Below are 72,089 nucleotides of genomic sequence, written 5' to 3'. Positions count from 1 at the left end.
TAAGTGATTTGTGAAAGGTACAGGTTAATGTTAGTCAGGGCCATTCCTTTGTAGGGATTTCTGAAAGTCAGATTGCGTTGCGCTAAAAAATATTGTGTGTCAGTTTAAGCTCAGTCTTGTACAATTTTTCTAAGGGGACGTTTCACATGGGATTTCGTTTGTTTACAGAATTGAGGAATTACTAGTACTGCTTTTAGCCGAACATTTTATGCAGTTTTAAATACTTCGGGAATAAATAATGATGTAGCAAATAACGCTGCCAACATGCCGTGCGGAACCTTGTGGCACCTTCGACCTCTGAGCCTTGCGACCACCTTGCATGAGTATCAAAGAGTACTTGCGATGCCGCTACGACGTTGCCCTTCCCGCTTTCTTACAGAGATGGTAGGTGGGAAGAACGGCCAATGGAAAACTTGCCTACCATCTCTGATTTCGGTGATTCTCTCGTTGTGATTACAATGCGACACGTGCGTCGGAGGATGTAATGAGGTATCCAGCTCTTCTTGGCCAGTCCAGTTTCGGAAATTTAACGACAAAACTTTTGCAGAGTTTGCTAATGGAGTTCGTTCAGCATCACCGTAACGCTTGAAACGTCCCCTTTGAATAATTTGTACAAGACTGAGCTTAAACTGACACACAATATTTTTTTAGCGCAACGCAATCTGACTTTCAGAAATTCCTACAAAGGAATGGCCCTGACTAACATTAACCTATACCTTTCACAATCACTTACCTCACAAAAATCTTGGTTACTCGAACTACTGCAATACAGCGAGCGCCACTACTGCCAGCTAAATAAAAGATTCAAACTACGGAAGGCACTAACTATTGATAGGCATAGTTAGCAAATGAAAGATGTTGATAGAGAACAAACAATGTATTTACCTTAATAATCATAATATATACAGCAGTTCATGACATCCATTCTGTACTCAAAAATCCGCCATCTCATTTCCCCACATCCACCACTGCTGGCGGCTCACCTTCAACTGCGCAACGCTACGCGCTGTTCACATCCAGCTGCCGCTACCAAACACTACAATCGCAGACAACAATGCAAACTAGCCACAGACTGCACACAGCACAACCAGTGATTTTCATATAGAGCGCTACGTAACGTTGCCAATATAAAAACCTGAACAGCCTACTTACACGCTCTCGATCTTAAACGACGCCGTGACGGAATGTGTGGCTCTTCACTGAAATTTCTCCGTATCTTCTTTAAACCCAACCAAGTAAGGGTCGCAAAATGACGAACAGTACTGAATAATCGTTCGAAACAGTGTATTTCAAGCCATTTCTTTTCTTAAGATTCTTCAAATGAATCTCAGCCTGACATCTGTTTTCCCAGACGTATTTAACAGTAATTACTGTTTCATCGATTTGTGGTCAACGGCGTAATCGAACAGTACTAAATCTCTTCGCACATTTACGCGCATTATTTTACAATTATTTACGTTGAGGGTCAGCTGTCAGTTCCAGCACCACCCATCGGTCCTCCGCAGGTCTTCCTGCATTTCACTACTTAGTTATATGTTCCATAGATCATTTGAACGATTCTTTTACCAAAATGTTGTTGAACAAGTCAGTTACAGGTATACATGGTACATGATTAGCGTTAACATTAATCAACACATTATTTTAGTCCTATTGAGGCCACTACACCTAAAAACTAATGTATTTTCTGCTTCTCAGACATTTTATGTTATTCGGCCAATGATCAAAACTTTATGGTGCTGCATATCGAGCTCCTTTGTGAGTCACCGAGGGCTTCAATAATGGCTAATAAAGATCATTTTCGCGTTTAGTGCTGTAGGTATAGATATCACTAGCCTTCTCAAATTGTGGTGGATTATCTATAACGAATTTCTTTAACGAATATATGTATTATTATGCTCTAGTTAAAATGCTGAACTTTGTGAAGAGATACCTACAATATGACCAAGTTGAACACCACATATTATTCTTACTGCTTGCTTTTGTACAAAAAAGTAATGAGTGACTCCATAAAATTATTCCACAAGACATTCTTCTTCTTTCGTTTCACCCTCTTTGGGGGTATGCTGTATCAATCGTTTCTTTTCGCGTTGTTCTTTTCTTAGGGTCCAGTATTTCTTCATTCTTTCTTATCTTCTTTTCCTCTCTTCTTCCGAGATGTAGTGTTTGGACTTCTGTGTATATTTGCCTTGGAACTTTATGTTTTCATCTTTAGTAATTAATTTAGGTGTTCGATCAATAAGTGAATTTTCTGAAATGTTTACTTCTACTAGGTCTTTCTCAGTTTCTTTAAACCAGTTGCGTTTCGTTTTTCGGTTACGAAAAAAGTCAAAGATTTGTTTAGTTAAGCTGTTAGAATTCATTCTGAGAAGATGACCATAAAAATTTATCCTCCTTTTCCGCATAGTATCTGAAAGTTTTTCAATTTTCTTGGAGAGAGTTTCATTTTTGATGTATATAATCTTATTATTTTGAAATTTTGGCCCTATGATTTTTCTTAAAATTTTTCTTTTCATTAGCTCAAGTTGGCCTTTTAAATTCATGTTTAGTGTTTCTGCTGCATACAGTGCTTCTGGCGTAATCACTGTCTGGTAATGTGTAATTTTGGACCCCCATGAAAGGGACTTTTTGTTGTATATATTTTTTGTTAGTTGGAAGGCCAATTCAAGTTTATTCTTTCTGGATTCCATTGCTTTGCTTTCCCCAGCATTCCACAAGACATTACTGTTTGTAAATACGGGAAATACGTTACGAGGCTGATCGTTTGTTTCCACGACTAGCATTTATATGGACAGAAAACGTAGTTGAACTTAACTGCTTCAAAAGCTCAGTAATATGATTCTTCCAGTTCAAGTTTTCATCAGTATGTATACCCAGTAATTTGAAGCATTCTACACTGTTTTCTGTTCATGTGGTACATCAATTGTTAGTGTGGCTATTTGTTGTACAGATCTGAGCACACCGCGTTTTCTCAAAATTTAGATGTAGACAATTTTCAGAGAATCACTTAATATCCTTTGTAAAACATCATTAATAATCTTCTCAGTTCCTTTCTTTCTAATGATGTTTATTATAGCACTAGTACCGTCTACAAAAAGCTTCATTTCTGCTTGTTGAATGTTAAATGGAATATCACGCACATCTACAGGGTGTAACTCAATTTCCTGTTCCTTGAGGATTAGTTCCTTACATCAAAGAAAAAAAAGTGGGAAACATGGGCCCCAAAATGCAAACTTCGAAGCTATGAGCAGTTGTTCATCTTCACTACTGTGAAACATCTCTTCTACTGAGCGAGTGCTCATAGGTCTTAAGATATATACTTTAGAGGCTATGTTTACTGGACATTATTTTCTCGTATTGCTGTAAGGAACCTGTCTTCAAGGCTTGTAACGTTATCTACACCCAGAATGAGAAATAAGAATCACCCAAGACTTAACACCATGGGACTTCAAAAAAAAAAAAAAAAAAAGGTTCAAATGGCTCTGAGCACTATCGGACTTAACATCTGAGGTCAACAGTCCCCTAGAACTAAGAACTACTTAAACCTAACTAACCTAAGGACATCACACACATCCATGCCCGAGGCACGATTCGAACCTGCGACCGTAGCGGTCGCGCAGTTCCAGACTGAAGCGCCTAGAACCGCTCGGCCACACCGGCCAGCATGGGACTTCCTTCGTGATTTCACATTCTCGCTCAATCTCCCTCGCCCCCCCCCCCCCCCAATACACACTTCGCTAAAATTTACTTCCGTTTCAGAATTGTCTGATTCAGTCATCACATATTTTTCGTTCTGGTTGTTAAGTATAATTCAGACCAGCTGGGTGTAAAGCCATCAGTTCCATGAAACTTGAGATTTTCTAAAAGGAGAACATGATCGGCATTATCAAGCGCATTAGAAAGGTCACAAAAAATACCAGAAGGCGATGTTTGTGAGACCAGTGTCCTCTGGCGTTGCACTCTCCTATAAACAACAGTATCATCTGCGGACAGCTTCACGGAACTTCTGAAGTTATCCGGTAGATCTTTTATATGAATTGTAAAGGGTAACGGCCTTATAACATTCCCCTGGGGTACTCAAAAACTACCTGCGCATCTGTCGATTTCGTCCCGTTAAGAACAGTGGGTTTGTAAATTCTGAACACGGTCACAAATCTGGTCTGACGCTCGCTAAGCTCGTATTTTTTTCACCTTGGTAAATTCTAGGTAAACGGTGCAACTGAGGCTGTTGATTATTAAAATTAATATTTATACAGTTGCTGACAGGGCCGCGAAATGTTGAAGATATTACAAAGAGAGCGCTTACTGCATTGAATATGCCTTCCGGAACTCAAGCAACATCGCATGAACCTGGGCACCTTCTCCCACGTCAATTTGAATTTTATGGAAGTCCAGAGCGAACTATTTGACAACAACGCTTTTTACAGAATCGTTTTCATTTATAAAGAGGAGGTTTTCGTTCCCGAACTATGTTATAATACAGTAGTGTAAAACATGTTCCTTAATCCTACAGCGGGATTAGGTCCATAAATAAGAACATCTGTCTGTCGATCGCTCCTGAAAACCGGAATGATCTACGCTGTTTACCAGTCGTTTGGTACCCCCCGCTGCTCCAGCGACCTACGTTAAACTGCTCCTTGATGGTGAACACGTTCCTTCGCATAATCTCTGCAGAATCTCGCAGGTATATCATCTTGTCCAGATGTCTTTCCACTGTTGAAAATTTCTGTTGATTATCCATTCCAGGGACACTTAATCTCGGTATCTCCAAATTTAGCGTTTGTGCGATAGCTGGAAGGTGGAACTGTGTTACAATATTCCATAGTGAAACAATTGCGGAAAATCAAATTCACTTCGACATTCTCCGTCATGTTCTGGTTCGGTGTCAGTACGGCCAATGAGCGGGCGATCGACTGAGCAAATTTTACTTTCGAATTCACATAACACTTCTCGCACTGCTCTCCTTGTGCTCATTTCGGCTTTTTGCAGCTTTTTCTTGTCAACTAGTCTTGGACTGCCTTAAATCGGTGCTGTAGCTATATTTACTATCGTAGCAACTCTCTAGCAGCTGAGCCGGGATAGGTCTCTCCAATTCCACAAAACTTTGATCGGCCCAAACTGTTCTAAGGCAAATTATGCAATACTTTTCAATTTCATCCGTTTTTCTAAACATTTATGTCCTCAGTGGTGAATATTTGATATTGATTGCTCAGAGAGTCTGCAATTTTTTTCGTGGCACTGTTGCTAATCAAAACCACTGACCAATCTTTTTTTTTTTTTTTTTAAGAAAATGACATTTCAGGTGTGTGTCCATTGATGCTGTTTTTCTCATAAGTATTCAGATTGATTTCTAGTGTTGAGCCAAGAATTCCTCTCCTGCGCCAATCTGTTCATTTTAGAACAACACTTGCACAGTTAATTAAATGAAACAACAAGTTTACTGTTACCAGTCACCGTTTTATTTTATTTTTCCACGACGCGTTTCGAAGGTTTAAACCTCCATCATCGGGTGGATTTACATTAGTTAGTATTACATATGTGTGTATGTTGTGCTACGATTTTGGAGGAACTTGTGGCACTGCCTAGTGGGGAAACAAGACACTATTTCAGAATATGGTTTTGGATAACTTTTGACAAAAAATAAACTGATATCTAATGGTAAACTTTAATAAGTAAACTAGAGTACCTCCAGTGGTCACAGGTTCCTTTTTCTGTCGTAACACTTCACATGTATACTGCCACATTTGTAAACAAATATGGCGTCTGGAATCAGCTGGGTGCAAGGTTCGTACAGCAGAAGAGAAGACATAATCGCAAAGTGCAAAGAATATAGATCGTAACAACATTATTACAGAATAATCGTTTAAACGATTTGGGGGTGTTTGTTTTGAGGTGTCGAATATATGTGTGTGTACTTCAGGTGGTATATAAATAGTGTCTTGTTTCCCCACTAGGCAGTGCCACAAGTTCCTCCAAAATCGTATCACAACATACACACATATGTAATACTAACTAATGTAAATCCACCCGATGATGGAGGTTTAAACCTTCGAAACGCGTCGTGGAAAAAATAAAATAAAACGGTGACTGGTAACAGTAAACTTGTTGTTTCATTTAATGTCAGTAACAGCCACGGTAAAGCCTAACCTAAAAATGTTCGCATTTAAACTTGCACAGTTATTTGTTGGATAAATTAGAGTCTCTGTCATCGCCTACAGTTCTTATCCTCTACAGCTCCCTCACGTCTCATGAAACATATTCCGTCCTGCCTTAACGCATGTCCTATCATTGTGACCCATTTTCTTATTAATGATTTCCACATGTTTCTCTCGACTCCGACACTACGGAGAATCTCCTTGTTCCTTACCTTATCAGCCCATCTAATTGTCAACATTCTTCTGTAGTACCGATCTCAAATGCTTCCATTCTCTTCTTCTCCTGTTGTCACGCAGTCAATGAGTTACTTCTATACAGTGCTCTACTCCAGATCACGTTCTCAGAAATGTCGTCCTCAAATTAAGGCCAGAAGACTTCTTTTGCCTGGAATACCCTCACTGTTTGTGTTAGGTTAGCAAAATTCCTCCACTTCAGCTACTTCATGATCTCCAATTTTGATCTAAGGTTTGTCGGTAATCTCATTTTTGCTTCTCCTCATTACTTTCAGCTTCCTTAACTTTTTTCTCAGTCCATAGTGTTCTCTCATTAGACTGTTCATTCCGTTCAACAGGTGTTTCATTTCTTTCTCACTTTCATTCAGGATAACAATGCTTGCAGCGCATGTAATCATTGATATCCTTTGGCCCTGCATTTCCCGCATTGTTTCTTCGATGGATGCATTGAGCAGTAGGGTTGAAAGACTCTGTCACTGTCTTACATCGTTCTACTCTCTGCACTTTTGTCCTTTGTTTCCATTCTTATTTTTACCCATGTGCTCTCTTGCATGTTGTATATCATCTCTCTTTCCCTGTAGCTTACACCTATTTTATTAAGAATTTTTGAAATCTAGCCCAATTTTACTTTTTCGAACGCTTTTTCTAGGTCTAAAAACCCCGTGGAAGTGTCTCGATTTTTCTTAAGTCTTTCCAGGATTGTCAGTCGCAACTTCGGAGCTGCCTCTCTGTTGCTTTTACCTAACTTCAACTCAAACTGACAATCATTTAACTGACCCTCAATTTTCTGTTTCATTTTTCCTCATATTATTCTTGTCAGCAGCTTGGACGCTAATTGTACAACAGATATGACACTCATTTTCCGTTGTTACTTTCGAGATTCGATGTATGATACTGTTCCGAAAGTCTCCAGGTTCAGAAACTATACAAACCAACTTGAATAGTTGTTTACTTTACCTGTCAAATATTTAAGAAATTTCAAAGGAATGTATTTCTCCCTTCTGCTTTATTCGATCGATAGTCTTCCAAAGCTCTGCTAAACTGTAATACTGCATCCTTATGTCTGTCATAGCATTTTATTTCTTCTTTCATCACATTCCCTCTCGTAGAGGCGTATAATACTATAGCGAATTCCCATTTCACTCCTAATGTTGCCGGTCTTGCATCCAATTTCTTCGAACGTTTGTTCGACTTTTCAGTAAGCTGAATCAGATCTCCCGACTGCCTTTTCCGTTTCGAATTCTTCTCATTTTTGCTGCAGACATTACACCTTGGCTTTCCAGCACTTCCTGTTTCATTTGTAACAAATTTCTCTATTCCTGTCTTTTCCTGTCTTGTTGCACTTCCTTCTTTCGTCCGTCTGTTGAAGTATTTCTTCTATTACCCAAGTTTTCTTCGTAGTTACCTTTCTTGTATTCATATATTCAAATTGTATAATTGTCCTTTTTAGAGGTTTCAATTCCTCTTCAATTGAACTGCCTATAGTGGAATTAATAATCGTATTATACACAGCCTTGTAAAACTTAAAATGTACCTAATCAGTCCTTAGTGCTTTAATATCCCACTTCTCTCCACACTGATTCTTCCGGACGATTGTCTTAAACTTCAGTCAACTCTTCATAATTACTAAATTACGATATGCGTCTATATGCTTGTAAGGCCCAGTTTTAAGTTTTCCGTGGTTTCCCAAAATCGAGTAAGATAAATGCCGGGATAGTTTCCTTGAAAAAGACAAGGCTGATTTTTTGGCATCAGTCTTCTGACTGGCTTGCTGCAGGTATCGCTATTTCCTCTCATCTTTCTGTGCCAATCTCTTTAGCAGAGAGAAGCAATTACGCCCAGTGTCCTCTGTTATTTGATCTGTATACTCCATCCTCCGCCTTCCTCTACAACTTCGCCCTCTACGACTCGCTCTAGCAAATGGTTCAAATGGCTCTAGGCACTGTGGAACTTGACATCGGAGGTTAGCAGTCCCCTAGACTCAGAACTAGTTAAACCTAAATAAACCTAAGGACATCTCACACATCCATGACCGAGGCAGGATTCGAACCTGCGACTGTAGCAGCAGCGCAGTTCCGGACTGAAGCGCCTACAATCGCACGGCCACAGCGGCCGGCGATTCACTTTAGCGACGCGGAAATTATTCCGTGCTATCCTAACAGCTGCCCTGTCTCCCTGTACTCTCCCTTCCTCATCGATTGTGTGCAAAACCTCCTCATTTATTGTGAGTCGGCATAAGTGATAGCATCCTTATGCAACATTACATTTCAACCGATTCAGTTCTCTTCTTTTCCGGTGCCAGAATTCCATTACGTGGCCCTAGTTTTGACACTGAATTTTCCGCTAATCTCATGCCTCATTTTTGCTAGCCTCAATTCCATTTCCTTTCTTTTATTCTCAGCGCATATTCTGAGGTGAGGTATGGCCCAAAAATTCTGTTGTTGTTGTTGTGCTCTTCAGTCCTGAGATTGGTTTGATGCAGCTCTCCATGCTACTCTATCCTGTACAAGCCTCTTCATCTCCCAGTACCTACTGCAACCTACATCCTTCTGAATCTGCTTAGTGTATTCATCTCTTGGTCTCCCTCTACGATTTTTACCCTCCACGCTGCCCTCCAACACTAAATTGGTGATCCCTTGATGCCTCAGAACATGTCCTACCAACCGGTCCCTTCTTCTAGTCAAGTTGTGCCACAAACTTCTCTTCTCCCCAATCCTATTCAATACTTCCTCGTTAGTTATGTGATCTACCCATCTAATCATCAGCATTCTTCTGTAGCACCACATTTCAAAAGCTTCTATTCTCTTATTGTCCAAACTATTTATCGTCCATGTTTCACTTCCATACGTGGCTACACTCCATACAAATGTTTTCAGAAATGACTTCCTGACACTTAAATCTATACTCGGTGTTAACAAATTTCTCTTCTTCAGAAACGCTTTCCTTGTCATTGCCAGTCTACATTTTATATCCTCTCTACTTCGACCATAATCAGTTATTTTGCTCCCCAAATAGCAAAACTCCTTTACTACTTTAAGTGTCTCATTTCCTAATCTAATTCCCTCAGCATCACCCGACTTAATTCGACTACATTCCATTATCCCCGTTTTGCTTTTGTTGATGTTCATCTTATACCCTCCTTTCAAGACACTATGAATTCCGTTCAACTGCTCTTCCAAGTCCTTTGCCGTCTCTGACAGAATTGCAACGTCATCAGCGAACCTCAAAGTTTTTATTTCTTCTCCATGGATTTTAATACCTACTCCGAATTTTTCTTTTGTTTCCTTCACTGCTTGCTCAATGTACAGATTGAATAACATCGGAGAGAGGCTACAGCCCTGTCTCACTCGCTTCCCAACCACTGCTTCCCTTTCATGCCTCTCGATTCTTATAACTGCCATCTGGTTTCTGTACAAATTGTAAATAGCCTTTCGCTTCCTGTATTTTACCCCTGCCACCTTCAAATTCTGTATGAATATCTAGAAGACTTATTTAATTGATGGGTAGGAAATTCCAATGGAGTGGAACTTAGCGTACCTAAGTCCCATACATAAAAAAGGAAGCCAGATAGTGTGTAGAAACTATCGTGGCCTAAGTGTCAGGAGTTCTATTAGCATGCTGTACTGGAGGATTGTAAAATCATTTATGGAGAAGTTTGTAAATGAACTGGCAGAAGGAAGTGGCTTTAGAAGAGGCAGGTTATATGTAGAAAACGTTTACCCTAACACAAATCACGGAGAAGAGATTGGTAATGAATCTAAGCCGTCATCCGGTCTTCATAGATCTTGAGAAATCATATGACACGATGCCATTAAAGCTATTACTCCAAGTGCTGTGGTCAGAGGAATTGCCAAAAATTTACGTAAGAAGTATCATAAACCTATACAAGTAGGCAAAATATGTCATTAAAGTGTGGATAGAAATTTCTAGAAGAACTTCAGAATAACTAAAGGAATGAAGCGAGGATAGTGTCTGTCTCTCGCATTCTTTAAGATGTATGTGCAGAAGCCATTCGTTCTATCGTGTAGAAAGTGCACGGGCATAGTCACAGAAGTAGGGAACCAGTGTATGTACACACTTATCTGTGTTGCTGAAGAGATCGTTGCAGCTAACGATGAAGAGGGTACATCTCACATGCTTAGGAAATTGTTGAAATAGTATAAAAAGTGGGGTTTAAATATTAATTTCGAGAAGACACTTGGCCGGCCGCGTGGTCTAGCGGTTCTAGGCGCTCAGTCCGGAACCGCGCGACTGCTACGGTCGCAGGTTCGAATCCTGCCTCGGGCATGGATGTGTGTGATGTCCTTAGGTTAGTTAGGTTTAAGTAGTTCTAAGTTCTAGGGGACTGATGACCACAGATGTTAAGTCCCATAGTGCTCAGAGCCATTTGAACCATTTTTCGAGAAGACACAATATCTATGTTGCGGAGAAGAGGGAAGTAACTTGGACATTGACGGATATCTTATTAAAGTGTGTATAGAGTTTAAGTACCTGGGTAGTATCCTATCACGTGATGTAAGATGTGGCAGAGGTATCGAACAACGGATCAGACAGGGAAGAGCGGTTAAATCATGTACGTTGGTGCTAAAACATGAATTTAAAAGCTATCATCTATTTACATAAATCCATAGTGGAACCAGTAACATGCTGTTTGAGTGAGTGCTGGGAAGTCACAGAAAGAACTAAAAATACACCCAGAGCTTTACAAATAGACCATCTGAGAAGAAAGTGTGGAATGTGCCGACTTGCCCAAGTGAGAAATCAGGAAATATGAGAAAGGACGCAGACTCATTATGCATTACGGGTAGAATAGAATAAAGACAGCTAGAATAGTTTGCGTATGTCAAAAGAATGGATGAAGACAAGTGGCCAAAGAGAGTACATTCATGGCAGCGTCCTGGAAGTAGAAGAGGAGGAAGACCACGGAAAGCGTGGGTAAGGGGTATCAAAGAAGCGACGAAGGGAAGAAGAATAGGATGAGATGAGGAAGAATGGCGAGATCAAGGAGTTAGGCGACAGAAATGAGGCGTAAAACGACAGCTGTAGGACCCCAACAATCCGAATAACTATGTTCTGTGCTTTCAAGAGCGTTCATTCAGTTAAAAAGCTCTCGTGATTCATTCTCCCCTTCACCAAGTATAGCAGTGTCATTCCACTGACTTGTCCAGCCAATAATAGGGAGACTCACAGTTAAACGTAGACTCCCAACTAAGGTTGGCACGCTTCGCTTTAACAGATCATTGCAAAATGAGGAAGAATTTATGCAGATGTCAGAGAAAAAAACGAGGACGAACTGAGTTTGAACCACAGCCCTTTGGACTGGAGCCCATACAAAAGTATTTGGCGTGTTGCGTACTTGCACCTTACCTCTTAAGAGCAGGTGGCTTTCTCCGTCTCCCCCTCTTCCCGGCTCACATTGTAAGGCAGCTGTGGTTAACGTTTATACCGAATTCTTGAAGATGTAAGCTCATTTACTAGGCATCTGACTTCGCTTGGACGTAGATGCCTACCTTTCGCAACGAAGAACCGCTAAAACCGTTTTTATTCAGCTACCTCACCTCGCATTTTGATAAAGTTGATCTCAGTTTACTACTTGCATTAATGGTTAGGATCTGAACACATACAACTTGCAACTGAGAACTTTAATATAATTGTATTCTACCTCATAGAAATCTTCTGTGCTCTGTATATGTGGATGGAATCTGTATAATGTGCAAACTTCTATGAAAATATTGAAAACCAAACAAAAGAGGATACACCAGTAACTTCAAGATTAAGTAAATAAACTCAGCGACCTAAAAGAGGCGACTTGATTCTAATTTTTTTTAAGAAAAGTTTTATGTAGCCACTAGATGCACTGCTCGGCGACTTACTGAAAATTACAGGTGACCAACGATGCTGCTACTGATTCAAGACATCTTGAAAGGAAAGCATCATTAAATTTTGTCAAGTGCTTGGCACCTACTGTTGTGGACCTATGAAGGCCTGGGATATGTGACACGTAACGAAGACGAAATCAAGTCTCTGGGGGAAATCAATCTGTTTTAGCTTCCCTGTATATAGTCAGTACCATTTTGCAAACGACTCCGAAACATAATGTGTTCTGGTTAAGTAATAGAACAGCTCATCTACAAAGAGAATGCGAAAGTCCACAAGCAATGGAAACATTCAGAGATAAAAGCGTGTGCCGGCCGATGTGGCCGAGCGGTCCTAGGCGCTTCAGTCTGGAATCGCGCGACCGCTACGGTCGCAGGTTCGAATCCTGCCTCGGGCATGGCTGTGTGTGATGTCCTTAGATTAGTCAGGTTTAAGTATTTCTAAGTTCTAGGGGACTGATGACCTCAGATGTTAAGTCCCATGGTGCTCAGAGCCATTTGAACGATAAAAGCGTGCGTAATTAATGAAATATTACGCAAGTGGCAAGAATATAACTGCATCCGTTATTTATACACGTGGATTTTATTTCACAAAGAAGAACAAAAATACTCCAAGATAACACTCGACAGAAAGTCACTACTAAACCAATCAACTTACTTGCTTCCCAATGAGAGCGGCTAGGACAAATGCAAAAAAAAAATGGTTCAAATGGCTCTGAGCACTATGGGACTTAACATCTGTGGTCATCAGTCCCCTAGAACTTAGAACTACTTAAACCTAACTAACCTAAGGACATCACACACATCCATGCCCGAGGCAGGATTCGAACCTGCGACCGTAGCAGTTGCGCGGTTCCGGACTGCGCGCCTAGAACCGCTAGACCACCGCGGCAGGCAGGACAAATGCACTTCGAGGGGATGCTGGGGGGAATACTGACAGACCCCTGTGCTATGTTAAGTAAATGGAGGGCGTATTTTGAGTATCTATTAAATGCACACCAGGAAGCAGGAAATGAGCAGGGGTACGAAATACATACAGCAGAACCCCAGATACCTGAGCCAACGTTAAAGGAAGTAAGAGATGCAATCAACAAATTGAAAAACCATAAAGCACCAGGATCATACTGCATAACTGCAGAATTAGTTAAAAATGAGGGACAGAAATTGGTGGAAGTAGTTCACAAATTGAAGTATGGAACTCAGACATGATACCTGAAGAATGGCAGGAGTCGATTCTGATCCCAATTTTTAAGAAAGGTGACAAAAAAGTGGATTGTAGTAATTATAGAGGGATATCGCTATTACCAGTATGTTCCAAAATTTTCTCGAATATTATGCTAAGCAGGCTTACACCATACGCAGATGAAATTGTGGGGGATTACCAAGCCGGCTTTCGGAGGAACAGATCAACTATAGACCAAATATTCACCCTGCGTCAAATTTTGGAAAAGAAATGGGAATACAATAAACCAGTTCATAATCTTTTCATAGATTTTACAAAAGCATATGATTCAGTATTGCAGTCAAAATTGTACAAAATTCTTTTGGAACTTGGAATACCAAAGAAGTATGTTAGACTTGTAGAAGCGAGTTTGAAAAACACAAAAGGTAGAGTACGCGTGGGGAAATTGGAGTCAGAAGAATTTGTAATAAAGAACGGACTTAAGCAGGGAGATGCCCTGTCTCCGTTACTTTTTAATTTAGTCCTAGAATATATTGTACGAATGGCAGCAGATAATTCAGAGGGTGTGGAGTTAAATGGAAATATTAAGATATTAGGTTATGCAGATGATCTAAACATCATTAGCGATAGGAAATAATCTGTAACAGCAAATGCGAATGCGTTAATCACGACTAGTGAAGATGTAGGTCTAAGGATAAGTGAAGACAAAACTAAATACCTGGTTACTACTAGAATGCCAACAACAGTAGATCAGGAGATGTTAAGAGTTGGAGACATGTACTACTTCTCACTAAATAGATTACTTTCATCGCGGATATTGTCTAGGAATTTAAAGATAAGAATATACAAAACTATTATTCTACCAGTTATGCTGTATGGGTGTGAGACTTGGTCTCTCACAGTGCAAAATGAAAAGCCGTTTCGAGTACTTGAAAACAAAATTTTGAGGAAAGTTTTCGGAGCAAAAAGGGATGACATTAGCGGAGAGTGGCGAAAACTGCATAACGAAGAGGTTCACGAAGTCTATTCAAGCCCTGACATAATCAGTATTATTAAATCACGTAGGCTGCGATGGGCGGGTCACGTAGCTCGAATGGATGAGGGCAGGGCAGCGCGCAGAGTACTGGTAGGGCACCTAGAAGGAAAACGTCTTGTGGGGAGACCGAGGCGTAGAGGGGAGGACAATGTGAAGGCTGATTTGAGGAGCCTAGGTATTGAAGGTGAATGGAAGGAAATAGCCCAAGACAGGAACAGGTGGCGAAAATACGTTGCTGCGGTAAAGGACTCTCGAGTCCGGTATGACCAGTGAGTAAGTAAGTAATGCACAAATATATTATAGCAGTGCATTCCCTTCACACGAAAGCATCGTGGCACCTCAGCAGTTAATGCAGTGTGTAGTTCCTCCTAGAGCTCTGTCCCCTGGTACTGAAGTTCCTCCACTGGTGCCTAAAGCAAAAACGACCCTTTCAAACTTTCGACAGCCAAACACTTGTGGCAGCTGTTCCAAGAAACTCGGCAAGACATTTCTGAAACTTACTGGCAGATTAAAACTGTGTGCCGGATCGAGACTCGAACTCGGAACTTTTGCCTTTCGCGGGCAAGTGCTCTACCAGCTGAGCTACCCATACTTGACTCACGCCCCGTCCTCACAGCTTTAATTCCGCCAGTACCTCGTCTCCTACTTCCAAACTTCACAGAAGCTCTCCTGGTAGAGCACTTGGCCGCGAAAGGCAAAGGTCCCAAGTTAGAGTCTCGATCCGGCACACAGTTTTAATCTGCCAGGAAGTTTCATATCAGTGCACACTCCGCTGTAGAGTGAAAATTTCATTCTTAAGACGTTCCTGTCTAACTGCCACCTGTCGGGCTAGAGACAGCCACTAAGCCCCACCACCGACTGACTTGTGTGCGAATTTCGCCACGTATATCGGTTTACGCTAAGGACGTGAAATAGCTTCACGTTTCAACATATCTGGTTCCCGCCCGTCGGTAATGACACATCAACCGCGTTACGGTACTGGCTCACATGTTGTTTTTGTGAAGCGCTGGCGCCGGCAGTGACCTGGTGCCCTACCGTCCATTTGTCTGCTGCTGCGGCCTGTGCTAACCGAAGACGACTCCTGTCATCCAGATGTAGTTGCCCGCAGCACTTGACCCCTACAGTGGCGGTTCTGTCTGAATCACGGCGCTGATCATGGGTCCTTGACACAATATCCCATCAGAGACCGAGCTCCAGGACAACATCAGAAATGGGCTGCAGGTTCATGTAGGTCCTGTGCTGAAAACCCGACTCTAGGTGGTCACAAACAAGCCAAGGTGTTCAGTTCGCCGAAGCGGCAAGGGCGCTACTTCCACATCACAGAGCAGTCGACCGAAATTTAGTTTCCAGTGCGTATTTGCGTTATATGATTTCAGTGGGAGAGGAAGGAAGGAGAGAAGGTCAGGGTTTAGCATAGTACGAGGTCATCATAATCACAACAACGCCTACACTACTGGCCATTAAAATTGCTACACCAAGAAGAAATGCAGATGATAAACGGGTATTCATTGCACAAATATATTGTACTAGAACTGACATGTGACTACATTTTCAAGCAATTTGGGTGCATAGATCCTGAGAAATCAGTATCTAAAACAACCACCTCTGGCCGTAATAACGGCCTTGATACGCCTGGGCATTGAGTCAAACAGAGCTTGGATGGCTTGTACAGAGATACAGCTGCCCATGCAGCTTCAACACCATACCACAGTTCATCAAGAGTAGTGACTGGCGTATTATGACGCACCAGTTGCTCGGCCGCCATTGACCAGACGTTTTCAATTGGTGAGAGATCTGGAGAATGTGCTGGCCAGGGCAGCAGTTGAACATTTTCTGTATCCAGAAAGGCCTGTACAGGACCTGCAACATGCGATCGTGCATTATCCTGCTGAAATGTAAGGTTTATCAGGGATAGAATGAAGGGTAGAGCCACGGGTCGTAACACATCTGAAATGTAACGTCCACTGTTCAAAGTGCCGTCAATGCGAACAAGAGGTGACCGAGACGTGTACCCAATGGCACCCCATACCATCACGCCGGATGATACGTCAGTATGGCGATGACGAATACACGCTTCCAATGTGAGTTCACCGCGATATCGCCAAACACGGATGCGACCATCATGATGCTGTAAACAGAACCTGGATTCATCCGAAAAAATGACGTTTTGCCATTCGTGCACCCAGGTTCGTCGTTGAGTTCACCATCGCAGCCGCTCTTGTCTGTGATGCAGCGTCAAGGGTAACCGCAGCCATGGTCTCCGAGCTGATACTCCATGCTGTTGCACACGTCGTCTAACTGTTCGTGCAGATGGTTGTTGTCTTGCAAACGTCCCCATCTGTTGACTCAGGGATCGAGACGTGTCTGCACGATCCGTTACAGCCATGCGGATAAGATGCCTGTCATCTCGATTGATAGTGATACCAGGTATCACAACAGCGTTTCACCAGACAACGCTGGTCAACTGCTGTATGTCTATGAGAAATGGGTTGGAATCTTTCCTCATCTCAGCACGTTGTAGGTGTCGCCGCCATCGCCAATCTTGTGTGAATACTCTGGAAAGCTAATCATTTGCGTATCAAAGCATCTTCTTCCCGTTCAGTTAAATTTCGCGTCTGTAGCACGTTATCTTCGTGGTGTAGCAATTTTAATGGCCAGTAGTGTATTATTCGGAAGGCAAACGGAAGAGAACCGGCTGCGTTGTACGCGGAGCAACACTTAGCATTCGTCGTAAGTGATTCATGAAAACAACAGAAAATATGAATCTCGATGGTCGGAGGAGAAGTTGAATCTCGTTACTCACGAATGGACCTTCCCTGTCTGAATCACTGATCCACCTTGTTGAGTAACACGAAATATGTCCATGAAATATCTTTTGTTTATTGTTGATACAAGTCATGCTACTCCCTTCGAAGTTCTTTTACAGTTGTGATTCTGGAAGATTTCGAATCGTAACGAGGAGTCTATGAGGTTTTTTGATTGCACTCGGATGGTGTAGATAACTTGCCGAGGTATATCGGCTTACAAACATTCAGCTATCTTCAGACAAATTTTCGTGTATAATTCTCACCTGAAGATGCCTGAATGGTTGTCAACCGAAATATCGTGGCAAGCTGTCAACGTCTCCCAGCTGCAGTCTAGAAACTCCGTTTGATCTGGTTTAACTTATCTTCCAACTCCAATCACCTATCTCCACGTCAAATTTGCATGACTTCTCTGCAGTTCACACTTAAGTGCCGGGCAGTGGGTTCTTCGATGCACCTTCAGACTGCTTCTCTACCGTTCAACTCTTTAAGACCGCGAGGCAAAAATTAGCACTTAAATCGTTCTGTATGAGCTCTAGTTTCTCTTATTTTATTACGACCACCATTTCTCCCTATGTAGCTTGGCGACACTGAAATATTTTCACATTAAGAGGAGAAAGATGGTGATTTAAATTTCGTGAAAAGATCTAGTCCCAAGGAAAAACGCCTTTGCTTTAGTGATTGCCAACTAATCTTGCTTATTATATCTGTGACACTCTTTCTCCTATTTCTGAAAAATACAAAACGAGCTGCCCTTTTTTGAACTTTTTCGTTGTCCTATGTCAATCTTATCTGGTAAGGATCCCATAGAGCAGAGCAGTACACTTGGAGAAGACAAACAAGCATAGTGTAGGCAGTCTCTTTGATAGACCTGTTGCATGTTCTAGTGTCCTACCAGTAAATCGTAGTCTTTGGTTTGCCCTCTCCACAATCATATATTTATGTGATCTTCGTAATTTAAATTATTACTAATTATAAATCCTAGGTATTTAATGAAATTGATAGCCTTGAAATTTGAGTGATTTATCGTGTAATCGAAATTTAACGAATTTCTTTTCATACTCATGTGGATGAGGGATTTTTCCTTATCCAGAGACAATTTCCACTTTTAGCATCATCCAGATACCTGTCTAAATCGTTTCGCAATTGGTTTTGAGCTCCTGATGGCTTTACTAGACGGTAAATGACAGCATCATCTGCAAACAATCTAACAGCGCTGATCAGATTCTCTCCCAAATACAGGGTGATTCAAAAAGAATACCACAACTTTAGGAATTTAAAACTCTGCAACGACAAAAGGCAGAGCTAAGCACTATCTGTCGGCGAATTAAGGGAGCTATAAAGTTTCATTTAGCTGTACATTTGTTCGCTTGAGGCGCTGATGACTAGGCGTCAGCGTCAGTTGATGCTAAGATGGCGACCGCTTAACAGAAAGCTTTTTGTGTTATTGAGTACGGCAGAAGTGAATCGACGACAGTTGTTCAGAGTGCATTTCGAACGAAGTATGGTGTTAAACCTCCTGATAGGTGGTGTATTAAACGTTGGTATAAAGAGTTTACAGAGAATGGGTGTTTGTGCAAAGGGAAAAGTTCTGGACGGCCGACAACGAGTGATGAAAATGTAGCACGCATCCAGCAAGCATTTGTTCGCAGCCCAGGAAAATCGACTCGGAGAGCTAGCAGAGAGCTGCAAATTCCACAATCAACTGTATGGAGAGTCCTACGAAAAAGGTTAGTTATGAAACCTTATCGTCTGAAATTGGTTCAAGCACTGTCTGCAGCTGATAAGATTAAAAGAATCGATTTCTGTGATTTTATCCTTGCTCAAATGGAAACAGATGAATCTTTCGTTTCAAAGATTGTGTTTAGTGATGAAGCAACTTTCCACACTAACGGGAAAGTCAACCGTCACAATGTCTGTATATGGGGCACTGAGAATCCGCGGGAAACAACTCAGTATGAACGTGACTCGCCTAAGGTGAACGTTTTCTGTGCCATTTCAGCCAATAAAGTTTTTGGTCCCTTTTTCTTCGAAGGTGCTACTGTAACTGGACTACAGTATCTGGAGATGTTAGAGAATTGGCTGTTCCCTCAGCTCGAACAAGAAGCACAACAATTCATATTTCAGCAGGATGGAGCGCCACCACATTGGCACTTATCTGTCCGTAACTACCTGAACGTCAACTACCCGAGGCGATGGATCGGCCGCCAGGCAGCCCGTGACAGAGCACTTCATCACTGGCCTCCAAGAAGCCCTGATCTTACCCCCTGCGATTTTTTCTTATGGGGGTATGTTAAGAATATGGTGTTTCGGCCACCTCTCCCAGCCACCATTGATGATTTGAAACGAGAAATAACAGCAGCTATCCAAACTGTTACGCCTGATATGCTACAGAGAGTGTGGAACGAGTTGGAGTATCGGGTTGATATTGCTCGAGTGTCTGGAGGGGGCCAATTGAACATCTCTGAACTTGTTTTTGAGTGAAAAAAACCTTTTTAAATACTCCTTGTAATGATGTATAACAGAATGTTATATTATGTTTCTTTCATTAAATACACATTTTTAAAGTTGTGGTATTCTTTTTGAATCACCCTGTAGTTTATGTAAATCAGTAACACCAAAGAAGCCTATAACACTTTCTCGGGAAACGCCGGATTTACTCAATGATTTCCCGTCGATTACTACGTACTGCGATTTTTCTGACAGGAAATTACGAATGCAGTCGCACCTACTATATCTTAATATCGTAGATCTCTGCAATTAATTTTCCATAAATAATAAGTAACACCAGATGATGCATGTCTAAGGTCCATCTTATTGTCTATATAGCTAAACTTCGCTTAGCAAGATGCGGGTGTACCTCTGAAGCCGCTACCTAAGTTTCGCTAGTCCGCTGATCGCATTCAGCCAGACCGGAATACCGAACTAGTTTACACTCAATACGTGGCAGTTGACTCCTTTTCAGCCCGAGTACCTCTCTCTTGGCCATCAATTTTTATTGTTTCTTCTTGGTTCTGGTACATATTTCTCTGTAATTTATGTTGTCGAATAGCTGGATGTAGGACTCATAGTTTCTGAGCATAGAACTTCATCGTTCCTGCCATGTGTATCCTCGTCTTATTCTAGTTTAACAAAAAAGCTTCCATCGATCTGTCCTTGCATGTTTTCTTGTAACCGGTACCTAGTTATAAATCTTAACTCATTGTCTGATCCAAGAAACTATCAGATCAGCACAAGGTTTCGACACCTCATTTGATGACCCCTTATAATCAGAATAACTCCTTCCTTCACATACGATAAGAATTACAGGCGCACTTAAATTTTTCCTGGCATGTAAGGTAACAATCGCAACATAATTAAAATTATTGGGGCTAATTTGGTTCCAGTAATTATTACTTAATATACATTTGCATTTTACAGAACTAAAACACACGTACCTGCTTGATGATGGGCAAATGCGTTGAGAAATGTTTGGCCATTAAGAACTAAAGCCGTTTCCATAACAGACGAACCTGAACTCCCACGGTTCTCCAGCTTTGGTTTAGTATTTCACAACACCATTTCCAGAACTGGTATCAGAATATTTCTCAGATCCATGAAGTTCTTGTACTAAACGTCCTTCTCTACCGAGTTCAAGGATTTTCTTACAGGCTCGTTTATTCTGGAGCACCTTTGGGCCCTTGGATTACTGTACCACATATTAATTATATTTTAATAATAGGAGAGTATGAAATATATGTGATTAAAATCTCTAAACATGCGTAATTTAAACCTAGAGTGTTAACTGAAATAAAATGATTGTGGTACAGCTTTTTGCTATCATATTACAATAAAGCACGTTAAAAAGTCATGTTTCAGTATTTGCCTGTGTTATTAAAAAATTAGTCTATTTAGATTTTTACTGCTATCAGTAGGCGAACGGGAAATCGGAGTCATTCTCAGTTTCGTCCCCTGAGTAGGATTGTCAATCAGATATTGATACGTTTGTTCTTGACCATCATCGCAGAATGTTTGTATCACCATTTGAAATGCTGTATACTGTCATTAACTCGAAGATTTGTTAGAAGGTAGCGGCCTTGTGCTAAGCATGGTCCATATTGCGCAAATCTTCACTTGCTGTCCTTGTACGGGGTGTTCAAAAAGTCTCTCCGCAGTGCCGTATGATTGTTAGCCGCAGTGAATATACCGAAATGAAACTTAGTGAAATACAAGTTATTAATTTATTGACTATTCATTTTTACTTACAAATTTTCACATTAAATGTTGAAAGCGTCCCTCATGATGTTGAATACACAATTCAATTCGTCTAATCATGTTTCCAAACACAAGTTGAAACATTTCTTCTGTAACAGAAGCAGTGAAAGTAGATATCGCAGTTTTCAATTCATCGATGGATTTTGGACAGTTTTTATAGACAGTTGCTTTCACTGCACCCCAGAAGAAAAAAAATCAGGTGGTGTTAGGTCAGACGATGCTGGAGGCCAAAGTCCCTGTGTAATTATGCAGTCACCATAAACATCAGGAAGCAGTGAGTGACATTGAAACACGAACTGTATGCGCGTTTCTACCATCTTGTTGAAAATAACCATTCAGTATTTCACTTAACACAAGTTCTCCTATTAATGGATACAGAATGTCACTGCAGTACCGTTGTGCGTTTGTTGTTTCGTTGAAAAATATGAGACCCACAACCGGACGTCTAGAAATTGCAATCCAAACTCCTATTTTCACAGAATGAAGTGGTTCCTTATGAATACACAATGGATTTGCAGTACTCCACATACGAGAATTTTGCGAGTTCATGCACCCGGATAAATGAAACTACGCCCCAGCAGTGAAAAACGGTTCATTAAGAATACCCCTTCCATTTTGTTAAACGAAATTTTTGAACCATTGATAATAATGCACTCTCTTACAGTGATCAGTATTTTTCAGTTCTTGCACGACTGTCACTTTGTATGGGAAAAGTGCTAATTTTTTCCTTACAGCTGTGTGGGCCGTTCCAACAGGAACATCGATTTCCTGGGCGAGATTTCTTACTGACTTGGTCGGACTCATGCACATTTTGTCGGAAATATCGAGCAGTTTATTCTCAGACAAAACGCTAGGACGACCACTTCTCGGCGCATCTGTCACTGAACCCGTACTTCGAAATTTGTTAATCAGATCTCGCACAATATCGCGATGTGGGAGTGTTGTCTCCGGGAAAACTGAATTAAATGTTTGGTGAACTGAAACTGTGTATTTAACGCCAGCTTTGAACACTTGTTCGACTAAAAACACACGTTCTTCAATGGTTATCATTGTGACAGTGACAAAAACGAAACAAAGGAACTAAACTTAAACGTTCACGCCAGTACGTAACGACACACACCAACGATACTACTGACGCTGGCTGAGATAAACGAAACGGTGGATCGTTGGGAGAGTCCACTTGAAGGGAAGTAACGCAGGCAGGTGAGCAATCACACGGCACTCGCGGCTAACGATCGCACGGCACTGCGGAGAGACTTTTTGAACACCCCTTAGTTCGAATCACTGCAAATCTTGGGGAGATGCAAATCAGTAAGTTGACGTATTTTGCGTATTTTCATTCAGTAACGCCGTGTGGAATTATGTTTTTGTGTTTTACAGAACTGAATACAAGTTGCCACTGATGCTGACACAAAGAAGATCTTGAGAAAGAAAGTCTTCATTGTTCAAAAATGTGCTGGAAGAATAATATGTGGTGCTCACCCACGATCATCTTGAAGACATTTCTTTGAAGAGTTAGGCATTTTTTAATATTGATACACGCCAAACGTCTTCCCTCACGAAGTTTTTGCAAATAATCCACTGCAGTTCAAAAGGGAAAATAATGTACATAGTTACAATACCAGAAGCAAAAATGCCATTCATTATTCCACATTAAGGCTGTCTTTAACAGAAAAAGGGGGCGCAATACGCTGCAATCAAACATTTTGACTACTTTCCCAGAGATATAAAATGTTTGACGCACATCAAAGTCAATTATGAAAACAACTGGGAAAGTTTCTGCTTGACAATTCCTCTAGGCGAAGAATTTCTGTTTGTGTAATCTGCAAAACGTAGTGGATAAAATTACTAACGCACATGTCTGTAAAAGAAAAATAAACATGTAAATCGTCAGCATGTAGCCCACATTTAAAAATAAGAGGTGAAAGACGTGGTATGTGATAGGATAAAGAATACCAGAATCTTCAATAAAATTCTTCAGGGTATCAGACCGCATCGTCATAATTTAAACTGCGCCAACGTTTCGGCCAGCGTTGCAGCTAGCCTTCATCAGGGCCTTACGTTAAACAGCTAAATGAAACACACTTGGTACCTTAAATAGCTACACGACAAAACCGTGTCGTTACTTGATTGGCTGTGAAAGGAGGAGGAGGAGGGGTGAAAGGTATGCTTTATTGGTGTTTCCTTTATTAACTGTCATTGGCTGAAATAGCTGTTTTCTATTGGTCTTTATATTAATCCACCCCATTGGAGGAGACGGACGAATAGCGAACAGGTGAAGGCTGTGACGTCACACTGTTTACATGCTGTCCAGAAACCGGCTGCGGCGTGCCATTGCTATGTGTGCTCGCGACCACTACTGCGGCTCTCCGCGTGTCTGCATGGGCCGCCACGGCTCTGCCGCCGCTCCGTAGCCCTGCTATTGCAGGCAGCCAGGACCTCGGAAGCTTGTACCCGTCCTCTCTATTCATGTTGGCGGGTCTTTTGGCTATTTCTATCGCCTCTCTAATCTTTCTTTTGAAAGTGAGAGGCTGTTTCGCCAGGACGCGGGCTTCTTGAAAAAATATTGGTTTCCCGCACTCGTCTCGGTGTTCCGCCACTGCTGACTTGGTGTGTTGTTTCAGGCGGATATATCTTTCATGTTCCGAGAGCCTTGTGCTAATCGGACGTCCCGTCTCACCTATGTAGACTAATCCACACGCACAACCAATTTCATACATGCCAGCTGTGTGTAGTCTGTCAACTGCATCCTTGGTAGAACCGAGCATGTCTGATATTTTGTTTCTGCTTCGGAAAATTGGTTTGATGTCGGCTTTTCGTAGAATTTTGCCAATACGTTCGGTAACCCCTTGTACATATGGTAACACAGCAATGCTCTGTGCCTCCTTCTCCTCTTCCCTATTGGTCTTCTCCCTTGTCGACATGGTGCTGTCTATCATCTGCTTCCCATAGCCGTTACTTCCGAAGATGGACCTGAGGCGTTCAAGTTCTGTCTTCAGGTGTTCTTCGTCGCTTATCCTGTACGCTCTCTTCGTTAGCGTGTGCAGGGCGGACTTCTTCTGCGTGGGGTGATAGTGGGAGGAGGCGTGAAGGTACCTGTCCGTACTGGTTGGTTTCCTGTACACTTTGTGGCCAAGTTTACCATCAGGTTTTCGATAAACTTCCACGTCGAGAAAAGGCAGCACCCCATCCTTCTCTGTTTCCATTGTAAACTGAATTTTCCTATGCTGTTGGTTAAGGTGCTTGTGGAAGTTCTGTAACTCCTCTTCTCCGTGGGGCCAAATGACGAAAGTGTCATCGACATAGCGAAGCCAACAATTTGGACGTAATGGTGCGGACTGGAGGGCTGTTTCCTCAAATGCCTCCATGAAGATTTCTGCTGCGATAGGCGATAGGGGTGAGCCCATAGCTACACCGTCAGTTTGTTCATAAAATTGGCCTCTCCACTTGAAATAGGTGGTCGTCAGACAGTGGCGCACAAGCTCACATATATCAGGTGCCACACGTTCTTCTAGGATGTTCACAGTATCTGACACTGGGACATTCGTGAATAGGGATTTGACGTCGAAACTAACCATCAGATCTTGGTCCGTAACACGCATTTCCTTTAGGAGAGACACGAAGTGAGTGGAATCCTTAACGTAGGACTCGGTTTGATGCACTAGGTGTCGGAGCCTAGGTGCCAGTTCTTTCGCTAGGTAGTAGGTCGGCGAAGATGACAACGGCCGCGGAAGCCTACGCTTACAATACCAGAATCGACTGAGGATTACACCCCCAGCCAGACCCCCTGCATTTGTGGTCTGTCACTTCCCACGCAGCCTCTGAATCTGTCTTCAGAGATGTACATTTAATAAACTTTCTTTCAAATACATCATTGTTCAGCTCTTTTAAACATACGACGGGTAGACATAAAGTTTTATTACCACGACAAAAATGATGTTATGTTATGGTGAGCGGCAGTCTTCGGCTATTTGCTGATGACGCTGCGGTGTACAGGAAGGTGTCGTAGTTACGTGACTGTACGAGCATAGAGGACGACTCACACAGAATTCTCTCTGGTGTGATGAATGGCTGTAAATGTAGAAAAATGTAAGCTAATGTAAATCCTGTGAAGTTCGAATAGAGTATTAATGATGTACTTCCTGACCCAGTCACGTCGGATGAATATCTAGGAGTAACAATGCAAAGCGATATGAAATGAAACCAGCATATAACGTCTGTTGGAGGGATTGAAAGTTTCCGACTTCGGTTCATGTATACAGGAGACGGTTTATAAAACACTTGTGGGAACTATTCTTGACTACTGGACGAGTTTTGGTATCCTCACCAGGTTTGATGAAAAGAAGACATCGAAGCAATTTAGAGGTGTGTTGCTAGATTTTTTTACCGGTTGATTCCATGAACAGGCTTTGAAGAAATGCTCCCTGAACTCAAATGGCAGTCGCTAGAAAAAAATGGCTCTGAGCACTATGGGACTTAACATCTGAGGTCATCAGTCCCCTAGAACTTAGAACTACTTAAACCTAACTAACTTAAGGACATCACAAACAGCCATGCCCGAGGCAGGATTCGAACCTGCGACCGTAGCGGTCGCGCGGTTCCAGACTGAAGCGCCCAGAACCGCATGGCCACTCCGGCCGGCCAATCGCTAGAGCGAAGACGAAACATTATTGTGAAAGTTTAGAAAACTGGCATTTGAGACAGACTGCTGAATGACCCTATTGCCTCGGACACATGTCTCACAACATTTCATCTCATACAAGAGGATGATATATTCTGAAATGTAGCTGTGAAGATTATTTATGGAAAAATATAATTTCATGAATAGGAAAGGTACGTTCAATTCTTTCGTTACTTTAACTTCCCCCTTGTCTGTGGCTCGGAACAATGTTTGGTGTGTCGTGACTCGTAGGGAATTTCGTATTCTGTGAAATCAGTATAGCCTGCACCACGGTCGTTTATGCTCTATTTTAAGGGATTAAATTATGAATTTTATCGAAAACGATACGCAAATTGGACGCTGATTTCCATGCTGCAGAGTGAGTACGTCATAGCACCCAAGACGGCTTCCCCACGGCGTACGATTGTGCCTCTGACTGTTTTAAGAATTTTCAGACTCGACGATCGCCGGAATTCAGCAGAGCCTCAGAGATTTTATTCCAGGTGCTGACTTGGACAAAGAGGATCAGACAGAGTATGATTATGAACTATAACTTCTAATCATTTTTTTATAGATCTGAGAATTCAAAATACACTCCTGGAAATTTAAATAAGAACACCGTGAATTCATTGTCCCAGGAAGGGGAAACTTTATTCACACATTCCTGGGGTCAGATACATCACATGATCACACTGACAGAACCACAGGCACATAGACACAGGTAACAGAGCATGCACAATGTCGGCACTAGTACAGTGTATATCCACCTTTCGCAGCAATGCAGGCTGCTATTCTCCCATGGAGACGATCGTAGAGATGCTGGATGTAGTCCTGTGGAACGGCTTGCCATGCCATTTCCACCTGGCGCCTCAGTTGGACCAGCGTTCGTGCTGGACGTGCAGACCGCGTGAGACGACGCTTCATCCAGTCCCAAACATGCTCAATGGGGGACAGATCCGGAGATCTTGCTGGCCAGGGTAGTTGACTTACACCTTCTAGAGCACGTTGGGTGGCACGGGATACATGCGGACGTGCATTGTCCTGTTGGAACAGCAAGTTCCTTTGCCGGTCTAGGAATGGTAGAACGATGGGTTCGATGACGGTTTGGATGTACCGTGCACTATTCAGTGTCCCCTCGACGATCACCAGTGGTGTACGGCCAGTGTAGGAGATCGCTCCCCACACCATGATGCCGGGTGTTGGCCCTGTGTGCCTCGGTCGTATGCAGTCCTGATTGTGGCGCTCACCTGCACGGCGCCAAACACGCATACGACCATCATTGGCACCAAGGCAGAAGCGACTCTCATCGCTGAAGACGACACGTCTCCATTCGTCCCTCCATTCACGCCTGTCGCGACACCACTGGAGGCGGGCTGCACGATGTTGGGGCGTGAGCGGAAGACGGCCTAACGGTGTGCGGGACCGTAGCCCAGCTTCATAGAGACGGTTGCGAATGGTCCTCGCCGATACCCCAGGAGCAACAGTGTTCCTAATTTGCTGGGAAGTGGCGGTGCGGTCCCCTACGGCACTGCGTAGGATCCTACGGTCTTGGCGTGCATCCGTGCGTCGCTGCGGTCCGGTCCCAGGTCGACGGGCACGTGCACCTTCCGCCGACCACTGGCGACAACATCGATGTACTGTGGAGACCTCACGCCCCACGTGTTGAGCAATTCGGCGGTACGTCCACCCGGCCTCCCGCATGCCCACTATACGCCCTCGCTCAAAGTCCGTCAACTGCACATACGGTTCACGTCCACGCTGTCGCGGCATGCTACCGGTGTTAAAGACTGCGATGGAGCTCCGTATGCCACGGCAAACTGGCTGACACTGACGGCGCCGGTGCACAAATGCTGTGCAGCTAGTGCCATTCGACGGCCAACACCGCGGTTCCTGGTGTGTCCGCTGTGCCGTGCGTGTGATCATTGCTTGTACAGCCCTCTCGCAGTGTCCGGAGCAAGTATGGTGGGTCTGACACACCGGTGTCAATGTGTTCTTTTTTCCATTTCCAGGAGTGTAGTAGCAAAATTTCTAGCTGATAGTGTCAGAGACGTAGCATGTGAAAGTTGCTGGATTTGGACGGGTTACTCCTGTAACTGAAATATCAGATCTGAAGATGGTTCTGAATGAACCGAATCCGGTCATATGAATAATAAAAAAAAATTTTTTTTGCAATCAAGACGGATTTTAAGTAACATTATAATTTTGTAAAAATATTGGGGAAGCGACTTCTCTCGCCTATAAGATTCCATTCAGATAACTCGATAATATTCAGTCATAATGATTTAACTTAAATCTCAGGGGAAGATATGTTAAAGGTGGGAGTGCAGGGCAGCAACTACAGAGTAATCGGGTAGCGCTGACGGTACCAGTGAGGCCAAGTAAGACTGAAAGACGGAAAACCAAATGGCAGACTACCTCTCTGTAAAGAATCAGGAATTTAAAACCAAGAGGAAGAGTATTAGAATCGGGACGGGGGTAGGAGACATAAAATGAGCCATGCGCTAGCTGTCAGCGTCCAGCACGACATTTTGATCATGACACAGGCCGTCACCACTGAGTTCCGAGACTGCAGTCACCTTTTCCAGAGGACCGCCGAGCCAAGGCAAAAGTGGACATGTTGCTGGTGTGTGCTGTAAGTGACTTCTTTACCTGCCTAACCGCACTGAAAGACCAAGAACGAAGTATCTTTTGCCCCTACTGTTCAATCTATATATCGAAGAAGCAATGAAGCTAATAAAACAAAGGTCCAAGGGTGGAATTAAATTTCTGGACAAAACGATATCAAAGGTAAGATTCGCTGACGGCATTTCTATCCTCAGTGAAAGTAGAGAACAATTACAGGATGTGTTCAATGGAATGAACAGTCTAAAGGGTACATAATATGGACTGAGAATAAATCGGAGAAAGACGAAAGTAATGAGGATTAACACAAACGAACAGCGACAAATTTAACATCAGAGTTGATGATCACGAAGTAGGTAAAATTGAGGAATTCTGCTACCTAGGCGCAAAATAACCCATGACGTACGGAGTAAGGAGGATATAAAAAGCAGACGAGCGGCGACAAAAAGGACGTTTCTGGCCAAGAAAAGTTTGTTAGTGTCAAACATAGGTCTTAATTAGAGGAAGAAATCTCTGAGAATGGACGTTTGGATCACATCGTTGTATGGAGGTAAAACTTGGGCTGTGGGAAAACCTGAAAAGAAGAGAACTGAAGCATCTGAAATATGCTGCAGGAGAATGTTGAAAATTAGGCTGACTGAAAAGGTAAGGAATGAGAAGGTTCTCCAGAGAACCGTCGAGGAAACGGCCATATGGCAAACACTGACAAGAAGGAGCATGTGTTAAGACACCAGGGAATAACTTCAGTGGTACTAAAGGGAGCTGTAGAGATTAAAAACTCTAGAAGAAGACAGAGATTGGAATAAATCCAGGAAGTAACTGAGGACGTACGTTGCAATTGCTACTCTGAGATGAAAATGCCGGTACAAGAGAGAAATTCGAGACGGGCCGCATCAAACCAGTCAGAAGACTAATAAAAAAAAAAGATCGCCGTGAAAGAGTGTTGAGTGTATCATTACAATCTCGGAATAATGGACCAAAGATAACAGTGAAAAAATGTGGACTGAACACAACAAAAAGCGAACACTCAGCCATCATCAGTGGAGGTGATTCTGAACGTTTGTTGGGGGTGCATGGTGTGGTGCTAGTGGGCAAACTGGCAGAAGACCAGATTACCGAGATTTCCTGACGAGATTACGGGGGTTTTCAAGACTAAACGTCTCGTGAAGCTGACCACGGGGAGAGGTTTTGTTTCCATAACAAAACCCCAGCTCATTCTGCTGGGGACACACATGCTGCTTTTATGGGCTATCAGTACCAGTACGTTCCAAATCGCCGAACGCGAAAATGCAATTTTTCAGAGGCGTCATACCTCTGGTTCTGTTGACACAGAGTTAAGGGTCAAGTGTATTGGATAGCCCTTGACCTGCAGACTTTTTATAGGCCTATAACTTTCGGAAGAATGGAAATACTGTACCTATTCTACAGTACAGGGTCAAAATTTAAACATCACACACTTCCTCCAGTCCAGGTAAATTGAGCAAATCCGTTGGTTATTTTGCTTCAGGTGTGGTCTATGATGGACCTTAGACGGTTTATAAAAACATCATTTGTTCATGTGCGATTACTGAAAAAGAAACGAAAACCCGTAATTTTTAGATACGAAGACGGCCACTTCTGTAATTTCTATTCATGGCAGAGCGTCGAAATTTTTACCATGTGTTCTTAATATGATATTCTCGGGGAACGTGGAAACTTTTTTCGATATCATTATCCATTACCGACACTCAGATGTTAAAATTTACCGTTCTTATGTACATAGAAAATGCAAATAATATCCGGTCTGAATCGTAAATGTAGTTTCAACGGATGTAGTAAGCACTTGGCAAGGGCTCTTTGGTCAATGCAAGGGTTCTCAGGTTACCAAACTACGCTTTTAGTCGTCATTTTTCACCAATGTAACTTCATGACGCGGTGTCTCTATAATTAGGACTTCACGCGTTTACAAATATTCCCAAAGTGATACTGCAGTGACAAAAAATGGGGTAAAAGGGGTCTTAACTTGCGTGAAAATAACTTAAAATGACTGCCAAACATGATGTAAAACTGGAAAACTGCAATTTCAGTAAAGTATTTCTATTAGTATTATTACTCTTATAAGACAAATTGCGATCGGTGAGCAAAGCATCCAGAAAAAACGTAGAGCAAACGATTTTGTGTTAACCTTAAATTATGAGTACTTGCTTGCTGTTCGTGTGTGTCACAGTATATGTGCCGAAGTATATAAATAAACTTCCAAAACTTTGTTGACGTATAGAATTAGTTTTGTATGAGCAGCATACCCTGCCTTAGCTCCTGTCGGAGCACAAAGATGACGAATATTCTGCTCTTTAAACGTCTCTGGCAGAATCGTGGAGAATCACCTGCATCAATCCTCATTCAACCTTCCTGACCAAAAATTTTGGTGTTTGAACATATAGGCAATTTTTGTGCTGAGGGGGGAGAGTAGTAAAGAGATAGAGGGGGTAAAAGACAGACCGGAGAGTGCGAGTGGGAGAGAAAGAGAGGCGACACAGTAATAGTAGGAGAGAAAATACGGTAGTGGAAGAGAAAAAGAGATGGATGAAGAGGTTAGCACGGGTAGCCAAAGAGAGAGGAAATAGTGATGGCCAGTAAGAGGGAGTGGTGGTAAAAGAGAAACAGAGGTGGATGGAGACAGAAGCAGTGGGGAAGAGAGAGGAGGCAGTGGAATGGTTGGTTGGATGATTTGGGGGAGGGGACCAAACAGCGTCACCCGGTCCCATCGGATTAGAGAAGGATGGGGAAGCAAATCGGCCGTGCCCTCTCAAAGGAACCATTCCGGTATTTGCCTGAAGCGATTTAGGGAAATCGCGGAAAACCTAAGTCAGGATGGCCAGACGCGGGTTTGAACCGTCGTCCTCCCGAATGTGAGTCCAGAGTGCTAACCACTGCGCTACTTCGTTCGGTCAGTGGAAATGAATAACATATATGTGTGAAGACTGTACATAGGCTTGGAAGGGGTCTGTAGGACCATCCCAGGCCGGCGAACTTAAACACGTGGGTATAGGAGAGATAGGATTTTGGACGAAAATTGTAAGCATATCGGTATAGGTGAAAAAATAAGATGGATGCACCATAATTTTTGAGCTGCCGAAGTATAGTGGAGACAGTGAGAGTGGGAAAGAAAGACAAAACGAGACAATGTAAGTGAGAAAGGAGTATACTGTCAAACAAACAATGGGAAAAAAGGGACGGAGTAAACTTTTGTGGATAGTGGCAATGAAAGGGATATGCTGAATATAAAGGCTTAACTACGAAGAAAGATTGGGAAAAAGTCGTCACCTTGCATTGAAGACGTAGCTTGCCGGAGAGAAGGCGCTGGTTCTGACGCTGGCTACTAGGTAGGGCGAGCGATGTACTCGACTAATGCTGCGCGCAATAGCTACATTTATTCTCGTACTATTATATATAACATTTTTTACACTCAATGTACCAAATTCTACGCATAATAGAAGTATACCGCTGAAATTTCAGATCAATAACTTCAGTACTTTTGGAGATATAAATTTTTACCTAAAACTCGTAATAACCTTGCTGGCATTGTTAAACCGAGTTAGGGACTGTAATGTATCATCTATAGTAGCAACTGAAACTACAACCAACAGGATAGTTTCTAATCTAATATTCTGGAAGATTCTTTACATTTCCACAGATTTCTGACGTAACTAAGAGTACACTGGGAAATTGTTATTTCATAATGTTTCGTTGTGTGGGTGTTTTGGAGGGACACAGAGGAAATGGAGGACGTACGTAAAGTGAGAATGTGATATTTTATTAAAACTATGTAAACGTAGATGTGAGAAAGTTGTTGTGTAGTAGGTGAACTTGTGACGCATGTCCGACGGAGCTTGATTTTGTAAAGAGCGGCCAGAAGGGGCGTTGAGTATTGAATTTTTTAGTAATTTGTTTTGTCAAAGGAATCATATTTAGCTTTCATTAAATTTTTTCTAGTTTCGGAATTACGACACCTCTAGTGTTGTGGATTGGCAAGAGAGCCAACCCACTATGAGAGGAAGCCGAAAGGCACGCGTTTTAGCTCACGCGGGTTGGCGTGAGGTCTGGAACAGGTCAAGGAAATGAGACTAGCAAAAAAGGGACGTAGCTGTGGAATACTTAACTTTAATCCATAAATGGTGAACATCGCTCTTGACGGTACATGTTTTACAGCATCAATAGTAACTGGTAATGGCGCCTTGCTAGGTCGTAGCAAATGACGTAGCTGAAGGCTATGCTAACTATCGTCTCGGCAAATGAGAGCGTAATTTGTCAGTGAACCATCGCTAGCAAAGTCGGCTGTACAACTGGGGCGAGTGCTAGGAAGTCTCTCTAGACCTGTCGTGTGGCGGCGCTCGGTCTGCAATCACGATAGTGGCGACACGCGGGTCCGACGTATACTAACGGACCGCGGCCGATTTAAAGGCTACCACCTATCAAGTGTGGTTTCTGGCGGTGACACCACATTCCTCCCCCGCAGATCGGCGGACGGTTGTGGCATAAGGCTTCCGCTCGCCGTGGGGAGGACCCCATGTTGACGTATGCGACGAGGTGGGGAGCCTAACTACAGGCGAGGCTGTGCCACCCGCACCCTGCCATTCGGACCGAGGGGAGCTAGGAAACGCCTGGAAACCTGCTCCAGGGTGCACGCCAACATGCGGTGTATGCGCCCGTAGAGAGACAGGAGGGTCGACCACCATCGGGCCGGGGCACCCGACGGGCGAAGACGACATATGGTCCGGAGCGGGCAAGAGTTCCATGTCGGAGGACAACTGGTCACGGGAAGCGATCGGCGGCGCGTGACCCAGGGAGGCGCCCGGCGGTTGCAGCGACGCGTCCACTGCGGGCGTCGCCGGCGGGAGAAGAGGTGGCGGCGGTGGCTCGTCGCCATGGGGCAAAATGGAAGGCAGCGTCGGTAACACCTGGGGCTGAGGCGAGCCAGTAGATGGGTTCCCAGGGCGCTGACCGGACGGCACCGTCGCTGAAAGCAGACGGCGAGCGGCAGATCCCGTGCGACGACAGAGGCGCAGCTGATTGAGATGCCGACGCACCTCACCAGAGGCCCACAAAACCAGATACATAGCGCGGCCGAGGCAGTGAAGAATGCGCCCTTCGAGCCAACGCCGTGAACCTCGATAGTTGCGGTAGTAGACAACGTCGCCTGGGTCAAAAGTAGGTGTCTGCCGCTGCACAGGATCCTGATGCGGCGGATGTAGCAAAGACATCAAGTTGCGATGAGGGCGACCGTGAAGCAACTCAGCCGGCGAGCGACCATCTCGAGGCTGAGAGCGATACGAGGACAAAAAGAGCAATAACGCGTCCTCCCGAGAATGCGACTCTTTCAACTTCAACATCTGTGACTTGAAAGTCCTGACCAATCGTTCAGCGGCACCGTTTGACTGTGGCGAAAACGGCGCGGACGTCAGATGTTGAATACCATTGGCCTTGCAGAATGACTGAATTTCTGCGGACATGAATTGTGGGCCATTGTCGGAAACAATAATATGTGGAAGACCTTCAATGCAAAAGATAGCGGATAACGCTTGGATGGTGGCAGATGACGTCGTGGAAGACATCCGGACAACAAAAGGAAAATTACTGAATGAATCTACCACAACCAACCATCGAGCATTCCAGAATGGACCAGCAAAATCGATGTGTAAGCGTTGCCAAGGGGAAGTGGCTTTTGGCCATGCAAAAAATTTCCGCGGTGGGGCTGATTGTTGTTCGGCACACACCATGCAAGAAGAGCACATATTCGTAATCGCGGCATCGATTCCGAACCAAGTACAGTGCTGACGAGCAAGTTGTTTCGTTCTCACTATACCCCAATGTTGTTGGTGGAGAAGCTGTAAGACAGAGGACTGTAACGAACGTGGGACCACGACCCGGGACTGATCATTATCAGAACGCAACAGCAAAACACCACGTCGTACAAAAAGTCTCTCCTTGTGAGCAAAAAATCGGCGAACCAACGGATCCCCGATCCGTGACTGTGACAAGGGCCATTGCGTAGCAACGAGACGCAGAACGGTAGCAAGGACAGGGTCAGCAGCTGTGGCTGTAGCTACACGACGAAAATCAATCAGAAACGATTCCACCACGTCATCGGTTTCCGAATCAATGAGCATGCAAGCAAGTTCGGAGGAATCGAATGCTCTATCCTCAGCAACAGGCAAACGGGATAACGCATCAGCGTTTCCGTGCTTAGCAGTGAACCGATACAAGATGTCGTAGCGGTACTGCGAGAGGAAAATAGAGCAGCGAATGAATTTCTGCGCTGTACGTGGAGGTACAGGCATGGTCGGATGAAAAAGCGATGTCAAAGGTTTGTGGTCTGTGATGATGGTAAAGTGACGACCATACAAGAAATCATGAAACTTTGTAACACCAAATACGAGAGTCATTGCTTCTTTCTCGATCTGTGAATAATTTCGTTACGCAGACGAGAGCAATTTGGACGCAAAGGCAATAGGGCGATCGTGCGAACCATCATTGTGCGCAAGCACAGCACCGATCCCGAAATCCGATGCATCCACCATCCACAAAAGGGGCTTCCGGGGATCGAATGGCGTAAGGCAAGTATTGGAAAGCAACGCCGATTTCAACTGGCGAAAGGCGCGTTCGCATTCCGTCGTCCAGACGAACGGAACACCTTTACGGCGGAAGCGATGAAGCGGAGCTGAAATGGAAGAGGCCTGTGGAACATATTTGTTATAGTAATTTATTTTTCCCAGCACACTCTGTAGCTGCTTCAAATTCTGCGGCGAAGGCAAGTCTTGTATGGCACGGAGGTGCTCTGGACTGGGATGTATGCCTTGGGCATTGAGTACATGTCCCAGATAGGGTAAGTCAGGAGCAAAAAACACACATTTGTCCTTCCGCAAGCGAAGACCATTTTGTCGCAAGACCTGAAATAATGTTCTGAGATTGGCTAAATGTTCTCCTTCTGTCTTTCCGGAGATCACAATATCGTCCAGATAGTTTGCTGCAGTAGGGACCGACGCACAAACAGTTTGTAGATATTGCTGAAACAATGCAGGGGTTGATGCACACCCGAATGGCAGTCGTTTGAATCAATACAAACCAAGATGCGTGTTATCCACCAAAACGCGCTGGAATTCTTCGTCCACCGGTATTTGCAAGTACGCATCTGCTAGATCCAACTTCGAAAAATATTTACCCGGGCACAGTTTGTCAAAAAGATCTTCTGGGCGGGGTAAAGGAAAAGTTGCAGTCACTAGTTGTCGATTCACTGTTGCCTTGAAGTCCACGCAAAGTCTCAATTTTCCTGAAGGTTTTTGCAAAATTACTAAGGGTGATGCCCAGAGAGAAGCCTGCACACATTCAATTACAGCTTGTGATTCCAAATTGATTCCAAATCATGTAATGTTTTTGCGACCTCATCACGCAATGCGTGGGGAACATTGAGCACTCTGAAAAATTTCGGTTGCACGTTTACTTTCAGTTCCAAATGTGCTTTATAGTTCTTAGCGCAACCGAGGCCCGGTGCAAAATTGTCTGCAAATTCTTCACAGTGACGAGAAACACTGTCCGAAGGCATAGTCTGGTTCACTGATAGGACCTGATTGACTATAGACAAGTTAAACAACTGAAATAAATCGAAACCAAACAAGTTCACCGCAGCAGAAGAACGAAGGACGTAAAATGACACAAGTTTTGTTTGTCCCTTGTATGTTGCAAGAAGGCTGCACTGTCCTAACACAGGGATATGCTGACCGGAATAGCTAGTTAGCTTAACATTTGCGGCACGCAACGGAGGTGTGCCCAGCTGTTTGTACGTGTCTTGATTGATCAGTGAAACTGCAGCCCCGGTATCGAGCTGGAATGGTATCACTTTGTAAGTAGGCTGTTTATGTTTTCTTTATGTAAGTAGGCTGTTTATGTTTGCTTATTGGCAACGTTACGTAGCGCTCTATATGAAAATCACTGGCTGTGCTGTGTGCAGTCTGTGGCTAGTTTGCATTGTTGTCTGCCATTGTATTGTTGGGCAGCTGGATGTTAACAGCGCATGGCGTTGGGCAGTTGGAGGTGAGCCGCCAGCAGTGGTGGATGTGGGGAGAGAGATGACGGAGTTTTGTAATTTGTCATTAACTGCTATATATATTATGACTATTAAGGTAAATACATTGTTTGTTCTCTATTAATATCTTTCATTTGCTAACTATCCCTATCAGTAGTTAGTGCCTTCCATAGTTTGAATCTTTTATTTAGCTGTCAGTAGTGGCGCTCGCTGTATTGCAGTAGTTCGAATAATGAAGATTTTTGTGAGGTAAGTGATTTGTGAAAGGTATAGGTTAATGTTAGTCAGGGCCATTGTTTTGTAGGGATTTCTGAAAGTCAGATTGCATTGCGCTAAAAAATATTGTGTGTCAGTTTAAGCACAGTCATGTATAATTGTTGAAAGGGGACGTTTCAACTTTGCCGGTAATGTCTAAGTCCACCAAAAGTTTATTGTCCTGTTGACGACAAGAGCGACTGTCTCGTGCATCGTGAAGTGACACTGGTACAAAATCACTTGCGACTTGACGGGAGTTCCGGCGATGTCGACGGACACTATTTGTGGGATGAACACAGTCACTGTTAGTGAGAGTGGCACTGGGCGGAGTGGCATGAACTATATGAATTTCCATGGGCGACGTGTCGCAAGCCGGAGTATCCTCAGTTCGAATCTGATTCCGGCGCGAAGCAAAGGCCTGGAATGGTCTTGAGCTTCTGAGCTGAGCTTTTTCTGGCAAACACTTTGAACATGTTCTTTTTTATTACAGAAAAAGCAAATAGCTTGGCGTGACGGGCAATTCTCACGCGAATGTCTAGTAGCACACCGCGGGCATGATTTCACTGCATTTGCTTGTCGGCGCGGTACACGTGGCCGAGAGCCAGGCGGCTTTGGCGCGGCCGGGCGCGAGGACTGTTTACTGTTCCTTGCAGCTCGCCCAGCGGGCCGGTTAACCTGACACACAAGTGGCGACGTTTCAGATGATTCCTGAGCAAAGTCAAGTGTGTCCTGCTGATCCAATATGTCCATCACTTGTTGAAGGGAGGGATTGACTAGTTTCAAAACCTGTTCCCGTATACGAACATCAGAAACGTTCTGTGCAATTGCATCACGTACCATAGTATCTGAATAAGGGAGTCCACATTGACACTCAAAAGCACAATCCCTAGTAAGGCCTTGCAAGGTTGCAACCCACTCCCAATTTGTCTGACCGGCCGTACGTTTTGTATGAAAGAAGGTATACATTTTCTCAACTACATTGACTGATTCTTTGAAATATGCATCTAATGCAGACAAAATTTCGTCGTAGGACAGAGTTGCAACGTCGCGTCGGGGAAATAATTTGACTATCACACAGTACGTGGTCACTCCTACGGAGGACAACAAAAAAGGCTGCCGCTCGTTACCTTGAATTCTGTAGGCGGCGAGATGGAATCCAAATTGGCGTGACCACTCCGTCCAGCTTTCCAGTGCAGCATCAAAAGAACGAAAAGGTGGTGAAACTGCGTGTTGTGGCTGCAGTAGCGGTGGAGCGGCGGCTGCCGCATCGTTTTGCATTGTACGTTGACCCTGGACGAGCTGTCCAAGGGCATCCAGTAAGGCCTGCGTCTGCTGATTCTGTAAGCGATAAAATTCGGACAGTACATCTGGAGATGGTGGCGAAGCCATTACACAAGTAAATCAGGGCAGTATAGTTACGAACGCTAATTGGCCTCGTCGCCAAATGTTGTGGATTGGCAAGAGAGCCAACCCACTATGAGAGGAAGCCGAAAGGCACGCGTTTTAGCTCACGCAGGCTGGCGTGAGGTCTGGAACAGGTCAAGGAAAGGAGACTAGCAAAAAAGGGACGTAGCTGTGGAATACTTAACTTTAATCCATAAATGGTGAACATCGCTCTTGACGGTACATGTTTTACAGCATCAGTAGTAACTGGTAATGGCGCCTTGCTAGGTCGTAGCAAATGACGTAGCTGAAGGCTATGCTAACTATCGTCTCGGCAAATGAGAGCGTAATTTGTCAGTGAACCATCGCTAGCAATGTCGGCTGTACAACTGGGGCGAGTGCTAGGAAGTCTCTCTAGACCTGCCGTGTGGCGGCGCTCGGTCTGCAATCACTGATAGTGGGACACGCGGGTCCGACGTATACTAACGGACCGCGGCCGATTTAAAGGCTACCACCTAGCAAGTGCGGTGTCTGGCGGTGACACCACACCTAGTCTAAATTACGTGTGGTAATGTAATTGGCTGATACTAGAAATACCGCGAATACAGAAATGATCGAGTTGATTTGATTGGCTGATTAACAACATACTACCCAATAGCAATTCAGCGTTCCCCATGTTTTGTGCCTCCGACCTCTGAGTCGATAGAGTCGCTCGGGAGCCTTCTTCTGGTAAATACCTAAGTTACGTCACGCTGATCAAACCCGAACCAAAATAAAGAAATCCACGCTTGTGATCGGTTCTCGTCTAGTTGATGGAAAGCAACTACAGTGTTGAGTATTTTGAGCTTTGTGAGTGATTTATTTTAGGAGATTTCCCTTTTGAACATTTCAAGTCGTACATAAACTCCGCGTGGCGTGGTTCGAGCAAACTGCGAGACATTATGGTGAGCACTTGTTTACAAGAAGACTACTGAACCACTGACTAACTCGCAAGTAGTCGTGGGCCAGTGACTGTGTAGGACGTTTAAAGCATCGGGTCGGACTGAATATCTCCTGGTTGCTTTTGGGTGTGAACTTGTTGCAGGTACATTCAGTAAACTTGCGTACGTAGTGTCGGGTTATTAAACAAGAACTTAACAGCCATTTTCTGTGTTTTAAAGACAATGAACCAGCCTACAGCGAATTTTGACATTTTTCAAACGAGACATGCAAAAATCGCGAACGCTCGATAGTTTAACAAACTTTCAGATTCTGTTCATGTACTAGAGTTATGTGGCGTTTCTGTGGTAGCTATTTAGCTGACTTCTCGTCAACGTTGATTTTATCGTCTAAACGAGTATCTACCATCGCAGAGTGAAAGGGTAGACAACCTGAAGCGTATCCAGGTAGGAGGAAAGATTGTTTACAGGAGAGAGACCAAACCGCCCCGCCACATGTGTTAAAAGAGCGCGAATATGTTTGCATGACAAAATTTTCGGTGAGGAAGGCCGAATGAGTATTGAGGCACGTGGTTCTCCATTTCACCTTTATTGTGCTCTGTCGGGAACATTTTCTCGCTAGCCAAAATTTTATTCTCTTCCCGAATGTTCGTGCTACGTCACCGACTGATGTCTTCCTTTTTCCCACCGTGAAGAATCCATTGTGTGACAGTAATTTCCAGAATAAAGGTGACGTGATGTTCGAAGTAGCACTTTTCGTGAACGGACGAAATGCAGATGTCTATATCTAAACTCTCCTCCGCCAATTCGTTCATCGCTGGAAAAATGTAGAAGTGTATGGCACTGAAGAATATAGAGACGAGGACTAACAGGGTCACCAAGCTTCAGTATTGCAGTTTTGTTTTCTCGATGAGATAATTAACTAACCCTCGTATTTTCACTTCAGATGCGTCTACATTACTCTGTGCACATATTTATACTTTACATTTGTACGTGAAAACATTAATGTTATCACATCAGTGTTAACTATTGGCTGAGGAACCGGGTATTTTGTTGTTTGTTTATAAATGGAGTTATGCTTCATGCTATACAGAAACAGTCATTTTACTGGGAATCACACAGGGGGAGATGAGTAGTGGCCCTGCTTGTTATTTAGCCGGAATGTTTTGTTTACGACTCTCCGCTCGTTCCAGCGCTCCACGTCAATGCTGTGGTTACGTTGTCATTTGCCGCTAAACCTCACTACAAACACTGTGAAACGCGCCGAGTGTTCCGAAAACGCGTCCCAGTTCTTGTTTGTACAATTGTGTCACTGAATTTTGGTTTCTGTTTGTCACTGCGCTCGCGTAAGCGATGCTGTTAGTTACGCAGGCAGACAGGAAGTTGGTGATGCTTAAAAGAGCCAGATTAAATTACAGTTTTCGCTCGTAATGTATGCGTTAATCATGGCGTGCAGCAGTTTTCAGAATAAAAACGCCGACTCCCTTAACTAGTGGTAATGGGATAAGGGTCGTCAGATGAGCAGCTTCCGCATTGAAAGTGCTGCGCCGGCGCTTTCCGGAGATTTGGTTTCTCCAGAGACTTCCTAAGTGTCGCTGCCTTTTTTACACTTCCCGGAATTTTTTGCCTCTTCCGCTGGACTCCTGCCGAGTGTAACACACAAAAACCAGTAGTTCATCGATATCGCAATGAAAACTCCCATTCCAAATAAAGTGAATGACTATGCTCTATAATGATACAAACGAAAAAATCTCAGGAAAAACACTTTAAGACAGAAGAAGCAGTGCACCACGAAGCCATTATCCGAATGGGACGCAAATGGCTCTGAGCACTATGGGACTCAACATCTTAGGTCATAAGTCCCCTAGAACTTAGAACTACTTAAACCTAACTAACCTAAGGACATCACACAACACCCAGTCATCATGCAACCTGTGTTAGTTCGAGGGACAGAATATTCAAGTCCCTAAGAATCTAAATAAACAGTATTAAATATTATTTAATTTTGTTAAAAGTCAATATACTGCGCTCTGTTATTAATTAAAGATTGTATTAAAATCTCAGCTATTTAGCTGAGATACTTTCAGATTTAGAGAAAATTACCTAAAACAGCAAAAACTGACACTTATAAGATTAAAGTCCACTTATAAGATTAAAGTCAGTTAGGATTGATAGCAGTTTGTCTTTTAGTATCATTTGGAATTATTACTGAAGTTCACTAAATGTCAGAACAATTTATTTAGATTTTTTTATAATTAAAAACGTTCACTATTTTTCATTTTCGTAACATAGATTTCAGAAAGGATTAATATTTATTTAATAACTATTTGTTTTGTTGTGTGAATAAATGAGAGTGAGTGAGATTGTATACGTGGGACATATGTAAAGACTCAACATTATCTGATGTTAAACATTACGTAACTACGTCATGGGAAAGTGTGAAGCAAGCAGTTGCAAAGAAAGCTGTAATTTTCCTACCTTGCTGATGACGTATGTCCAAGGATACTTGCTTTTATAAGAAGGCAGCCAGAATAGCCATTTGCAGAGTAATGATTTTCTAAAGTCATTTCAATATTAGTTTTCTTTTCGTTTGGTTTTGTTAAACATTTTATTACGATTTGCAGGATGAAGTGATGTAAATGCATCTGTGAATATTGATTACCGTAGGACAGTTTTGGCGCGAGAAAGAACTCGAAGGAATGGTTTGATTGGCTGGTCATTTTGAACAACCAATCAGAGTTAAGCATTTCTCGCGCTCTATCAAGTAGTTATAGGCCCTGGAAGGATCGGCAGGGGGTCAGTCGTTGGCTAGCTATCAGACGTACAGGTCATGTTGGACGTGTCCGTCTACGTTATGAGTAAAATGAAGAAGTTACTGGTATTCCGCGTCCGGATGGTATTGCTGTGAACGCAATTGCATTTACGGACAGATTGTGGAAACTTGAGCTTTGTGAAGTGTTTAGTTGGAAAGATAAACGCGTGTGAAATTTCGGCAGTTGTAGAATTCCGCGTGACATGTTTCATATTCATCTATGGAATACTTGACGAGCAGTTTCTTTACTAGAAATCCATGATAAAAAAGATCGAATGTGAAACTCATATATTGTAGCAGAGCACCGGCTGTAGATCACGTAATCTACATCTACATCTACATCTACATTTATACTCCGCAAGCCACCCAACGTTGTGTGGCGGAGGGCACTTTACGTGCCACTGTCATTACCTCCCTTTCCTGTTCCAATCGCGTATGGTTCGCGGGAAGAACGACTGTCTGAAAGCCTCCGTGCGCGCTTTAATCTCTCTAATTTTACATTCGTGATCTGTTCGGGAGGTATAAGTAGGGGGAAGCAATATATTCGATACCTCATCCAGAAACGCACCCTCTCGAAACCTGGCGAGCAAGCTACACCGCGATGCAAGCGCCTCTCTTGCAGAGTCTGCCACTTGAGTTTGTTAAACATCTCCGTAACGCTATCACGGTTACCAAATAACCCTGTGACAAAACGCGCCGCTCTTCTTTGGATCTTCTCTATCTCCTCCGTCAACCCGATCTGGTACGGATCCCACACTGATGAGCAATACTCAAGTATAGGTCGAACGAGTGTTTTGTAAGCCACCTCCTTTGTTGATGGACTACATTTTCTAAGGACTCTCCCAATGAATCTCAACCTGGTACCCGCCTTACCAACAATTAATTTTATATCATCATTCCACTGCAAATCGTTCCGCACGCATACTCTCAGATATTTTACAGAAGTAACTGCTACCAGTGTTTGTTCCGCTATCATATAATCATACAATAAAGGATCCTTCTTTCTATATATTCGCAATACATTACATTTGTCTATGTTAAGGGTCAGTTGCCACTCCCTGCACCAAGTGCCTATCCGCTGCCGATCTTCCTGCATTTCGCTACAATTTTCTAATGCTGCCACTTCTCTGTATACTACAGCATCATCCGCGAAAAGCCGAATGGAACTTCCGACACTATCTACTAGGTCATTTATATATATTGTGAAATGTATAATAATATATAATATAATATATAATTCGGGTCGGACTTAAGTACATTTCTGGCTGTCTAGCGTGTATACTGGGTTGTATGAACTGCGAGCTGAGGACATTGATATTAGTTGTTTAATTAAATAAATACAGGTTGATGGATAATTCTTTAATTTTGAACCTAAAGAAATAAAGAACTTGGAATTTTGACATTTTTTCTAAAAGAATGAAGCAATCGCCCTGCACCCAAGAATCGTTAAAAGATATTACAGGATAGCTTTTTACCAGTGTTTAGGCGGACTTTGCAAAAGTAAGTATTGACGATATTTTTCTTCAACGCTGCTTTTAACATCGTCTGGACAGTATCTACGTATGCAGAGAAGCGGGCTGGTAACCTGACGCCGTACTGAGGTAGGTGGAACTTTTTGTAGTGCACAGTACGACGAAAGACAGTCGTCAAACAATTACGCAACGCAACGCGACTTTTAACCCTCCTCGCCGCAGGTCCATCTTTGGCCCTTATGCAAGCAGCTATTCGGCTTACCGTTGATTGATAGAGTTTCTGGATGTCCTCCTGAGGATATCTTACCAAGTTGTGTCCAATTCAAAATTAAGAGCTTGTTGCAGGGGAGGGATCCGACGACCTCACTGGCCAATGCACGGTTTGTCAAGCACGAAGACAAGCCGTAGAAACCGTCGCCGTAGGCGGGCGGACATTATCTTGCTGAGATGTAAGCCCAGGATGGCTTGCCATGAAGGGCAACAAAACGTGGCGTGGGGTTCCGCGGATGACAAACAAAGAGGTCCTTCTTTGAAAAGAAATGGTACCTCACACCAATGCTCCTGGTCGTCGCGGCATGTGGAGGGTGAAAGTCAGTCTGATACCCCACTGCTGCCCGGGGCGTCGTCAGATACTGCTTTGCTGGTAATCGGGGCTCTTTTCGAAGTGGGACTCATCACTGAAGACAGTTCTACTCCAGTCAATGATATTTCTGGGCGAATGTGCCCGACAACGCAGTAAAAGGACTTGTTGGTGTGCTGAGGTCAATGGCAGTCGGCGCAAGGGCTCAGCCTCCTTTCTATGAGCCGCCTATTAATAGTCCTTGTGGTTACTGAAGCACCTGTTGTACGCCGGATTGATGAAAACAGTGAATCCAGGATACCGGATGCCTCTCTGATGGTTGCTCGGTCCTTACGTTCTGTCGTCCCTCTACGTCGACGCTTGGTTCTGGACCCTGTGTTCACTTGTTCCTCCCAATATCGTCGAATGCTGGCATCGCTCGTATTAAAATTTTGAGAGCTTAGCCAATTATTCCAACTGGCTTCTTCAGGCCCAACTACAAGTCTTCTCTCAATGTTGTTCACGCGCCTGTCTGCGAGTCATAGTTACTGTCCAGCTGAAAACACGGAATGAAATTCGCAAAGAATTTGTACCCTGGTATCGACATGTCACCTGTTTGAAATCCTTTCCAGCTCCGCGATGAAATTACGCTGCAGCCTCACACATTCATCCACTGATCACCAAAGATTTTTGCATCCTCTGCCGATACCTGTATCAATTTAATAATTCTTGTCTTAGAGAGTGCTTCCTGAGTGAAGGGTCGGTCTGTCGAGATGGTAAATATATTTTTGACACTGGTGTCTTTAAGTATCTACAGCACTTATTCAGTAGTGGAAACTACCTTAAAATAATCATTTGGAAACGCGGCTGAAGTTCACGGACAAGACGTAAACAGAATGAGATTTTCACTCTGCAGCTGAGTGTGCGCTGATAGTAAACTTCTTGGCGCATGAAAACTGTGTGCCGGACCGAGACTCGAACTCGGGACCTTTGCCTTTCGCTGGCAGAAGTAAAGCTGTGAGGACAGGGCGTGGGTCTTGCTTGGGTAGCTCAGATGGTAGAGCACTTGAATGCGAAAGGCAAAGGTCCCGAGTTCGAGTCTCGGTCCGGCACACAGTTTTAATCTGCCAGGAAGTTTCAAGACGTAAACACTTTTATGTTTCCCGTTGACATTTTAGTTCTGCCAGAGACGGCAAAGGACTTCGAAGATTAGTTGAACAGAATACATAGTGTCTTCAAAAGAGGCTATAAATGTGCGGCCGAGCGGTTCTAGGCGCTTCAGTCTGGAACCGCTCGACCGCTACCATCGCAGGTTCGAATCCTGCCTCGGGCATGGATGTGTGTGATGTCCTTAGGTCCGTTAGGTTTAAGTAGTTCTAAGTTCTACGGGACTGATGACCCATAGTGTTCAGAGCCATTTGAACCATTTGAAGAGGCTATAAAATGAAAATCAACAGAAGTAAAACAAGAATAGTGAGCGTAGGTGATTTAACTCCATTGAAATTGAAGGAATTTATTGCGAAATGAGACTCTAAAATTACTAGGTGAGTTTAGCTCTTTGGTGTAATTTCAATGGCGGATGTTATATCAATATGTTTACTTTTGTGCATAAACATACAGCTATAATCAGTGATGTAAATATATTTCCAGAGAAAAGCACATAATAATATATAGGCCAATAGACGTTACTAGTTACTGTAGTGGTTTTGAATACCTTTACTGGTCACGAATTTTCCTCCGACTGTGTGCGGCTGTTTCTTATTGAATCGTTTGATCAGTCGAAAGTTGCTTTGCAGAGGGGGGTAAATGACTATTGAAAATATAATTGTTTTTGGATAGCTCAAGAAGAATTTCCTAAAGGACTCAAGTTTATCATGCATTTACCAGTAGAATAAGGTGCGGAGAAAATATTTCGCCGTGTGCAACTTCCATCCGATTTCGACGAAACAAATGGTTACTGTGAACCATCAAACTTTGCAGAAATATAAAAGAAAATTAAATACGTATGGTCGTGAAGCAGTGAGACATAGGTTCTATACTAAATAATTAGTCAATACACAAGTTCTATTGAACTTTGAATGTATGGCAGTCAGTACATAACGAACTTACATCCTTCGACATTTCCAGATTCATGTCGCACAATATAACTTCTCACATAAATCTGCTGCTAGGCAATATGGTGATGGTATGGGGTGCCATTGGTTGCACGTCTCCGTCACCTCTTGTTCGCATTGACGGCACTTGGAGCAGTGGAAGTCAGATTTCAGATGTGTTACGACCCGAGGCTCTACCCTTCATTCGATCCCTGCGAAACCCTACGTTTCAGCAGGATAATGCACGACCGCATGTTGCACACCGGGTGATACGCCAGTATGGCGATGACGAATACACGCTTCCAATGTGCGTTCACCGCGATGTCGCCAAACACAAATGAAACCATCATGATGCTGAAAACAGAACCTGGATTCATTCCAAAAAATGACGTTTTGTCATTAGTGCACCCAGCTTCGTCGTTGAGTACACCATCGCAGGCGCTCCTGTCTGCTATGCAGCGTCAAGGGTAACCGCAGCCATGGTCTCCGTGCTGCTGTAAACGCCGTCGAACTGTTCGTGCAAATGGTTGTTGTCTTGCAAACGTCCCCATCTGTTGACTTAGAGATCGAGACGTGGCTGCACGATCCGTTACAGCCATGCGGATAAGATGCCTGTCATCTCGACTGCTAGTGATACGAGGCCGTTGGGATCCAGTACGGCGTTCCGTATTACCCTCTTGAACCCACCGATTCCATATTCTGCTGACAGTCATTGAATCTCGACCAACGCGAGCAGCAATGTCGCGGTACGATAAACCGAAATCGCGGTAGGCTACAGTTCGACCTTTATCAAAGTCAGAAACGTGATGGTACGCATTTCTCCTCCTTACACGAGGAATCACAACAACGTTTCGCCAGGCAACGCCGGTCAACTGCTGTTTGTGTATGAGAAATCGGTTGGAAACTTTCCTCATGTCAGCACCTTGAAGGTGTCGCTACCGGCGCCAACCTTGTGTGAATGCTCTGAAAAGCCAATCATTTGCACATCACAGCATCTTCTTCCTGTCGGTTAAATTTCGCGTCTGTAGCACGTCATCTTCGTGATGTAGCAATTTTAATGGCCAGTAGTGTAGTTCTGGTATTTTTGTTAGGAGGATAGTAAAAGTTTCACTAAAGTGCAGTTGCCAGGAAAAGATATACAACATTTTTAAAGAATTTTTTTTTTGAAATCTCAGTTTAGTATTACAGTCACGTGCAAAAACTGTGATGATTCGTATTAGTCACTTACTGATGACTGTAAAGGGTCAGCATAAGGATTAATTACGGTGTGGGTTTGGAAATAACAGTTTTTATAATTTCATGTGCGTGTAGTTAACAGTGTTTCTCGTATTGTGTTGTGACTAATACGTTCAGCCTTGCTCTTAATCTGGTGATAGATTATTTTCTGTGTCCCCACACTAACAGTTGAGCGAGATTTAAATTTCATGATACAAAAACAGTACACAACAATTACAACTTTCAAATGAATAACTTGTGTCTGCTATAGTAAGCAAACAGCTGCAACTATACAAACTAAATTAGATTCAGGTCTCACATGTCCCATTTGAGCCAAATAGTAGAAGGCTGAAATGGCTCTAAGAACTGTGGGACTTAACATCTGAGGTCGTCAGTCCCCTAGACCAAGAACTACTTAAACTAACGTAAGGACATCACACACATACATGCCCGAGGCAGGATTCGAACATACGACCGTAGCAGCTGCGTGGTTCCAGACTGAAGCGCCTAGAACCGCTCGGCCACCAAGGCCGGCATAGTATAAGGAAGTGAATGCTCCTTGCCAATACAAATAATTATCATTACAAACGATATAATTACTTGGTATTGCAGGAGTAGTAATTTCCCGTAATCACCTGATATCAATTTGAAGGACAGTATTTTCCAATAATTAAACTGACAAATGAAGTTAGTAGTGCTCCATCAAGAGTAAACATTTAGCTATAATTATCATTAGCTTCCAGCTGTAATGTACAGATAGTAAGTGTTATTGAGAACCGGTAGTTTGCGTAGATACATTAATACTCCTTTTGTGTCGTTCATGTCAAACCATTAAATCGCTCTACTGCCTTGTGTGTTATTAGTAAAACAGAAATCTGCTCAATACGCCACGCGGAATTACTGTATTTGCTCATACACAACGATACATAAAAATCCGTGCTTTCTATAAAACACACAGGAATAAATGTGCCTTTACCTTAAAACAATTTTGAAACATGCAGCACAACTAAAACCGTCAAATTATAACTTCCTTCGGTGCTCATAATACTCACGACCCATACCAATGAAAGGCTGGGTTCCGGCTACTTTAGTCTGCTGTAAGCATTCTGTATCTCCAAGAAAAAGAGCAAGAAAAGCTTACTGGAGTGGAAACCAGTCTCAGAACGGATAATAACCGCACGCTTTAAAACAAATGTGCGATATGTCACTGAAATTCAGTGCTATGCACCTACTGAAATAGCTAAAGGAGAATTAATAGATGCATTTTATACAGAGCTTAACGGAGTTCTTAGACAGATAAATTCTAGGGACATAAAAATTTTAATGGGTGACTTGAACGCAAAAGTTGGTTCAGAAAATGAAGGGCTTGAACATATCATGGGCGTGCATGGCATGGGGATCAGGAATGTAAATGGTGAACTGTTGATAGATACATGCGCTCAACATGACCTAGTCATTGGAGGCACATTGTTTCCACATCGTAACTGCCATAAGATAATATGGGTTTCTCCAGACCACGTTACCGAAAATCAAATAGACCACATAGTCATAAGTCGCAAGTTCCGACACTCTCTGTTAGATGTCAGAAATAGAAGAGGGGCAGACGTTGGAAGTGATCACCACCTAGTTTTGGCGGAATTCAGACTGAAGATAGTGACAAATAGAACCAAGCTCAATCATAGGTGCAAGAAAATAGAGGTGGCAAGATTAAAAGACCAACAGATCAAAGAAACATTTGCCCTTGAACTACAAAACAGATTCCAGGTCCTCTCTGAAGAAAACTTTATGGAAGAGGGAATTGAAACGTGCTGGCAAAAAATCAAGAACTGTTATTTAGATGTGGGAGAAAAAATCCTAGGATTTAAGGCACATCAAAGGAAGGAATGGATCTCCGATGCTACGTGGAATGAAATCAGCCACAGGAAAGAACTAAAACTTAAGTTAAATTTTTGTAAGACAAGAGCGCAGAAGAGCGAAGCGCATAAAGAATACATGGAGGCAAAAAAAAAAAGTGAAAACATTGCTACGTCGAGATAAAAGGAAATGGATAGATGAGCAAGCAAAATTAGCAGAAGAGGCAGCAAGACAAGGAAATATGAAAGACCTCTACAACATTACCAAACGGTTGTCAATGAAGAACTTCAGACATGAAGGACCAGTTAAGAACAAGAATGGTGTGATGCTTACAACTCAACAGGCACAGCTACAGAGATGGGAGGAGCACTTCAGGGAACTGTTAAATTGTGAAGACAACCAAGAGAAACAAGTACGAGATGTTCCAGAGGAAGTCGAAGAAGACCAAAATATAAATTTGCAGTGCCCCACAATGGACGAAATTAGGATTGCCTTGAAAACACTAAAAAATACAAAGGATCCAGGCCTAGACAACATAGCACCGGAGCTCTTAAAAGCCGATACTGAAAGTACTGTTAAAATGCTCCACCCTTTGCTGAAGTATATTTGGCTTGAAGAGAAATCTCCAAAGGAGTGGAAAAATGGCTTGGTGGTAAAGCTCCCAAAAAAGGGAAATTTGTCAGACTGTAACAACTGGCGTGGTATTACATTGTTGTCAGTGCCCAGTAAGGTCCTCACCAGAATTATTTTAAACAGAATTAAAGAATCCCTTGAAAAGCGACTGCGTAAAGAACAGGCCGGTTTTAGGGCACAACGCAGCTGTGTTGATCTTATTAACACTCTTAGGATCATCTTAGAGCAAAGCAAAGAATTCCAAGCAACCATGTACCTGGCATTCATTGATTTTCAAAAGGCCTTCGATTCCGTGAAACATAAAGTGGTCTGGCAGGTGTTGCGGAAGTATGGCATACCACAGAAGATCTTAAACATCATAAAAGATCTATATGATGGCTACGAATGCTGCATACTCCACAAGGGAAACATGACAGAGCCCATAAAAGTAACAACTGGAGTCCGGCAGGGTTGCATTTTGTCACCAACACTTTTTCTACTCATTCTAGACTCTGTTATGAGAAGAGTCACAGCAGGCAGGAGACGAGGAATCCAGTGGGGGATCCACGAACGTCTGGAGGATTTGGATTTTGCAGACGACATAGTTTTATTAGCTCCAAGGCTGACTGATATGCAAGCTAAATTAAGCTTGCTGAAAGAAGAAGCAGAGACTGCTGGCCTCAAGATAAATACAGGCAAAACAAAGGAAATGAGAGTAAATTCAGGTAACATGGAGATGCCCCTGTTAATAGGTGAGCAGCGAGTGGAGACTGTCAACTCATTCCTGTATCTGGGTAGTATAGTGGCGGAAGATGGCGGAGCTGGAGATGACGTGAAAAACCGCATTAAAAAGGCAAATGTATCCAATATGGAAAAATTTGTAACTGGGTTGTTATCTTTTTATCCATTTTCCAGATATAGAAATATCACATACAAAACAAAAATCCGTATTTTTAATACAAATGTGAAGGCCGTCCTTCTGTACGCCAGTGAAAGCTGGAAAATGGATAAAAAGATAACAACCCAGTTACAAAGCTTCATAAATAGATGTCTTCGACGCATCATGAATATCTGGTGGCCAGAAAAAATATGTAATGAGGAGCTCTGGCGAATAACAAACCAGATACCTATAGAAGACCAGATACGAGAGAGAAAGTGGACCTGGTTGGGGCACACCTTGAGAAAACCAGATGGAGCCATCGAGAAAAAAGCATTGGAATGGAATCCCCAGGGAACAAGGAAGAGAGGAAGACCAAGGGGCACATGGAAGAGGACAGTGGAAGGGGAAGCAAAAAGAGTTGGCAAGACCTGGGCAGAATTGAGGCAAATCGCCAAAGACAGAGACGGATGGCGAGTTCTCCTGGATGCCCTATGCCCCCATAGGGGCCAAAGGAATTAAGTCAAGTAAGTCAAGAAAAAAGACCCGCGAAGAATACTCCGTTCCGATTGGTCAGTTTTATTTAAGGCCCTTAGAAAAACATTATTGTTCCGCGTTAGTCCGCTCTTTTCATGACTAACCAATAAACAAATAACAGACTTTCGAATTGTACCTTTTTCCCGAAATAAATATTTAACATTCTGATATTTTGTTTATACGTTATCAACTATTTTAATTTGCACTCGAATTAGCTTTCCTTTTACCGTAAACGTACTTAACATATGGTACAAAATTTCCCGTCGTCTACATTCACACTGTCTTAAAACTTTCTCGCACTCGTTCGCACAGCGCTCATCAGTAGAACAAGGATCTACATATTTACTTTAGACCCCATTCACGCATCATTCACACTAATAAAAGCATATACAAAATTGTACAAACATAAGTAAACAAAAAAAAATCCTTTAAGAAATAAACATTCTCTTGACCTGTTTCTTGAATGTCTGTGCAGTACTGTCCTCTAGCAGATGAAAATTAGAACTACATACTCGACTGAACCCGCTTAAGACCATCTGTCACTGTGCACGCATAAGTCATTCTCCGAATACACGGGCTCCAGACGGGGGTGATATAAGGCGCCGCGCCTCAGACTGTATGGAGTTCTGAGCACTCTCACGGAGTGCAGAATCTCTCGTGTACGATGATGTTACACTTTCTGAGATAATAACCATAACCAATACAACACGCCGGCCTGCACGACATGGGAACCAGTTGAAACAGTCCCACTGACGGAAACAGGAAAAACAGTTTTCTTTGTGCCATGGATCGTTTCAGCACTCGTCGTCTTTAACTTTGGAGGTACTTACGAACAATATTATGTACCGGGTGACAAAAAAGTCAATATAAATTTGAAAACTTAATAAACCACGGAATAATGTAGATAGAGAGGCAAAAATTGACACTCATGCTTGGAATGACATGGGGTTTTATTAGAACCCAAAAAAAAAGTATTGCTAGACGCGTGAAAGATCTCTTGCGCGCGTCGCTTGGTGATGACCGTGTGCTCAGCCGCCACTTTCGTCATGCTTGGCCTCTCAGGTCCCCAGACCTCAGTCCGTACCATTATTGGCTTTGGGGTTACCTGAAGTCGCAAGTGTATCGTGATCGACCGACATCTCTAGGGATGCTGAAAGACAACATCCGACGCCAATGCCTCACCATAACTCCGGGCATGCTTTACAGTGTTGTTCACAACGTTATTCCTCGACTACAGCTATTGCAGGATCAGGACTTTATGTGGAATCTGTAGCAAAGAGTGAAAGTGTGCCAGACCGGGACTCGAACCCGGGATCTCCTGCTTATTAGGGCGTAACGTTAACTATTTTGCCACCCGGACACAGTGAGTATCACAAATGCGCGGACTATGGCTGTACGCTCCCCTGGCGCCACCTGTCTACAGTCCCTGTGATGTCATCAGTCATACGACCACACCGCCACTTGAGAGATGCGATTCTCTCGACAAACGGAACAGAAGAACGACTGCGCTAGCCAAAGAGTACACAGCCAGTCGCAGTACTTATGCTCGCCGCCGCTAGGCCACTTCATGTGCAGCAGGAGAGTAGTGCAGTTGTGCCAGTTTACAGTCCGTAGCCGAGCTCAGTGGTCAGCCAGCGCCGATGTTAGTCATCGTCTGCAGCTCAGTCGTTGCTGCCATCAAGTCTCTGTAGCTCCGTTCCAAGTTAGTCTTCAAATTCACCGGATTAGACATGCAAGATCACGAGAGATTAATTCGTCATTGTAAGATTTACCACTTGTAAATTATGTCATTCTACAGACGCTTAATCTAGTCGTGTCTTCTATAATTGTCAACCAACAGATCATGGACTACAACAAAGTTAACTAATAAATACTTCCTTATTTTGTAATCCTGCTAATTAATAGTGTTTTCCTGTTGTAGCTACCAAGGAGTCTTGCCATAGTAGAACCCACGTTCCCACCACCTTGGTTACCTCATATTTGCTACCTCATGTAGATGGACTCGGTTATGGTGAAAGATCGAGAGCCATCAGTCCCTGTACACGTCCTCCACGTTCACTAAGTTTTTCCGTTTCCGCTGGAGGTCGAACGTAAATGTGCGTCCGCACTGAAGGTGTGCATGAAGGTGAATCAGTTATACGAATGTCTCGTGTCTGATCTTTCCGAATGAAAATTCGTCATGAGTTTAATACCGTGACACTGAAGGTGTGCATCAAGGTGAATCAGTTAGACGAATGTCTCGTGTCTGATCTTTCCGAATAAAAAATCGTCATGAGTTTAATACCATGACACACTCATACATTGCAAAAGTGCACCAGCGAAGCAATAAAAAGGAAATGACAAAAGACTGCTTGGTTAATATTTCCTTAACTCTCAGTTTACGTTATCGAGTCTTCGAAATGCCCATCTTCACAAGCGCAGTGAAAACCAGACTCATGTGTCTCAGAAGAAATGACTATTGACTACTGGAGGAGGTATAAATGGAATTAAGGCGTTGCAAAGTGTATGTAAGTTGTAGTATGGAGGAATTCGCCTTATAGACGATCTTCCGTGGAATGCACGTGCTTATGCAGTTTGCATAATATGAAACATTCCGAATCTTACTTAAGTGAAAATACTCGGACCTCCGTACACACAAAAAAAAAGAGATTTTCTCTGATCAATCGGTTAAAGTTGATCTGTGGCTTGTGGTGGCGGCACAGCAAGCTTGGCCGTCAGTCTGTCCCACAAATACCTTCCCAGAAATGCTGAAACACTGCGTACTATGCAGGTTTGAATCCTGCCTCGGGCATGGATGTGTGTGATGTCCTTAGGTTAGTTAGGTTTAAGTAGTTCTAAGTCTAGGGGACTGATGACCTCATATGTTAAGTCCCATAGCGCTTAGAGCCATTTGAACCATTTGAACAGCAAAATGAACAAGGGAGATTTGAAAAGAACCGGGTACATCGAAACAGAAGTTGTTAATAACTCGCTCTACTAGAGCACCATGCGTCTTACAGAATATGCAGACGTAAACTGAATCTCGTCAATCAAAGTCGGAAATCAGACTGAGCCCAAAAGATAAAAATTACTTTACAGTATATAAAAAAGTTATTGATGTCAAAGAAATCAAATAACTTGCTACTGACTTTTAGGATCTACACAGTCCAGTCACATTGACGTGACCACCGCCTATGTTCGACGTCAGCGTGCAACAACCACTCACAGACAACAGCCGAGCGGAGTGGCCGAGCGGTTCTAGGCGCTTCAGTCCGGAACTGCGTGGCTGCTACGGTCGCAGGTTCGAATCCTGCCTCGGGCATGGATGTGCGTGATGTCCGTAGGTTAGTTAGGTTTAAGTAGTTCTAAGTTTTAGGGGACTGATGACCTCAGAAGTTAAGTCCCATAGTGTTCAGAGCCATTTGAACCATTTTGAACTTCAACAGTTTGGTCGCTTAGAATTCACACGCACATTTGTCACAGACAACAGCTGACAGCTTTACCAGCGGAGGGTTCATAAAGCGAGTCGGAGGAAGCGAAAAACAGTGCACTCATTGTCGTATTGTGTACACCGAGCGATTTATCTGACGTCGAAAAGGGCGCGATCATTGGCTTTCGGGCCAATGGTGGAAGCATTTCGGATATGTCTAAGTATGTAAACTGTTCGCGCGCAGCCGTGTTTTAAGTATACAGTGCATGCCCAAAACGCGCCATCCAAAACGGCTCCCAGGGAACTGTGATGCACTACGGGCCATGTGGCACGGGTGAACAAAGCTGCGGAGATGTTTACGGGTGAACAGACGTACAGCCGTTGAGCACCTGACCGCCCAGATGAACCAAGGTGTCTTACACGACTCCACAATGACTCCAAACATGTTCAAATGTGTGTGAAATCGTATGGGACTTAACTGCTAAGGTCATCAGTGCCTACGTTTACACACTACTTAACCTAAATTATCCTAAGTACAAACACACACATCCATGCCCGAGGGAGGACTCGAACCTCCGCCGGGACCAGCCGCACAGTCCATGACTGCAGCGCCTGAGACCGCTCGGCTAATCCCGCGCTGCCCACAATGACGCAACTGGACGTCCACTGAGTGCCGACAGGCGACCTTTTTAGATGAATGACGTATGAGGTGCATTCAAGTTCTAAGGCCTCCGATTTTCTTTCTGCGGACTGGAAAGATATAGAAACATGCGCATTGTTTTAAAATGAGGCCGCGTTCATTGTCAATACGTCCCAGAGATGGCAGCACCGTACGGCAGATGGAATTTTACCGCCAGTGGCGAGAATGAGAACTGTTTTAAATACTTAAAATGGCGACGTTTTCCTTACTTGAACAGCGTGCAATCATTCGTTTCCTGAATTTGCGTGGTGTGAAACCAATTGAAATTCATCGACAGTTGAAGGAGACATGTGGTGATGGAGTTATGGATGTGTCGAAGGTTTAATGAAGGCAGTTTAATGAAGGCAGAACATCGTGTGACAACAAACCGAAACAACCTCGGCATCGCACAAGCCGTCCTGACGACACGATCGAGAAAGTGGAGAGAATTGTTTTGGGGATCGCCGAATGACTGTTGAACAGATCGCCTCCAGAGTTGGCATTTCTGTGGGTTCTGTGCACACAATCCTGCATGACGACCTGAAAATGCGAAAAGTGTCATCCAGGTGGGTGCCACAAATGCTGACGGACGACCACACGGCTGCCCATGTGGCATGTTGCCGAGCAATGTTGACGCGCAACGACAGCATGAATGGGACTTTCTTTTCGTCGGTTGTGACAATGGATGAGACATGGATGCCATTTTTCAATTCAGAAACAAAGCGCCAGTCAGCTCAATGGAAGCACACAGATTCACCGCCACCAAAAAAATTTCGGGTAACCGCCAGTGCTGAAAAAATGATGGTGTCCATGTTCTGGGACAGCGAGGGCGTAATCCTTACCCATTGCGTTCCAAAGGGCACTACGGTAACAGGTGCATCCTACGAAAATGTTTTGAAGAACAAATTCCTTCCTGCACTGCAACAAAAACGTCCGGGAAGGGCTGCGCGTGTGCTGTTTCACCAAGACAACGCACCCGCACATCGAGCTAACGTTACGCAACAGTTTCTTCGTGATAACAACTTTGAAGTGATTCCTCATGCTCCCTACTCACCTGACCTGGCTCCTAGTGACTTTTGGCTTTTTCCAACAATGAAAGACACTCTCCGTGGCCGCACATTCACCAGCCGTGCTGCTATTGCCTCAGCGATTTTCCAGTGGTCAAAACAGACTCCTAAAGAAGCCTTCGCCGCTGCCATGGAATCATGGCGTCAGCGTTGTGAAAAATGTGTACGTCTGCAGGGCGATTACGTCGAGAAGCAACGCCAGTTTCATCGATTTCGGGTGAGTAGTTAATTAGAAAAAAAATCGGAGGCCTTAGAACTTGAATGCACCTCGTATTGTGCTCCATCGTCTACGGCACGAAACGTCTCAGAGCAAACACCCTGCAATCGGGAGGGGCCATTGCGATCTGGGGGATGTTTTAGTGGCATTTGCTGGGTAATCTCACTATTCAGGAAGGCACTACTATGCACCTAGCCCACCACCTCCCTTAGATGCAGTTTGTTTCTCCCCATCATGATGGAATCTACCAGCACGGCAATGCGTCGCTGCGCGGTCCCTCCCGCCGGAGGTTCGAGTTCTCCCTCGGGCATGGGTGTATGTGTTGTTCTTAGCATAACTTAGTATAGGTAGTGTGTACGTCTAGAGACCGATGGCCTAATCAGTTTGGTCCCTTAGCAATTCACACACATTTTTTGAACAATGCGTCGCACAGCTTGCAGTATAAATATGTGGTTCGAAGAGCACTAGAATGAGTTTATCGTACTTCTCTGGGTATCGAACGCCACAGATTTAAACTCAATCGAGAATCTGTGGGACCACCTCGTTCAGGCTGTCCGCGCCATGGATCCTGAACCGAGAAACGTAGGGCAACTGGCCAAGGCATTGGAGTCGGAATGGCTCAGCATCCGTAGCAGTACCTTCCAGAACACCACTCACTCTTTTGCCTGGGCGTCTCGCGGCCTTCGACAGATGGTGACATTACTGTCACTGTACAGTGTATCAAGATCGTGTGATTGCAGTATCACGTATCAGTATCACACGCGACACCAAAAAACGTACAGCGAAACTAACGTAAGTCCTGTTTTCAATCGGAATGTAAAGTAATGACAAGCGTGGCATCAGAAAACTAGTTTTACACCACGAATGCAGCCTATTACATTTCAGTGCGATGCTTAACCCAACGGCATGTACCGATCTCACCATTAGATATGTGGCAGCATGATGCGGAACAGCAGCCTGCGACAATCCCCACTGATGTACGAGTACAAAATAAATGCCCAGTCCTCGGAAGCGGTAACATCCGTCAAGTATCTGGGTGTGACTATTTATTCGAAATGATATCAAATGGAATGATCAGATTACACAAGTAACTGGCAAGGCGAACTCTAGATTGCGGTTTATTCGTAGAATTCTGAACTGATGCAGTCCTTCAACAAAGGATATCGCTTACAACACGTTAGATCGTCCAGTCTTAGAGTATTGTTCGTCTCACTTGCCAGTTGGGTCTGATTCAAGAGATTGAGAAGGTCCAAAGAAGAGCGGCAAGATTCGTGACTGGTACATTTAGCACTCGCGAGAGCGTTATAAATCTCATTGAAACTTTGAAGTGGGACACACCTGCAGATAGACGACACGCTAAACGGAAGGGGCTGCTCACTAAATTCGCCGAGGATGTCGAGCATATATTATTATCACCAACATTCAAATAGCGCAATGATTACACTTCAAAGATAAGGGAAATTAGAGCTCGTACTGAGGCGTTCAGACAGTCGTTTTTCCCTCGCGCGATCCGCACCGAGTGGAACAGTGGAGGGGGAGGGGTGGGGGAACACGAGTTTGGCGCGAATTGTGCCTCCGCCACACACCGCTTTGTGGCTAACGGAGTATACAGGATGGTCCATTGATCGTGACAGGGCCATATATCTCACGAAATATGCATCAAACGAAAAAACTACAAATAACGAAACTCGTCTAGTTTGAAGGGGGAAACCAGATGCCGCTATGGTTGGCCCGCTAGATGACGCTGCCATAGCTCAAACGGATATCACCTGCGATTTCTAAATAGGAACCCCCATTTTTATTACATATTCGTGTAGTACGTAAAGAAATATGAATGTTTTAATTGGACCACTTTTTTCGCTTTGTGATAGATGGCGCTGTAATAGTCACAAACGGGTAAGTACGAGATATCACGTAACATTCCGCCAGTGCTGACGGTATTTGCTTCGTGATACATTACCCGTGTTACAATGGACTGTTTACCAATTGCGGAAAAGGTCGATATCGTGTTCATGTATGGGTATTGTGATCAAAATGCCCAACGGGTGTGTGCGATGTATGCTGCTCGGTATCCTGGACTACATCATCCAAGTGTCCTGACCGTTCGCCGGATAGTTACGTTATTTAAGGAAACAGGAAGTGTTCAGCCACATGTGAAACGTCAACCACGACCTGCAACAAATGATGATGCCCAAGTAGGTGTTTTAGTTGCTGTCGCGGCTAATCAGTAGCAGACAAATTGCGCGAGAATCGGGAATCTCAAAAACGTCGGTGTTGAGAATGCTACCCCAACATCGATTGCACCCTTACCATATTTCTATGCACCAGGAATTGCGTGGCGAAGACTTTGAACGTCGTGCACAGTTCTGCCACTGGGCACAAGAGAAATTACGTGACGATGACAGATTTTTTGCACGCATTCTATTTAGCGACGAAGCGTCATTCACCACCAGCGGTAACGTAAACCGGCATAATATGCACTATTGAGCAACGGAAAATCCACGATGGCTGCGACAAGTGGAACATCAGCGATCTTGGCGGGTTAATAGATGGTGCGGCATTATGGGACGAAGGATGACTGGCCCCCATTTTATCGATGTCAATCTAAATTGTGGAAGTATGCTGATTTCCTACGTAATGTTCTACCGATATTACTACAAGATGTTTCACTGCATGACAGAATGGCGATGTACTTCCAACATGATGGATGTCCGGCACATAGCTCGCGTGCGGTTGAAGCGGTATTGAAAAGCATATTTCATGGCAGGTGGATTGGTCGTCCAAGCACGTTCACCGGATCTGACGTCCCCAGATTTCTTCCTGTGGGAAAAGTTGAAGGATATTTGCTATCGTGATCCACCGACAGCGACTGAGAACATGCGTCAGCGCATTGTCAATGCATGTGCGAACATTACGGAAGGCGAACTACTCACTGTTGAGAGGAATGTCGTTACACGTATTGCCAAATGCATTGAGGTCGACGGACATCATTTTGAGCATTTATTACATTAATGTGGTATTTACAGGTAATCACTCTGTAACAGCATGCGTTCTCAGAAATGATAAGTTCACAAAGGTACCTGTTTCACATTGGAACAACCGAAATAAAATGTTCAACTGTATTTTAGTTTAAAAAACCTACCTGTTACCAACTGTTCGTCTAAAATTGTGAGCCATATGTTTGTGACTATTACAGTGCCATCTATCACAAAGCGAAAAAAGTGGTCCAACTAAAACATTCATATTTCTTTACTTATTACAAGAATATGTAATAAAAAATGGGGGTTCGTATTTTTAAAAACGCAGTCGATATGCGTTTGACCTATGGCAGCGCCACCTAGCGGGCCAACCATAGCGCCATCTGGTTTCCCCCTTCAGGCTAGACAAGATTCGTTCTTTGTAGTTTTTTCGTTTGTCGCTTATTTCGTGAGATATTTGGCCCGGTCACGATCAATGTAGATGTAGTTGTAGACCGTGTGACCGAGTGGAACCGAGACCAGACAAGAAGTGGCCAAAATTGACAGGCAATTGGATCAACTTGAACTTGGCCAACGCCACGCCACGCCACGCCAAAACACAGTACAAATTATCGCGTCAAGTTTCTTAGAAGTAGATACCTTAGGAGTTTGCGAAGCAACTCAAATTGCTTGATACGGGCAAGTCTTCAGGTCCAGATTGTATGCCGATTAGATTCCTTTCAGATTACGCTGAACAATAGCTCCCTACTTAGCAATCATATACAACCGCTCGCTCACCGATAGATCTGTACCTACAGATTGGAAAATTGCGCAGGTCGCACCAGTATTTAAGAAGGGTAGTAGGAGTAATCCATCAAATTACAGACCTATATCATTGACGTCGGTTTGCAGTAGGGTTTTGGAGCATATACTGTATTCAAACATTATGAATCACCTCGAAGGGAACGATCTATTGACGTAATCACCATGGTTTCAGAAAACATCGTTCTTGTGCAACGCAGCTAGCTCTTTATTCGCACGAAGTAATGGCCGCTATCGACAGGGGATCTTAAGTTGATTCCGTATTTCTAGATTTCCGGAAAGCTTTTGACACCGTTCCTCACAAGCGACTTCTAATCAAGCTGCGGGCCTATTGGGTATCGTCTCAGTTGTGCGACTGGATTCGTGATTTCCTGTCAGGAAGGTCGCAGTTCGTAGTAATAGACGGAAAGTCATCGAGTAAAACTGAAGTGATATCAGGTGTTCCCCAGGGAAGTGTCCTGGGACCTTTGCTGTTCCTGATCTATATAAATGACCTGGGTGACAATCTGAGCAGTTCTCTTAGGTTGTTCGCAGATGATGCTGTAATTTACCGTCTAGTAAGGTCATCCGAAGACCAGTACAGCTGCAAAGCGATTTAGAAAAGATTGCTGTATGGTGTGGCAGGTGGCAGTTGATGTTAAATAACGAAAATTGTGAGGTGATCCACATGAGTTCCAAAAGAAATCCGTTGGAATTCGATTATTCGATAAATAGTAGAATTCTCAAGGCTGTCGATTCAATTAAGTACCTGGGTGTTAAAATTACGAACAACTTCAGTTGGAAAGACCACATAGTTAATATTGTGGGGAAGGCGAGCCAAAGTTTGCGTTTCATTGGCAGGACACTTAGAAGATGCAACAAGTCCACTAAAGAGACAGCTTACACTACACTCGTTCGTCCCCTGTTAGAATATTGTTGCGCGGTGTGGCGTCCTTACCAGGTGGGATTGACGGAGGCCATCGAAAGGGTGTAAAAAAGGGCAGCTCGTTTTGTATTATCACGTAATACGGGAGAGAGTGTGGCAGATATGATACGCGAGTTGGGATGGAAGTCATTAAAGCAAAGACGTTTTTCGTCGCGGCGAGATCTATTTACGAAATTTCAGTCACCAACTTTCTCTTCCGAATGCGAAAATATTTTGTTGAGCCCAACCTACATAGGTAGGAACGATTATCAAAATAAGAGAAATCAGAGCTCGAACAGAAAGGTTTAGGTGTTCGTTTTTCCCGCGCGCTGTTCGGGAGTGGAATGGTAGAGAGATAGTATGATTGTGGTTCGATGAACCCTCTGCCAAGAACTTAAATGTGAATCGCAGAGTAATCATGTAGATGTAGATGTAGAAGTCGTCCGATTGGCCTCTGCAAAACCAGAGGGTCCCGCGAAACGTGTCACCTGCCCATGTAGGCCAAAGAGCAACCCTAGGTAGGACACTGTCGACGCTAGCGGGTTAAACGCGTTCCTCTTTGGATAAGACAGTATGGTGTCATGTTAACTCATCGACGAAAAGAGTCGAGGCGTAACTACGCGCGCCTGACGACGACGGCGTTCTCCTGCGACCCTGGCCGGCCAATCTTACCAGTGTAGTATATCTAAGAAAAGTGTACAATTTGTTTAATTTGTTTTCATTCATGATTTGTTCAATATAATCTAATTTCTATCGTGAGATAATTTACAATAAATACAAGTTATTTACAAATCGCTTTTGATTCAGTAATCAGTGGTAGTTAGCCGTCACTGTCACATTAATAAATTTTATTCATGTTTAATAACGGCCACTACCCCAACGGGAAGCCCTACAGGCTCAATGAACTGCATTTGGTGCAGCGAAGATCATTGTACTGGTTTCGGAGACCTAGTTAACCAATTATAAAATTATGAGTGTTTTTATATTATATTTGTTTTTATATTATTTTCTGTATATTTAAACATTTACACAAGGATGTAAAATGACATGTAAACTATGCAATTAATAGTATAATGCTAATAATCGAATTCCACCCCATCCGAGTCCTACCAGAATGTAAAACTTGTTCTATATTACCGCTGTCTATAATGTTGGTTCTCTGCTAAACTGTCCGTACAAGAAGTTTCTGGATTCCTGAGTGAACTGTGGAAGTTTCAAATGGCTCTAAGCACTATGGAACGTAACATCTGAGGTCATCAGTCCCCTAGACTTAGAATTATTTAACCCTAACTAACCTAAGGACATCACACACATCCATGCCCGAGGCAGGATTGGAACCTGCGATCGTAGCAGCGGCGCGGTTCCGGACTGAAGCGCCTAGAACCGCTCGGCCACATCGGCCGGCTACTGTGGAAGAGACAAGTCTTTACCATACTATGATGAATTTACTCCCTGCAGGTCCAGAGCCACAATAAAATGCTTTCACGAAAAATTATGGGGCTGGACCTTTCATAAAAGCCAGCACCGGCCGCGTCCCCGTGCAGACGGCCACGGGCGCCGCCACCCACCGGCTGTCTGCGCCACGTCCCGCTTGACACCGGCTGACTTGACTGGCAGCGCCCAGATTAGATTAGGTGTGTGCCTCGGCTCCAGACGGCCGTCACTCCACACCGTGTCAGCCGCTGGCTTCTCCCCCCACTAAACTGATCACCCCCTACAGCGAGGCTCCAGCCACTTTACGATACCTCCACTCGGTGAATATGTCATGTTTATACACTGTAGCGCCAAAGAAACTGGCATAGGCATCCTATTCAAGTACAGAGGTACGTAAGCAGACAGTACGGTGCTGAGGTCGACAACGTCTATTAAAGACAACAAGTGTCTGCTACAGTGCTACAATGGCAGCGTATCAAGATTTAACAGAGATTGAACGCGGTGTTAGAGTCGGCGATGGGACTCAGCATCTTCGAGGTAGCGAAGGACCATTTCACGAGTGTATCGTGAGTATCAGGAATCCGGTAAAACATCAAATCTCCGGTGTCGCTACGGCCGGAAAACGATTCTGCAAGAACGGGACCAACGACAACTCAACAGAATCGTTCAATGTGAGAGAAGTGCAACCCTGCCGCAAACTGTTGCAATTTCAAATGGCTCTGAGCACTGTTGGACTTAACATCGGAGGTCATCAGTCCCCTAGAACTTAGAACTATATGAACCTAACTAACCTGAGGACATCACACATATCCATGCCCGAGGCAGGATTCGAACCTGTGACCGTAGCTGTCACGCGGTTCCGGACTGAAGCGCCTAGAACCGCTCGGCCGCCTTGGCCGGCGCTGCAATTTCAGTGTTAGGCTAACCATTCAACGAAACATCGATACGGGCTTTCGGAGCCAAAGGCCCACCCGTGTACCCTTGATGACTGCACGACACAAAGTTTGACGCCTTGTCTGAGCCCGCCAACGCCGACATTGAACTGTTGATTACTGTGAACATGTTGTCTTATCGCACGAGCCTCGTTTCAAATTGTATCGAGACGATGGACGTGTACGGAGACAACCTCACGAATCCATTGTCCCTGCATGTTAGCAGCAGACTGTTCAATCTGGTGTAGGCTCTGTAATGGTGTGGGGCGTGTGCAGTTGGAGTGATATGGGATCCCTGATACGTCTACATGCGCCTCTGACAGGTGACACGTACGTAAGCATCTTATCTGATCATCAGCATCCATTCATGTTCATTGTGCATTCCGACGGACTTAAGCATACGAGCAGGACAATGCGACACTCCATACGTCCAGAATTGCTACAGAGAGGCTCCAGGAATACTCTTCTGGCTTTAAACACTTCTGCTGCCCACCAAACTCCCCAGACATGATCATTATTTAGCATATTTGAGATGCCTTGCAACGTGCTGTCCAGAAGAGATCTCCACACCCTCGTACGCCCTGCAATATTCATAATATCAAACACTGCTTCAGACATCAGTGGAGTCCATGCTACGCAGTGTTTCGGCACTTCCGTGTGCTTGTGGGTGCCCTACATGATATTAGGTAGGTGTACCAGTTTTTCTGGCTCTTTAATGTACTTAAGTATCATGCACCCGCTACATGTTTTAGAAGTGGTTTAGCAACTGAAAATTCTGTATTCTCTTTTCTCTGCAAGGTGATGGATGGATTAAACAAAACGTTTTGAACGTTAGACATCGTTTTCATTTAACTAAGGCGTTCGATTGTCTTGATCACAAAATATTGCTCCAGACGTTGGACCACTATGGAATACAGATAGCGGCTAACAATTGGTTTACCTCTTAATTTAACAACAGACAGCAAAAGCACATTGTCCACAGTCTGAGTGGGGCACGGTCAATTGGTGGAAGTGCACCAGGGATCAGTGCTGGGGTCACTCGTGTTCGTTATTTATATAAATGATGTCCCCTCCAGTATTACAGGTGATTCTAAAATGTTTCTGTTTGCTGATGACACTAGCTTGCTAGTGAAGGATGTTGTGTGCAGTAGTTGCACTGTTTGAAATAGTGCAGTTCGTCTCATAAGTTCGTGGTAAAATGAACGCTAAATCACAGTAAGACTGAGTTTTTACATTTTGTAACACACATTTCAACAAAACCCGACATTTTAGTTTCATAGAATGGGCATATAATTAGTAAAATTGAACAGTTCATATTTCTTGGTATTCAGACACATAGTAAACTTCCATGGAAAGCCCACGTTCAGGATCTTGTTCAAAGACTTAATGCTACCATTTTTACTATTCGACGCGTATCTGAAGTAAGTGATAGTTCGGCACGAAAATTAGTCTACTTTGCTTATTTTCACTCGCTTATAACGTATCGTGTTATATTTTGGGGCAACTCTTCCCATTCTTAATGGATAGTTTTTGGTTCAGAAACGGGCGGTTCAGGCAATAATTCGTGTAAGTTGGCAAGCGTCTTGTTGACCCCTGTTCACTACGCCGGGTATTCTGACACTGGCCTCTCAATGTGTATATATTTTAACTGCCGTTTCTTGTTAAGAATATCAGCTTATTCCAAAGAATTAGCCGCTTTCACTCTGTTAATATTAGGCAAAAATCCAATCTGCATCTGGATTGCACTTCCTTGACTCCTGTGCAGAAAGGTGTGCGGTACGCTGCTGCGTCCATTTTCAGTAAGCTGCCAAAAGAATCCACGCATTTTCGAATATAAGCTGAAGAGTTTCCTCATGCGTCACTCCTTCCACTCTGTCGAGGAGTTTCTTCAGAGATTAAGCTGACTCCTGTGTTGTATTGTTGACTGCAGTTGCATAAAGTTATGGCTTGCCTTTTTTGGGTTTTTTTTTAAAATCTCTTATTACTTTCATGTTGTAATTTCATTTACTGACACCATTTCGTACTCAATTTCGTCCTACGAAACTAGACGTGTAAAATAAAAAAATTAAATAAATAAATTCTTCTTGCACTGTGAATACTCTCGGCGACTTGCATTTAAGGCAAAAAAGAAAGACCATCGTTATGTAATGATGACATTAATTACAAACAAATTTGGTACTGCATATCCGACAGCCCATTTTGCCTTTTTAATGTCACCATATTGAATACACATTACGTTTTTAGAAAGTCCCTGTGTCCTAGAATAACTCTTTATTTACGCCAGATGTGAAAATCGTGCAATATGTTCAACCAGATTTTCTTTTTACATTTGGTAGGAGGAACGTTATAACCTTCCAAACTGTGATGGCTACAGAGTGAGGACAGGAAGTGACAGGGGCTGCTGGGGGCGCAAATACAGGACGAATCAGAACTCCATTAACAAACTTTTAAAGGTTTTTGTACCTGACAACAAGGGTTGGGTTAATTTTAAGGAAAAACACGTGTAAGGTGGACCCACATATTTCGTAATTTGCTGTTTCATGGAAGACACTTTATTGCTCAACAACAATATTATACTTATTATAAAAAAACTTGTTAAAAGAATAACAACGCCCACAATATACTAAAGAATTTGAACAGGCTCAATTCATTGACAACAAACTTTGACATTTTATACTATTAACGAATATACGGTCCCCAAACACAAGTAAGAAGTCACACCACTAGGTGTGGCTGCAGGTGGATTCAACAAACTGAGTTTTATTAAAAATGAATTGCAAATTACTGCCACTAAATGTACTAACAATTCTCAAGCATGGCTAACACGTTAAACAAGTCAATAACGCCCATCCAAAATACAAAAAGGACAACAGATCAGACCACTGATCGTGGTTGATGGAAAGCTCTTAATAATGTATAAGTCTCAATAAAATCTCTTAAACAGTAAAATATTCAGTCCCCCAAAATACAAGAAAGTTGAGAAAGCATAAAATTTAAACGTACTCCCACCTGGTACACACCAGCAGTAATATTGAGAATGAAGCTGAATAAATATAAAATTGCGCAAAATACAATATAAGCTTGGAGGAAATGCAATTGAAATGTGACTCACAACTGGTACACACCAGTACAAACGTTGACAGTGACGCTTAAATAAAAATAGAGTCCCATAAAACATAAATAAGCTGGAAATTACAGTATGGGGCTACCACAGTCAAAAGGACACAAGCAAGTGAGTGGAGTTAGCTTATGGCTGTGGATAAAAGGGAGAGCTCATCACTTCATATTCATAAGTTAAAGTCCTTAAAACTGAGAATGCTCCAGCAGTGGCAATAAGAGTGCAAGGTTTAAACGAGCAGTTAAAGAGCAAGTAAAGTGAGGAGGAACTTCAGGCTTGCAGAACACGCTTCAAACCTCAGAGCTTACTGATTTCACCAAGTAGTTTGAGCTGTTAAACCACTTCTACAAGTCGTAGTGAGTGAGTGATAGTTTATCCAATGAAGAGCCAAAGAAACTCGTACACCTGCCTAATATCGTGTACGGTCCCCGCGAGCACGCAGCGTGCCGAAACACGACGTGGGATGGACTCATCTAACGTCTGAAGTACTGCTGGAGGGAACTGACACAATGAATCGTGCAGGGCTGTCCATAAATCCTTAAGAGTACGAGGGTGTTGAGATCTCTTCTGAACAGCGCGTCCAAGGCATCCCAAATATGCTCAGTAATGTTCATGTCTGGGGAATTTGGTGGCCAGCAGAAGTGTGTTTCAGGAGACACTCTGTAGAAATTCTGGACGTGTGAGGTGTTGCATTGTCCTGCTGGAATTGCTCAAATCCGTCGGAATACACAATGGACATGAATGGATACGGGTGAATAGAAAGGATGCTTACGTACGTGTCACCTGCCAGAGCCGTATCTACACGTAACAGGGGTCCCATGTCACTCCAACTGCACACGCCCCACACCATTTCAGAGCCTATACCACCTTAACCAGTCCCATGCTGACCTGCAGGGTCCATGGATTCATGAGGTTGTCTCCATACCCGTACACGTCCATCCTCCCGATACAATCTGAAACGAGACTCGTCCGACCAAGCAACATGTTTCCAGTCATCAACAGTCCAATGTCGGCGTTGACTGGTCCACGCACCGCATTTGTGTCGTCCAGTCATCAATGGTACACGAGTGGGGCTTAGGCTCTGAAAGCCCATATCGATGATATTTCGTTGAATGGTTCGCATGCTGACACTTGTTGATGATCCAGCATAGAAATGTGCATCAATCTGCAGTAGGGTTGCACGTCTGCCACGCTGAACGATTCACTTGAATCGTCTTTGGTCTCGTTCTTGCAGGATCTTTTTCCGGCCGCAGTGATGACGGAGATTTGATGTTTTACCGGATTTCTGAGATTTACAGTACACTCGTGAAACGGTCGTACGGGAAAATCCCCACTTCATCGCTACCTCGGAGAAGCTGTGTCGCATCGCTGGTGCATCGACTATAACACTGCGTTCAAACTCACTTAAATCTTGATAACCTGCCACTGTAGCAGCAGTAACCGATCCAACAACTGCGCCAGACACTTCTTGTCTTATATAGGCCTTGCCGACCGCAGTGCCGTATTCTGCCTCTTTACATACAGGGCTATTACAAATGATTGAAGCGATTTCATAAATTCACTGTAGCTCCATTCATTGACATATGGTCACGAGACACTACAGATACGTAGAAAAACTCATAAAGTTTTGTTCGACTGAAGCCGCACTTCAGGTTTCTGCCGCCACAGCGCTCGAGAGCACAGTGAGACAAAATGGCGACAGGAGCCGAGAAAGCGTATGTCGTGCTTGAAATGCACTCACATCAGTCAGTCATAACAGTGCAACGACACTTCAGGACGAAGTTCAACAAAGATCCACCAACTGCTAACTCCATTCGGCGATGGTATGCGCAGTTTAAAGCTTCTGGATGCCTCTGTAAGGGGAAATCAACGGGTCGGCCTGCAGTGAGCGAAGAAACGGTTGAACGCGTGCGGGCAAGTTTCACGCATAGTGATGTGAAAGATTCAGTGTTTAAATCTCCTCTACCAAGAAACGTGCCAGAACTGCGAGCTCGCATCAACAATGCTTTCGAACTCATTGATAGGGAAATGCTGCGCCGAGTGTGAGAGGAACTTGATTATCGGCTTGATGTCTGCCGAATCACTAAAGGGGCACATATCGAACATTTGTGAATGCCTAAAAAAACTTTTTGAGTTTTTGTATGTGTGTGCAAAGCATTGTGAAAATATCTCAAATAATAAAGTTACTGTAGAGCTGTGAAATCGCTTCAATCATTTGTAATAACCCTGTATATCTGTATTTGAATACGCATGCCTATACCAGTTTATCTGGCGCTTCAGTGTATCTTCTATCGTGTTCATTGTTACTTTTTCAAGTGGTTTTTTTTTTTTTTTGAGTGTTTAGTGCTCTTCAAGTGTTTCCTCAAGTGTTCGTAGCTGCGCTGTCTGTCCACATTTTATCACTGTTTTAAACAGTTCATGAATGCAGCATTGTTTTGATATTGTCCCGTTAACTTCGCCTTTTAAAATAATTAAAATTTATGGTACATATTCCTCCTGGTTTTGTTTTTGTTTTATCATCTATATTAGAGACAAGTTCAACTGGCTGAAGAGCAGGTTGTTTGTACCGCTGCCAGCTCACACCCCTCACCCCCCTCACCCCTTCACCCCATCCACTTGGGACGGGGGAGGATGAAATAACCATAAATAAATAAAAAGTTGTGCAGAGCCTTTTAGTAATGTTTTAGTGTTTTATACTAATCTTCTTCTTCAGTGATTGATAGTACGCCATGATAATAGGGTACATAATATCTGGGTTCTATTTCATAACCTTCTTGAATTATGTTTCTTAATATGCAAACAGGCCACTGAGGAAGATCCACACGTTTTGCCACTGGAAAATATACCGGGTGATGAAAAAGTCAGCATAAATTTGAAAACTGAATAAATCAAGGAATAATGTAGATAGAGAGGTACAAATCGACACACATGCTTGTAATGACATGGGGTTTTATTAGAACCAAAAAAATACAAAATTTCACAAAATTTCCGACAGATGGCGCTTCATCTGATCAGAATAGCAGTAATTAGCATAACAAAGTAATACAAAGCAAAGATGATGTTCTTTAAAGGAAATGCTCAATATGTCCACCACCATTCCTCAACAATAGCTGTAGTCGAGGAATAATGTTGTGAACAGCACTGTAAGGCATGTCCGGAGTTATGGTGAGGCATTGGCGTCGGATGTTGTCTTTCAGCATCCCTAGAGATGTCGGTCGATCACGAAACACTTGCGACTTCAGGTAACCCCAAAGCCAATAATCGCACGGACTGAGGTTTGGGGACCTGGGAGGCCAAGCATGTCGAAAGTGGCGGCTGAACACACGATGACCAGCAAACGACGCGCGCAAGAGATCTTTCACGCGTCTAGCAACTATTTTTTTTGTTCTGATAAAACCCCATGTCATTCCAAGCATGTGTGTCAATTTTTACCTCTCTATCTACATTATTGCATGGTTTATTAAGTTTTCAGATTTATACTGACTATTTGATCACCCGGTAAGTTGAAAGTATGCTTCACAAGTATACCAATTAAATCAGAGGTGGTAATGACGTATGGATTGTTTGACTATAATATGAATTCTGAATTACCAGCAAGACTGAATGCTATCATTGGTACAGCAAAGGAGGATTCTCAATCGAATCCTGGGGTACAAGCAAGGAGCCTCCCCGAAGAGTGTGGTAAACCTAATATTCACGTTCGGGCGTCCCCTGAGCTTAGTGAATCACTGGTGCTACATCACGGTAAACATGGTCACTGTAATAGTCTTTGTCAAGGTCCTAATGATTTGACCTTAGGTATAACCTTGTAGATCTGGCGTCCCCTGGGATTTAGTGAATCGCTGGCTAATCCTTCCAACTGATGCTGTAGAAACGGTAACCATGGTCACTACAATACTGCATTCATATGGTCTTTCTCAAGATTCCAAGAATTTGACAATAGGTACAATCTTGAAGATCTATGACCTGAATATCGAATCTATCTCTGAAAGCAAATTACGAAAATTTTTTGGTAGGCTTGAAAGGTAGCTTTCATTTGTGACATTCATTTCACAGATTATTCTGCGTATTTGGAGTAAATGGTTAATTAGTCTTATTAGATGGATTAGAAAGAGAGATACGTAATGATTAGACACATGTCTCAAATAATACGGGCTTTGATAATGATAATATTTAGTTGCATGCTGTAGGTGTAAGCGAAGAGGATTTTCCAGTGGAGGCGGGGAGGTGAAGGCCGGTGAGCGCCGGAATAGCATTGTGCAGGGGCCGGAGGGTCCCAGTTGATGCGGCCACTGAGCTGCAAGCATCCAAAGGAACGCCGCCGGGGGCCAGGTGAGAGAGAGAGGGGAAATGTCGAGCAGACAGAGAGCGTCCAACGTACGCGCTGGCGCCGCCAGGTCGCGCGCTGTTTTAGCGGCAAATGGGCTGAGCTCTGGTTGGGCAGTTCATGAGAAAGTGCGGGAAACGCTGAGGGTCAACGCCCGCTGTTTGAACAGAGAAATTTGTGGGTAGGTGGAGAAATTGTATCACTCCGCGAGGGAGATGTGAGAGCCCATTGCAGCGTCGGGATTGGCTGATTAGAGTTTGGCGGCAAGATTGTCGCAAGAGCATCGTGCGGAGAGCGAGAGGTGAGAGAGCGTCTTGTGCCGTGAAAGCGGGCAGTCGCAAAGTTCGGTAGCTCTGAGATAGGGACTTAGATTCTGCAGACTGTACTGTGTGTGATCTAGAGTCTGCAGCCACAGTAGGATATCAGCGTCCACGATAGGCATTGCATTGACTACTAGTGTAATTGCAGTTGATTCCGCCTTATAGACTGGCAGTCACCATTGAACGTAGTCAACCAGTGCACAGAGCACTGGTAGGACAGTGGTATTGCACGTTAGTACAAGATACACTGGGCTGCACCTTAAAGGTTGTTGAGCCAGTCTTGAAAGCGTTGTATACCATTTAGAGGAAATATAGGGCTTATGGTATTAGTAGTTTCTGAGTAGTTTATTCTACTCAAGATATTTGAGAGACTTATCTTAATTCAGCGACTACGCAGCTGTAGTCGTCGACCCAGC

Source organism: Schistocerca cancellata, chromosome 6 (assembly GCF_023864275.1).
Source record: "Schistocerca cancellata isolate TAMUIC-IGC-003103 chromosome 6, iqSchCanc2.1, whole genome shotgun sequence".
Classification (NCBI taxonomy): domain Eukaryota; kingdom Metazoa; phylum Arthropoda; class Insecta; order Orthoptera; family Acrididae; genus Schistocerca; species Schistocerca cancellata.
Note: the sequence above shows the minus strand (reverse complement) of the source record.